The following is a 72,089-nucleotide window of genomic DNA, read 5'->3' as shown; positions in this document are numbered from 1 at the left end:
GTGTAACCAAGCTTTTCTGTGTGTAGCTCAGACTGGCCTCTAACGTGTGACCCTCCTGCCTCAGTACCAATTTCCTGAATCCTAAAATTATATGTATAGAAAACATTATTTTCTATGTCATTCACTATTTAGACTCATTAACTAAGCACAAACTGTTCCTTTCAAAAAGATGAGGGAGAATGAAAGCATGTTGTTTTGTATGCCTATATGTGCTTTTTAAAGAGAAGGTTAAAGACAGCATGGGGTTTATGCCTGTAATTACCCTGGGAGAAGAAGCTTAAATTTGCCTATATCATCTTCCTATATGGAGCCATAAGGACACTTCCTATGCCTAATAAGGTATATCACATAATCACTACCATGCCAATATAGACTTCACCGTTTACTTTGGGAACAATTCAGAAATCCCCCCTCAGTTTTATGAAGCATATTTGTCAAAATATTTATTTATTATGTATACAATATTCTGTCTGTGTGTATGCCAGCAGGCCAGAAGAGGGCACCAAACCCCATTACAGATGGTTGTGAGCCACCATGTGGTTGCTGGGAATTGAACTCAGGACCTCTGGAAGAGCAGCAATGCTCTTAACCTCTGAGCCATCTCTCCAGCCCCATGAAGCATATTTCTATCGACATAATTTTGAGATTGTAATTTCAGTAACACTGCCCATCAAAACAATCTTTTTTGTTTGTTTGTTTGTTTTTGAGACAATGTTTCTCTATGTACTAATGGCTGTCCTAGAACTCACTCTGTAGACCAGGTTGTCCTCGAACTCTGCCTCCCTGAATGCTGGGATTAAAGGCGTACCCCGCCAACACCCGGATCATCAGAACAACTTTTAAGTGAAGTATACCTCTAGTTGCCATGCTGACTGCCAGAAGTTTGGCACTATTCTGGGAGCAACAGTAAACAAAACAAACAAAAGGCCTGATGCAGGTAGAAATAGGGCAACCTTTTCAACATCAAGAAAATGAATCCTTAGAAGAAAATCTGTAGTTCTTGATATAGCCACTAGGTGGCAGAATGCGCGATAAAGATAGCATTCTGCAGAGGAAAATTTGTTGCAGAGTCGCTTTCTGTAAAACTGTCTAACATAGTTCGTTGCAAGTGTTTCTTCTTTAGCAATACAGCTAATAGCTAACAACCACAGCACATCAAGTTCTCAATTTTACAAAGTGTCCACCCCCTGCTAGGCACTGGTCTGTTCAGAAGGAAGAGAGCTTGCTGGGTCCATTCAAAAGCCTGCCTTCCAGCTCCCTAAACTTAAGTAATTCATTTCTTTTCTTCCTCACATTTGTTTGTACTCTAGATGTACAGATTATAACAAGAGTCTGAACATCTGAATTCAGAGTCAGCTAAGCCTTGACTCGATTTTATTTAAATCTACGTAAATATATTTAACTATCACACTTTTGTCTGTTAATCTGGGAAGTTAGGGTCCAAACTAACATATTGGAATAATATTCATGGGGACAAGAACTAAACACAAGCCCCAATAGAAACACATATCATCATGCACATATTCAACTAGATTTCTTCTTTTTTTTAATTTTTTTTCCATTCAAAAATTTACACTTCCTCCTCTCCTTCCATTTCCTTCCCTCTTCCCCACTCCCCCTTCTCCCTCCCCCTCCCTTCTTAAGAGGGGCAGAGAACCCTGCCCTGTGGGAAGTCCAAGCACCACCCCCCTACATCCAGGCCTAAGAAGCTTTGCATCCAAATAGACTAGGGTCCCAAAAAGTCAGTATGTGCAGTAGAAACAAGTCCCAGTGCCTTTATCAATGGCTTCTCAGTCAGCCCCCATTGTCAGCCACAATCAGAGAGTCGGGTTTGATCACATGCTCATTCAGTCCAGGTCCAGCTGGCTTTGGTGAGCTCCCATTAGATCATGCACACTGCCACAGTGGGTAGACCAACCAAAACCATCACAGTCCAGACTTCCTTGCTCATCTTTTCCCTACTTCTGCTCTTCAACTGGACCTTGGGAACTCAGTCCATTGCTCTGATGAGGGTCTCTGTTTCTATCTCCATCCGTCACCAGATGAAGGTTCTATGGTGATAATCGAGATAATTATCAGTGTGATAGTGGGGCAAGGCCAGTTCAGGCACCCTCTGCTCTGCTGCCCAAGAACCTAGCTGGAGACATCCCCATGGACACCTGGGATCCCCTCTAGAGCCAAGTCTCTTGCCAACCCTAGAATGGCTCCCTTAATGTAGATATCTTCTTCCTTGCTCCTATATCCGCCCTTCCTCCATCTCCACCCAAGCTCTCTCCAGTCTTTCCTTTCTCCCTTCTCTCTCCCCCTCTCCCCTTCCCCCACCCCCACCCCCACTGCTCAGCTAGATCTCAGGCCCTTACACTGCAGAATTAAATTGCTTCATTTATTCAGACTCTTTCTATGGAACAGAACTGATATTTTTTTTCCAAATGAAACTGGACTTTCATTTATTCTTACATCGGTCATAGAGGTTAAAAAAGGAAAGCGAGAAAACCACATTGTCTCCTTTGATGAATAGTTTGTACAAGATGCAGAAATATCTGCAATCATTTAAATACAGACTCTGAGGTTCCCGCTGCATTGGCCTGTGAGGTCCATATTCTCGTTTTTAGATAAGTGCTCTTTGATTCTAAAAGAGAGATGGGTAATACCATTGTCTGAAGATGTTATATCTAGGTGATTATGGTCCTTTTCTAAGGACATACATGGATTTTATTCTTTGGCTTTGGTGTTGAAGACCGAATTCAGGGGCTCACACATCTCATGCATGCTAGGCAAGCACTCTGTTATTGGACTGCATTTCCTCTTCCTCTCCTCCTCCCCTTCTTCCCCCACCCCATCTTCCTTCCTCTCTAGAACCTTGCTATGTAACTAAAGTCAGCTTCAAACTTGCTGTTGCCCTGCCTCAACTCACCCTTTTTAGTGCTAGAATTACAGGTGCCCTTCCTCTGTAATTCTAGCAACATTGTATAGCCCAGCCATAGTTATATTATTAATTATCTGACTTATCTTTTTTAAAATATTTATTTATTTGTTTGTTTGTTTATATAGTATCCTGCCTCCATGTCTGCCTGCATGCCAGAGAGGGCACCAGATTTCATTATAGATGATTGTGAGCCACCATGTGGTTGCTGGGAATTGAATTCAGAACCTCTGGAAGAGCAGCCAGTGCTCATAACCTCTGAGCCATCTCTCCAGCCCTTGACTTATCTTTTTTTTGCAGAATCTCTTTCCATACAATCATCTTATGAAATGCGGTAATCACTGAACTACAATTCAAATAAATAGATTTCGGAACAAAAAAATATTGATATTGTACCACATGTTATTTTAAACACAAGCTCTCTTTCATTAAGATTGCCACTGTAACTGACATTACAGCAAATCACAGTTTGCAACCCTAACCTTAGCCCTGAGATGAACATTAGCTTATGAGAAAATAACAGTCTCCATCTTAAGAAAGGCTTTGTCGTTTACAAAAAAAAAAAAAAAAAAAAAAAACCAGCTCTCTTCAGAATATCTCATAAATGCTAACGGGTTGTAAAATGGAGACCATTAGCAAAATCAGTTCATTGAAAGACCAAGCTGCATGTTATCTGCAACTCTCATTTCAATATCATTGTAAATTAAGTATATGATTTCTGCAATCCAGATAGTAATGACATTTTTTTCTACAGGAAGCTACTGGCGAAATGCATTTCTCAAGCACGAGTTTCTGTCTCAAGCCAGTGCTGAGTGATGAGGCATGATACAAACGGTCGCGGCCTCACAAAACGGCTTTGCCTTTTCTTTTTTATTATGGATTCCAACTGAAAAACAATTTAAGGATGTTAAAACAATTTTGAGCCCTGTGTGCATCCAACAGCTCCACCTCAAAGTGTTTAAACTTTTATTATTGCATTTATCACATTGTATCATAGCCAAGAGGATCACGACCATACATCCTGAGTTTATTATGTTATGTAGTTATGCCCAAGTGCCATATGGGTTAGCATTTTAACACTCTCGAGCATGTCCTGGTTTAGACAATAAACCCCAAAGTTCTTCCATTACAAGGCAGGTGCCTGGCCGAGAGGCTAAGACTCACTGTAGTGAATCTCCGTGACTAAAATGATGTCTGGCTGGTTTGTCTGCAGAGAGACTCGGGAGAAACGCAGGCGAGGGGTCAGCAAGGCAGAAAGAGTCGGTGGAGGTATGTCTAGAGGTTTCTAAGAACAGAACATACTCAAGATTGTAAGTACTAGAGATAACTAGTTATTTCTATTGTATTATTCTGTTATTTCTATTATTACTTTTTATTTCATAGCCTTGGTACCTTCCCTGCATGAATGTCTGTGTGAAGGCATTGGATCCTCTGGAATTGGAGTTATAGTCATTTATGAGCTGCCATGCGGGTGCTGGGAATTGAACCCGGGTCCTCTGGAAGAACAGCCAATACTCTGAACAGCTGAGCCGCCTCTCCAGCCCCAGTACCTGTTATTTTAAAACTTGGTCTCTGTAGCCCAGGCTAGCCCCAAGCTCCCTGTCTCACTTGCGTCAGTTTCCAGTGTGCTGGTACACCAGTGCAGTTTCTTTATGTTTGTGACTGTGTTAGGTGACAGCCCCTTGGTGAAGAAGGTAGAGTGACAAAACACATTAGGAGGGGACACGCAACTCAGAAGCATTCCCACGACCTCTGACACATTCAAGGCCGAGGTTGAACTTGGAGTGAAATTGTGGCTTCTCATGTCATAGTCATCAGGATTAGATTTAATTTGGATTAGTATATTTGGTTTTGGGTATTTTGAGTATAAAATTGTTTATAGTGTATTAAGTAAAAGTAAATATTCTTACCTAATTTTTGAGACAGGATTCCCACATAGCCCAGGCTGGCCGTGAGCACAACATATAGTTGCTGATGACCTGTATTTTGGGTTGGGTATGTAGACTTGCACGCAGTAAGCACGTAATCTTTGATGATATTTCACTGAACTCTATCCTATCTTGTTTTCTAGGTGGTTCTTTGGTATTTTTGTGTCGATTGCATTGGGTGGGTTACTCAGTCTAGGGGTTTGTAACCCACCCTGCAATCAGTTATTCCAGGGTCTCGGAGGGCCGCTACCTGGAAGGGAATGAGCTAGGACAGAAGAAGGAGGCCAAGCAGATTTGTCAAAGCCCCCTTTATTAGGATCATGGTTGCTGTTTATATAGGTCCTGCATGAGGACTTGGTGGGCAGGGCACGGGATCTCGCCGTGCCGCGTGGTCCCGGTCACGTAGGTCAGGTTCATCACTTGGGCCAAGAGGTTACATTTGGACAGGTAGGCCAAGAAGTCACAAGTTGCCGCACCTGGTTCCCTGGATAGCTGGAATGTGAAGCGCGTTCTGCTAACAGTTAATTGGGTGTGGGGCAGGTTCTCTCAATAGAACATAATTATGGGTGTGGGGTCCCCTGCAGACTCCCCAGGGTGATGGTTCCTGTAATGATTTTTAGGGGGGAAATGGCTCGTGACATTTTTGTTTGTTTGCTGAGGTCAAAGCTTTATGTAGTCCAGCCTGGACTAGAACTCACTGTGTAGTTGAAGATAGCCTTGAATTTCTGTCATTCCCAATCTTCCTCCCAGATAGTTAGGTGCGGTCATTGAAACTGTATATAATAAAATAGTCACACATGGGGTTTCTATGCATATAAATTGCCTCAATTATTCATCAGTTTTTTTTTCCAGGAAAAAAACATTCAAAATATTTTCTTCTAGCTTTCAGAAATACGTGCTATATTAGCAGTACTTGAACTGTGAACTGATCAGAAAAATATCTGGTCATGGAACTCCTCATGTACTGGCGAGGACATAGGTTGGCCAAAGAAAACATTCCCGAATGCAGTCACTTGGAACTGAGTGTTAAATACATTTGTAAAAGATTTTTTTTAATTCACTTATTTGAGAATTTAGTTACAAATGTGGATGCGGACGTATGCACACATGTAGGCAGTGATGAGCTACCACGCTCTCATGGAAACCAGAGGGCGAATGTCTGGAATCTTTCTTGCCTTCTGCCTCATTGAGGCCAGGTCTTTCCTTTCATTAGGTTTATGTGGCTAGCTCTTTACCTGAGCCAGCCACCCACCCCCAATACTTTAAATTAATAAAGGATGGTCAAGGCATGTCAATTGAGTTCTTTGATATTTCAGGACGTTGGGTTTGAGAACACTTGTAAAATCAGTTTTAATCATTCTGTGGGTCCTTATTTAGATCTGAATAAGTGCCGTGTACTGTTCTAAATGTACGATGATATGGTCTATGCTTCAATGCTATGGTTTCTCCTACTGGCCTATATTCCTTCAAGGTTCTGTCTTAACCTTTATTTCCCACCTGAATACTAGATTACCGAGGAAATCTGAATGAGAAATGTCTCCCGTAGTCTTGGTCATTTAATCACCTGGTTCCCAGTTAGTGGCACAATTGTTGGGGGTTTGGGAGGTCTAGACTTTCGGGAGGAATTCCACACTCAAGGAAAGCTTCCAGGTCTAGAAGTCTCCACCACTAGCTCTCCTTCCTGCTTGTGGTTCAGTACGTGAGCTCCCAGCTTCCTGCTCCTGCTGCCATACCTGATGCTTGCTGCAATGCCTCTATGATACTGTGGAAGCAAGCGTAGGCCTCTGGAACCAGAAGCCAAATACCCTGCCTTCTGTAAGTTGTCATGGGGTTTTGTCACAATGACCAAGAAGTGGCTAACACCACAGCTGTCTAGGATCGCCTTTACAGAACTGTTGCTTCTGTCCTTTAACCAATTGAAAGAGAATGTGCCCTCTCTTGTGCTAAGGCCCTCCCGGCTTATTCTTATCTTCTTCCCAACCCAGGGAAACTCGGCTTTTATTCCCTGCTTACCTTCTGGTGGCAACACTTTCAGCCCACGTGGAGTAAGCATTTTCACTTTCATCTTTGTATCCAACAGTCGGTAATACCCTAAGATGGTTTACTCTAAAAGTGCCTCGCGAGCCGGGCAGTGGTGGCGCACGCCTTTAATCCCAGCACTCGGGAGGCAGAGGCAGGCGGATCTCTGTGAGTTCGAGACCAGCCTGGTCTACAGAGCTAGTTCCAGGACAGGCTCCAAAACCACAGGGTAACCCTGTCTTGAAAAACCAAAAAAAAAAAAAAAAATTAAAAAAAAAAATAAAAGTGCCTCGCGAATCCTTTGCTATCTGTCCTTCTCCACTGACACTGCTAACGTTCATATTTCAATTGCATTTCACTTGCATAACTATAAGCACGTAATTATGAATCTGCACTGATTTCCTTATAACAGCGTTCATTGAAGTTCTGCTCTGTGCTTTGTATTGTCATTAGGAAGGATGAAAACAGATCAGGAGTGACATATTTTGTTTTTCAAAATCCCAAACATAAAATGCTGAATCTCTTTTTCAGTGCTGCCCCCATATTGTTTAGTCATTTCCTAACTAAACTGTGTTTAATACTTTACTCTCCCACTACAAAGGGTTAGTCAAGATTCCAGTACACTTTTGTGTCTGTGCTTCGGCTGGAGAACACTTGTCAAAGTCACGTTTCCGCCAGTAAGGAAATATTCAAATAACACACTTGCTCCCATTACGCTTATGGTTCCTAATATACACAAAGCACTTGAGTGCCTTTAAAGTACGGGGGGAGTTTGAATGGAACTGGCTCCCATAAGCTAATTATTATTATTATTATTATTATTATTATTATTATTATTATTATTGTGGTATTAGGCGGCATTATTAGGAGGTATGGCTTTGCTGGAGTGGGTATGGCCTTGTTAGAGAAAGAGTGTCACTCTGGGGGCAGGTTTCGAGGTTTCCTACGCTCAGGATATCACCCAGTGTCGCAATCGACTTTCTGTTGTCTGAAGATATAGGACTCTCGGCTATTTCTCCAGCACCCTGTCTACCTGTACACCGCCATGCTCCCCACCGTGATGATAATGGACTGAGTTTCAGAGGTTCAGTCCACGAGGCAACCCTATTAAATGTTTTCCTTTGGAAGAGTTGCCCTGGTCAGGGTGCCTCTTCACAGAAATAGAAACCCTAACTCAGACAAATACCACAAGGTAGAGTGTAGCTTGTGGGCCCTGTAATGGTCTTGTGATGCTCCGAAAGCCACACTACCACATCTCCTGCTACATCATGTGTGCCTGTGTGAACTATGACAGAACTGAGCCTGGCCAGGCCTGCCTTCCTCCACCAACATCGGAACCTTTGACGAAAAAGGCATCGTTTTCTTCCTCTATGTTTTTTGTGAATCCCATAAAGTCCTTGCTGGGGAAAAAAAGGATTTCTTTTGATTTGTTTTATATTAACAATTTTCAATTTTGTATATGCCCTGAGTTCAGGAGGGTTATGTGCATAAAAGGCCAGCTGCCAGCAGAGGCACGAGGCATAGGATCCCCCAGGAACGGGAGTTAGTCACCAGATGTGGGGACCGGGAACCACTCCCAGGTCCTCTGCCAGAGTGTATGTACTCTCAACCTTTGAGTTGTCTCTCCAGCTGCACAGGCTGTCTTTATCTGCTTGAGAAGTTGAATAACTTTAATGTACAATCATGTCCTAAGTTTCTTGCCCCGTTAGGTACTAGGAGCTATGTTAACCTTGGCTATGCGGAGTAGAGTATGAATATGTGCGGACTGAGACTTTTCTTTACAAAGTGGCAAAGCCATAGAACGCATCAGAAAGACTTAGACCTTCTATAGAATATGGCTGGCTAGATAAATGCTGAAGTACGTCGAGGTCATTTAATGAAAGTACTAGACATAGTCTGAGTCACAGTACAGTAAAATGAGTTAGGAAAGGGCCAGACACTTACAATAGGGAATATAAAAATGATAGCAATGAGATTGGAAACACAAAATCTGACAAAATTTTAACTTACTCGCTTTAATTCTTTTCTTAGTCTCCAACTCCATAACCACTGTCTTCACTCAGATTTCAGCTGTTTCTCTTATTTATTTCTTCATCTCATCGCTCTTCCTTGTCCGTGAACATTTTACATAGCAGCAATACAAATTTCTTCTCTTTAACCTGCCGCTTTCAGGAAATCTACAGCTAAATGTTTTCTTTTTTTTTTTTTCCAGCTAAATGTTTTCATGTTAAAGTTTTTACTTACTGTGAAACCAGAGTTCATTTTATGGTGAAGGCACAGAAGCAAATGCTGGTAATACCCAGAAGAAAGTGATTTTAGCTATCAGGTTTTATATGTGCAAAATGATCTCAATTTAAAAATGCATTTGGCTATTGTGCCTGACATAAGATAGAAAGCATTTCATTGGGGTAGGTCCCCTTGCGATGATGCTATGAACACCGATCTACTTTATATGTCAACTAGTAAAGTGACAGACTTTGCTGGCAGGAGGTGAGTACTGAAATATTTTCTTTTTTTCCTGGGTTTAGAGTCAACGTCATGAAAAATACATTTGCTTCAGATGTGTTGACAAAACCAGATTTCTGAGGTGGAGAACCAGACCCAGAGTCAGCACAGATCTGTCATGGTAATAAATTCTCCCCTGGGACGGCAGTGGCAAGGCATTGACTTGTACCTAATCTGGGAAAGTTTGGTTCCACTCAACATTCTAGAAATGCCTATCGCTTGTTACTCAATACTCTGTTGATGGACATCCTAGAAAACTGCGCACATTGGCTTCGTTCTAACATAATTAAATGAAAAAGAGAAATACACAGTGTTTCGATTTTTTGATACAGAAGAAAAATTTCCAAAGGCAAGTAAAATGAGTAATTGTGATCTCTTTTGTAAGCACAATTAGATTTTGTGGTTTATTTTCTGATAGTTCTGAATTCTATAAACTAAACTGTGTGTATGAGTTTATGAGTTTTGAGTATCTTTGAGATACAATCAATTTGAGAGCCTTATGAGGCTTTGGAAGAAACTCACCACAGGGCGATGTGATGGGCAACTGATGTACTGTTAATACACTCACAAATATGTCATTTTACTTCTTTGTTTTCTGAGTAGAACAGGAAGCCTTGGCAAGCTTGTCTATGACACACCAGTGGATAGTCACTGCAAACCTGGCTGTGGCAGAAGCCTTCTCCATGCAGTGACCAGATAGCCAAAAATGATTCAGCATCAAGGCACTAATTCATTCTGTTTGTTTTAATAAAAGTTGGTGAATAAACATCATATTAGATTTCTGTAGAAATAATCCATAGGTGTTTATTACATCCTCAAGATCTTTCAAATGATGCCTTTGTTGTAAGAAATTTCTTTTGAGTGAAACCTTTTGAACAGATTTAAAAACAAACTCACAAACATTGATACTTAATTGCTGTTGATAATAGATGCAAGTAACAATTTGTATGGTGTTATTGCAATTTAGTATTGATATTGATAACTGGTATTTTTATACTTGATATTGGTACATATGTTTAAATTATGTATAATACAGTAATTTTAGAAAAACATGTTTATAATATCAATACAAAGAAAAGCTTTTTTGTTTTTACTAAACACATAGTCATATTCCATCCTTCAGTGTTAGCTGATCGTGCAATTCATTTTGGATGTAAATTCATGAATAAAATGATATATCAAGTCAACTTTTAATCACACAGATTAACTCAAAATCTCCACGAGATATCAGGTCATGCTTCTCTGTAAAACTGTGTTTTAAAAAGTGTAAAACAATTTTTATGTTCAAGTGCTTTGACTCAAAAAAAAAAAAAAAGGAAACAGAAGGTAACCTGAGATCCTAAATTCTTTGTTTATTTTAATTTTTGAAATGCATTAGAGGGGAGGGAGGACATTAGCAAGGATTTTTGTCTTTAAATATTTTCCTCTGCAGGTTGTCAAAAACCTCAACATTCTAACAAGTGATTGACTGTTTGAGAAGAGACTGGAAACAATATCTTAGGTTTGTGTCCCCAAACATATCATTTCTGATGTAGACCTTTAAAGTGTCAACACAAAAGAGACAGGGCCATTGACTTGTACCTGGCACCAGTTCCTCCAGTTAATTTCGTTCCTGGAGAGTGGCTGTGGGCGACAGAGCGGCGTCCCAGTTTCCCAGGTTTGCGGCCTGACAAACTGCAGTGGAGCGAAATTCAAGGAGCCTGACAAAATCTCATTCATCATTTTAAATTAAAGCCAACCATCCTGTCCTGCCCCCACCAAGAAGAAAGACCCTCCCCCAACTTTAACAAATGAAAACTTTTTCCCAGTATAGGTTTGGTATACCTCTCTCGTTGGTTTCTAATTCAATTAGACATAGATAAAATAAAACAATCTACTTTTCTACACTTGAAAACAAAACATTTTTCCGAAACCCAATTTAGCAGACTAGCCCACTGCCTAAAAAATATCAGGAACTTTTAATAAAAAAAACTTGAAATCATTCTGAGGGTAAACTCTTCCAGTAACTTAGAAACAGTGTTTAACTTTATTTTCTTAATAGTCCAGTGAATTCATTTTGTTTTACCTAAAATATGTTTTTCTTAAGCATTTTTTAAAAGAAGAAAAAAATCTTTATAATGTAGGTTGGTATGTTCTTTTCCCATCTTTTTTTCCCTTTATAACTTCTGTTTTTGTTTCAAATGGTAGTTGTAATGTGTGCATATATTTATATACATATTGGTAAACTTTCATTAGAATGTATTTGGGTCCACCCAGATACCTTGCAGAGTATTCTATGCCTAGGTAAATATCTCTTAGGAATGACTGAAGATAAGTGCATTCCAGATGCTTCCAGTTTTTCTGCTTTTCTTTAAAAACAACAAAATAGTTAAGTGTGTGCTTACTCTTTTGTGTTTGAGAATATTTCCTGAAGATGGCTTCCAGGAAGAAAACAGATTCTTGGGTGGATGTTTGACGTGAACTCTGCTGTGGAATATGGTGATATTCAGAAGTTGGCAAGCAGATTTCAATTAGGATAGACTGCTATTTTAAACATTGAGGCTTGTGAATAAGCCTTGTTCTTGTGAACATCATCCTCGGTGGTAATCATAACATTACCACACACTTCAAAGAGCAATTAAGAAAAGTAGAATAGGAAGAGCAAAGGCTTCAATTTCTAAAGTTAAAAGAGGGGGGATGATTCAGCCATTAAGAGTACTGACTGCTCTAACAGAGGACGTGGGTGCAATTCCTAGCCCCCACATGGTGGCTCACAGATTTGTCACCCTCTTCTGCTCTCCTAGGACACTGAATGCTCATGGTACACAGACGTGCACACCATCAAAACACCATACATATAAAAAAATAAAAATAAGTAAAAGCAGAAAATGTTTTTACTTTAAAAACTAAAGCAGCAGTGATTCGTCCAGTCTCCTGAACTTAGGAGAGTGGGAGGTTGAACCTTGTTATACTTAGTCTTGATTGTCTACTCTACATAGTCTTTAATCACCAGGGATGCTGGCTACTGGGTTGGGATAACTGGGGTGGGAAGACCCAACATTAGGAGGCTCCATTCCGTGGGCGGGACCCTAAGATGCACAAAAAGGAGAAAGTAAGCCACCTGTGAGCACCCATCACTTTCTTCTTCCTGGCCGAGGACACACTATAATCTGCTTCAAGCTCCTGCTGCCAAGATCTCTACTGTGGTGCTCTGTACCCTTGAACTGTGAGCCAAATAGACCCGTTCTTTCTTGAGTTGCTTTTTCAGAGTATTTTTTATTACAGCAACAAGAAGTAATGTGTGCATGTGCGCTCCCCCCCCCCCTCTGGTGTATGGTGTGTATCTTTGTATTGTGTGGTATGTGGTATATGGGATATGGTATGTGGTGTATGGTGAGTGGTGTGTATGTATTGTGTGTGTCTATTGTGTGTGTGTGTGTGACACAAAGGTAGAAAAGAGATTATGAGAGGGCAAGAAGAGATATAAAGGAAATGGGAAAAGGGAAAGAAATGGAATACTGTGATGTGCAAGCAGACACTTTAAATGATTTCAGAGGACAAAGGAGGTCAGTATGAGGGAATTTGTGAGGTCAGTATAGGGCAAGTAAACAAGTATACAGATAGGTATGTATGAAAATGTCACAATTAAACTCGTTACTTGGTAGCTAACAAGAACAACTACCAGTGTTAACAGAACAGAGTGTCCTTGGGAAAGAGCTTTTGGTGACAAATTTGGAGGAGACTAAAAATATTCCTAAGCACTTTCTTCTTCCTCTTTCTCACTCCTCCCTTTTGTTTTCCTTTGCCTCATTCTCTTTGTTTCTCATGTTTTCCTTCTCTGTCATTTTTCTTCATTTCCCTGCTTTCCACCTTCTCTCCTTTCTTTGCCATTTCTTTCTAAACATGACTTCTCTCAGAAAACATGACTGGTCACTGTATATAAGAATTTGCCTACTTGGTACAATGGTACAATGTAGACTTGAGACAACCCAGCCCTTATTGGGAAGGAAATTGTAGACAGGCTAAGTAGCACTCTTGGGGGTTTCACCAGAGGTCGGATTACATACTGGGTGAGGGAATAATTGTTTAGTGACAATATAAAAGCCATTAGCAGTAGTGTGACTTTCTAGCCTCATCAAATTTAGCCCCAGGTGGAAAGAGACTCAAGAAGCCTGAAAAGAAATGGAATAACTTCAGTGTATACTATACAGTAAGGGTCAAGCTCAGCATCCCTTTGGAAAAGTGAAGGGGCTGTTGATTGAACCCATGACCTCACATGCTAAGCAAGTCTTTCTCTAGTGAGCTATACCCCTAGCCCTCAGTACCTTTCTGGACAGTCTTCTTCCCTAGCCCCTGCAATACCAATTTCCTTTAGTCTTCTAAAGTTTTGGTTTTCTTTTCATACCTCCCTTTTCTACCAAAATTTAAAATTATATTTCTCAATTGTAATTTTTTATTTTATGTATTTGGGTGTTTACATGCATGTATGCCCATGTACTGCTTGAGTGCTGTCTGCAAAGACAAGAAGAGGATGTTGGATTCCCTAGAACTTGGTTACAGACTGTTGTGAACTGTCACGTAGGTACTGGGAATCGAACCTGGGTCCTCCAGAAGAGAAGGCAGTACTCTTCACTGCTGAGCCATCTCTCTAGACCCCCATCATTATTTTTTACTAGATATTTTATTTGTGTGTAGGGAGGTCACAGGACCTCTGATCTCTACACCATGACCAGGCACGCACACAAGCACACATACACAGCTATTTTGTCCAGCAATGAGAAAAGTAACAAACATTTATAGATGACAGGCACTGCAGCTGCTGCTGTGCAAATGAGACCCCGTGGATCATCAGCCTGGAACTGGTGAGAGGGAGGATTGTGGAAAGGTTAGGAGCTTCAGACTAGAGAAGCCCTGACGTGCTACAGTCAGAGCATACGGGTCACTCTACAGGAAGTAAGGAAGATCAGAAGGAGGAAAAAAGTACGCATGGCAAACATTGGGTGAGGGGAATGTCAGAGGGGAATAGAGACAGGAACAGAAGATTTCGGGGAAGACAGCGATCTGGAAAATCAACTGGCACATTCTGTCTGTCTTTAAGTGAGAATGAATTTTAAAATAATGGACTAATGCTTTTAGGCAGCAGAAAATTGATGGTAGCGCATTTAGATAGCAGTAAGGTTATGGTTCTCTGCTCTCAATAGATTTACAGTGAAAGACAGCAGAAAATGTGGGAAATGTACATTTGGGCAAGAAAAGAAGAATGAATGAATTTCAAATTGAGGACAAAGTAGCTGAAGAAAAGGTGGCAGTAATGGCTAAAGAAACCAGGGTCATAGAAGAGTAGCTTTGGAAACTCACAGTGATTGGTAGCCTGGAATGCACTTATACCACACTGCGACAATCAAGAAGAGGACTGTGCACATCACCTGTCAAACCCCGAAGGTGTGAAAACAGAAACCCGTGAGAGTGTTTAAGTAGGTAAGAACCTCCAGGGTACACGCTAAAGTTGGACTGGCTGGAGAAGGGACTTCTCAGGTTCAGGTAGAATGGCACACAGAAACTCTATCACCTGTGGTCCAGCAGTCCAGTGGTCCATGGTATATCTTGAGCTGTCAGTTGAACTTGGGGTCGTTATTGACATGAATGTTGGCAGGAGTTTTGGGAACATCAAGGTACTAGAAAGTTGTGGCCGGGCAAGGTGCAGCAGGGAGTTTCCCTGGACATTCTTAATGAAGCATGAAACTGAAATTGAAATCTGTAAGTCACAATAGCAATCTCAGGAAACCGGAAATGTCAGAAAAATGAATGTCTTCCAGGGATAGCTGAAGGGACTGAGTGTAGCGTCTAAGAAGGAGGTCATGTGTGCTTCAGGTGGCAGAGCTGGGCTAATAAGAATATACACGTCTGTTGATGCCATCAATGAGCTCCGGATCCAAGACAGGTGTGTAGAGTTTGGTATTTTTTCCTGCTGGGTTTTGATCTCGCTCTCTTCCGATCCTTCCTTGCTCTGTCCACACTTGTCTCCTTTGCAATGGGATTCTGTATGGCACTGCATATTTGAAACATTTAACACTTTGTGGTTTAGAATCGATTTTACAGAAGCTCATCACTAAATAGGTTGCTGTAAGTCTAGAAGAGACTGAGGTTTGGATTTTTGAGGTATTTTTGCATTGAGATGGCCAAACTTTTATGGGGTCAAAAGGGATGTTATAGTTTGAATGTGGAATGTCCCCAACTGACTCATGTTCTGGAACACTTGGTCCCCCAGATAATGGTGCTGTTTCCAAAGGCTGTGGGACCTTTGAGGAATAAGGTTGGCTGACAGAAATGAATCCTTAGATTTTACATTATCGTCTGACTTTGCTCTGTGAAGATTTCCTTTCTGATCTGCAGAGATGTAAAGGGGGTGTGCTGGATGCTCCCACCTCCTCTGAAAGCTTTCCCCACCTTGGACCAAGCTGGTACCAATTGCCATACCTTCCTTGCAATGCTGAACTATCATCCCTAACTCATAGGCCAAAAATAAATCATTTCCTAAGGAGGGGCATAAAAGAAAAGGATGTCAAAGTAGAATTGCATATTCAGCGAAAATTTCTTCAAAAAAAAGGTATTTTCAAATATAATTATGAGTCCTGGGCTAGAGAGATAGATAGCTTAGAGGTTAAGAGCATTGGCTGCTCTTCCAGAGGTCCTGAGTTCAATTCCCAGCAACAACATAGTTGCTCACAACCATCTATAATGAGATCTGGTGCCTTAATCAGACATGCAGGCATATATACATAGCAAACAAATAAACAGTCTTTAAAAAAAGTATGAATCCCACAAAACCACCAAGCTAACAGCCATAACATATATGCAGAGAACTTGATGCAGACATATGCAGACCCCATGATTGCCACTTTAGTGTCTGTGAGCCCATGTGAGGTGAGGCCTGCTTAGTTGAGTTGGTGGATCAGGGTGTCCTGGTGTCCTCAACCCCTTTGGCTCCCAAGAGAGGGACCTGATAGAGACCTCCAATTTCAGACTCTTTTTGCATAATGCCTGGCTGTGGCTTTCTGTACTTGCTTCCATCCGCTGCCAGAGGAAGCCTCTCTGATGATGACTGGACAAGGCACTGATCTATGAGTATAGCAGAATAGCATTAGGATCATTCCATTGATTTTTTTTTAAACCAGTTGTGCTTGGGTCTACCCTATGTCTCTGGGCTATCCAGTCTCCAGTTCCTAGACAACCAGGTAGTGTAGAACATAGGTTCCCTCTCTGACTATTTTGCCTGCTCTTGAGACTCTTCCTTCTCTTGGGTTACCTTTCTCAGCCCCAGTACAAGGGCTTTTGTCTTGACTTACTACATCTTGTTTTGTCCTATTCAGCCATTGTCTTTTGGAGGCCTGATCTTTTCTGAAGAGGAAACAGTCAGGAGTGGGTTTAGGGGAGGGAGAAGGAGGGGAAAAGCTGAGAGAAATGGGGGGAGGGGAAACAGTGATTAGGATGTATTGTATGAGAGAAGAATCTATGTTCAATAAAATAAAACAACAACAAATCAAATGAAACTATGATAACTAGATGACCACAATTACAATAGATGTTCTCATTTTGAGAAGAAAAATACTGTAAAAAGGGTTTGAATCTTCACACACACACAAAGAGTATTTAAAATTATATTATTAGTAAATACAAAAGATTATTTTTCTTACTTCATTTAAAGTAAAGATGCTTGTTAAAAAAATAAAAGACTTTGGATTTTATAATATTTAACAACTCGACGATTGTGGGTAGAAAATATGCCATACAAAGTGGTATAATATTAATTATAGTTAATTACAGTAACTTCATATAACTGACATAATTTAATTTGCAGAGGGTCAGCATTTGGAAAAAGTCACATAATACTTTTACGTTTCTTTGAATGTAAATTTTACCTCAAAACAAAAAATGGCTAAAAATGTAGACCTCTAGTCAAGGATGTATAAATTTAGCAACAAAGAATATATATTTTTGAAGCTAATCTTGGTATGTTTAAGATATTAAGGTAAGTTGGCAGATGGAGGGATGGATGAATACATGATGAAGCAAATAGTGAAACTGTAATTGCAGAATTACAATGGGGGAAGTGTGCGGGCTTTCTCTGAAAAATATTTCGACTTTCTGTTTGATTATGTCCATAATAAAACTATATTGAAAAAAAGAAGGCAGAGTATGAAAATCAAAAAGAAAACACTAGGGAAATGAAGGCTTAGAAAAAGACAGTCAAACTGAGAAAAGGGGTAGGTAGAGAGGGAGGGGAATATCAGCAGGTAAGAGAGACATCTAAAAGTGGAGGAGGTAGACAGAGGGAGAGGTCAAGGCATCATTCACCAAAAAATAACAACTAACTAGAGGAAAAAAAAAAACCCACAGCTTCCCTCTTATTCCACCAGCATGAACTCAGTCTAAGCATCACTACTATAACCTAGCACAGAACACATCACATGGGAGCCCTTGACATACACCTGAAGAGTGATGAGTACATAGTGTGATTCATGGCGTAATATCCTTTTATTAATTAACTCTGAAGATAGATTGAGATTAGGAAAATAGTTAAGACCAAGTATTTCAGAAACAAGGAAGTAAAGACTTCCCTAAGTTCTAGGGAAGTGTGACTTTTAAATTCTGACTTTTTTATATTCTAAATATTTAAAGGATGTATTGAAACTTTATTAACTAAGTTTTAAAAATGAATCAAATGATAAATGGTATACAATAAGGCCAGTTTTGCATAGTATATTAATAGAGTAACAAATCAACACTCTTTTCAAAGTTCCAAGAAATGGGAAGCTGGTATTGGTTTCCAGGTCAGATTTGACTTTGACAAAAGAATTTCCGAACTCAGTTCAAGAGAAAAGGAAAAGTTTTAGTTAAAATCTTTACAATAAAATAATTACGATTATAAATCTCTTTAGTTAAATATGCATACATTACATGGTATTTTAAAGGATAGAAATGGATCGTTTTCAGAGAAATCTAATGCACAAACACTCCACCTTAGAGAGCATATGTCAGTTTAACATTGTCTACAGCTGTGTAATACAATGGCTGTTTTGTGCAAACATGATGAGCAAAAGTGAGAAATATTCACCAATATTAGTTAGTTTTGAAATTTCTAAACTAGAAAACAGTGAAACAAAAAGAGGCTGTGCACTCCAGCTTGACCGCATACAGAGGCTGAGAGACCAGCATTGATGCAGCCCCCATTGCTGCTAAGTCCTTTCCTGGGTAGCCTTAGTCTGGAGTAAGAGTTGAAGTACCAACAATTGTGCTTTTATGCAGCCACATGGCCGATAAGGTAGATGTTGTCATAAAGGTGTCCTACAAAATCTTCACTAATGTTCTGAGCAGCACGGCGGGTATTTCGAATAAATTCTCTTTTTGACATTTTATTCTTCACATGGGGACTAGTGAGGTCAATGGACAGTAGAATCAATGAGTAGCACAGTACATAGACAGCATCTGAAGGAAAAGGAAACACATTGGTTATTGGTTTGCTCAAAATATCACTGGTGCTAAGGAGACAAAAGTTCCTATCACAAAAGATCATACAGGGCGGCCAACCCACCCTGTAAGTCTCGGCTTTTCTTCCAGGTTAGTCTTCAAAGCTCTGGGAAACTGCCTATGACCAGGCAAACCGAGGTAAACTCAGCCAGTCTGATTACCAAGGAAACCAGCAGTCTCTCCAGTTCAAAGGAACGTCAAGATTTTTAGGAGTTTGTTGTGAAAATACATTCCAGACGTTAACATTTCAGAATTTGCTCTACTTTCATTTTCAAATGGGATATTTACATCCAACTATAATTAAAATAAATTCTACCACCAGCTTATCATCTTGATTTAAAAAAATCAAGATATTTATTTACAAAGAATGCTTTTTACAAAACCTAATTTAATTTGAGAGTATTTTTAATGGCATGAAATATATTTACCTTGGCACTAAAAAGAGATTGCAAAACATTTTTAAGGTTGTTAAATTACTATTCACATTTGAGAGGTGTACTCTGAACGTGGGTGGAATCTGTATATGACCTTCAAAAATAAATCTTTAGGGAAAACATTGCCCTGCTTGAGCACATGCAACAAAGGAATTTTCTTTTTTCATATAATCACAGGGTGCTTAAGATCACAACAGTAGCAACACTTACGATATTTATAGTATTATACTATTTTAGAATCCTGAAATCTTATGTTATATGTTAAATGTTATAAATGTTATATCTCATGAAACATACTCAGCAAATTTCATATGACAGGCATGTTTTGTTCTGCAATCATTGCTTAATAAGCCTAATCTTAAAAAAAATACAAGTAAGTCTATAAAATGAAAGTACACATATGAGACTTGAGAGCTAGCATGCGTATATATGTACACACAGTGAAAATTAATTGTATTAAAACAAATTTTAGTGGAAAATATTGTTATCTATGTACAGCTTATTAAAAGCTTCAAAAAACTTTACATCAGCTGGTAAAAAATAACAAATAACTTAAAAAATTGACATAGTTAGTCTTAACTTCTTCCTATTGCTGTGCATCTGTTATGTGCAAAGGGTAAGTGCACGTCCTTCTGAGTGTGCACCCATGCCATCCCTGTGCAAAGGGTAAGTGCACGTCCTTCTGAGTGTGCACCCATGCCATCCCTGTGCAAAGGGTAAGTGCACGTCCTTCTGAGTCTGCACCCATGCCATCCCTGTGGCAACACTTAAACAAACATTTACAGTTTGTGGAAGTATTTTCCCCACAGTGGAAAAAATGCCTCATATTATGATTATTTTTCCCACAGATGGTAGGGATTGGAAAAATAATGCAAAACTTGTGCATGCGCGCACACACACACATACACATTCACACACACACAGAGTTATCCTTACCAGGACTAAGGCCAAGTTCTCTCATTAGGTCAGGATTACAAGCACAGAACCTATGTGAGAACTTTGTTATAAGAGTTTCAAGGTACTCCCCACGTTCCTCAGGAGCATGAATATGACGAAAAAATTCTCTCAATGCATTTGGCAAGAATTGATTCCTAAAATTATGCAAGGTTACAAGGTCATCCAAGACATCTCTCCTAAAGAAGGAGAAAAAAGGTGAAGCTGTAGTTAATATTTCTAAAAATATTGAAAAATTAAAATTTGTCATTTTTGTATAAAATATAAATCATCATTGATTACTGTATCAGTTAGTCCTATAAAGTATATAATATCTGTACCCTTTAAAAACATTAAATATAATCATTTACAAAGTTAAGATACTTTGAACCCCTGCACAAACAGCCTAAAACAAGATAAAGTGAAATATGGAATTTTACTTAAAAATAATATACTTATAAAATAATTCTACTTATCAAAAATTTGAAGTATAGAAAGTGCTACTGAGTTGGTATAGTGACACTCGTGAAGCTGAGGCAGGAGGATCATGAGTTCAAGGCCAGTCTGGGCTACACAGAGACAAACACCCTTCCCGCAGAGAAACAAAGAAACACTGCTTCTTTACCAGTCAGTGCCTTCTGATCTAAGCCAACCAGAAGTAGAATTCATGCCCTTTAAATTAGAAGGAATCTTCCTGTACTGAACCAAGACACATTTTCAGAGGTAAGAGCTATTTATGTAGACTTCCAAAAACACCCACATAGAGTATATACACACTGCTTTACAGTCTGCTCCTCCTTCCTCATAGTGTTCATTGTACATGGTTTTGTCTTTACAAATAGATTCGCTTCATTCTTTTCAGTGGCTGCTCACCATCCCAACATATGGTTATAATAATTCTATGATATATATTTAAGTGTTTATAATTATGTAATTATTGTATCATATATAAATATATGTATATGTTATATATTTTAACCTATAGAATTAAATACTCTTTGTGACAACATTCTCTAATTGTTGCTGAACTCAAACTTGATTATATGACCATAGCCTTCATTTTGACCAATTGCTTATGACAAGACTAGGCAAATACAGCAAGTAGGCAAACTCTGGCCCACTGCTTATATTTGTAAATAGAGTTAATGGAATACGGCCATACTGCTTTGTTTATAGTTGGCCTGTGTCTACTTACACAACACAAATGGCAGAGTTAAAGCAAATGCAACAAGAGAGCACAAGGTCAGCAAAGCTAAATATGTACAGAAAGATCTACAGAAGAAGCACCAATCTCTAGGTCTCTAGCATTTAACGACACAGTAGCAAGGACAACATCTTTCATAGGAGACTTCATTCAATGACAAGAAAGCTGATGTACATGCTCTCTTAATATTTTCATGTCTCCAATTAGCTAAAATATAAGGGTACAAGTGAATAATTACCAGATGAGAATGCAATATGATCCATTATCTCTACCTGTGTGATCGACATACTTAATGTCACCTTTTTAGACATATATATACACACACATACATGGATGTTTCATCTGCATGCTTGTCCGCACCACTGAGGCCAGAAGAGAACGAATGATCTGGAACTGCAGTTATAGACGGTTGTGAGTCACCATGAGCGTGCTGGGAACCATACCTGGATCCTCTGCAGGAGCAGCACGTGCTGTTAACTGTGAGGCATCTCTCCAGCTTCACCTTTTCAGACTTTGTAGACATGTGCATAATGTCTGTGCAATATTATGCAACTATCCACAACCCTTAGAGTCCCTAGGTTCTGCAGTTTACAGTTTCTCTTTACAATAGATTTTTAAATGAACAGTTTCAGGATTTAGAGCTTCTGGTCACCTAAACACTTAGTTCATGGCTAACTATTAAGTTAGGGCGGCAACTTCCACAAAGATGATACTTGATCTTAGATTGCGTCCCAGGGATGCTGGGCTATCATTTTGTATCTATTTATGTTTCTGAGACAGTGCCTCACTCTACGGCTGTGGCTGGCCGCAGCTCTGAGATCCTCTGCCTCAGCTTCTGATGCTGTTATTACAGATATTTATAAGCTTATGTCAGACCACACGTGGCATCTGTTACTTTCATGATGACAAGGTTTCATTAGCATTCGAAACAAAAAGTCTAATCAATTGTAAGACATAATAAACTTTTTTATGCTTTTACTCAGTTTTACAACTAGATTGTTCTATGTACTATAGCGTTTAAAGTAAAAGTTAAAACATTACTTAACTCATTTCTGATAAAAATTTAATTTTTGCTTTACCTTTCATCAAGGTAGATTCTCAGTTTTTTCCAATTTAGTGTTCTTGTACAGAAGATAAATTTTGCTATTTCCTTTGGCGAATCATCTAGGATACCCTTGGACATAAAGTAGCTCACTCCCTAAGGCAGAAAGACAAGTCTACATAAGCAAAGTCAGCCTTGGTTTATAAATTTTAGTAATTAGGCAATTGCAGAACCATAGCTACAGGTTCTTTCCAGCATTACTATAATGTTCATAGCTTTAACATGCAAAACACAAACTGGAGCCTGAGCTACAACTAGTATGTAGAGTTGATAATTCACATGCAATGAAAAGTAGGAAATTCAAAGTTGAGATTCATGAAGAGATCCTATTTTCTGGCTCATGACAGGTAATAAGTATATAGAAATATGGACTAATTTAGGAGGGATGTGGACACGCCGTGATATAGACTATAAAATGAGCTTTGTAACAGATACTTCCCTTTCGTAATAGAAAGCATAATTTTTTAAAGCTCAGGTATGTACTGTGGTATACATTTTAAGAAAATAGCTTTTGTAGAAAAAACAATTAGATTCTCCAAATGGAAGGAACACTAACAACTTCTTTCTGGAAATAAAGGTAATTACATTATGTAAGTTACAGGGAAGAAGGCCAAACTCCAGGTCAACTCATGGGTTTTACTACTTTGGCTTTGAGCACTACTACATTTTATAAGCATCTAGTTAAAGTACCACTGAGAGAAAGCATGTAAGACAAAGCTTTCAGTTGTACTTGATATGTTTCTCTTTGAATTTCCTTTTCTCTGCATGCAGAGTTGTCCAGAGAAGCACTACCCTCACAATTGTGTCTACTTTTCACTTATAAATCAACAACAGAAACATCAACAGCAAAAAACTAAACGCTGAAAGCAATGTTCTTGCACATATAGGAAAGTCACATTCAAATAAATGCCAGATTCATTTGAATGTGCAGTTATTGAAATAAAAGGCAGGTGTGTTTATTTCAACTTGTAGTTCTCCAGATACATGCATTCCCATGAATCCATGTGTCTGGATACTAGTACAATGTGTGCAGCTAATTGGCAGAGAAAATGACATATAATGTACATGCAACATACTGTTTTCACACATAAATTCCTTCAGCATTTCTTCAGTTAGAAATATTGCACGCATTAGAATTTTAAGAGTTAGAAGAATTTTTATGAAAGACTCTCAAAGATAAAAATGTTCTCATTAAAATTTTGCATTAAAAATTTTAAAAAGCAATTTGGTACCATGAGGTAATGCTTTTGAAATGTTATAATTATCTACAAATTGCAATTTGAAGATAAGGGTGTTTATATAAAGCTGATTTTATGAGCCAACAGAATCTTAACAGCAACATTATCAACTTTTCATGTGAAATGTAGTCCTATAAAGCAATGCTAAGGCAGCGACTCTAAAATGCGCACAAAAAAGAGCAGACAGTGATAGCATGAGGCTTTCCTGTCAGTTTCGGCTGTATTCCACTGGCTCCTTGGAAACAAAGGCTACATGATGTACTGTGATCAAGATAGAAAGCCTTTTTTTTCAGAGGCAGTGTTTGAGGGGGTGGGTACTAGACAAATTTTAATGCTTGTTCCATCCTTTCCTCCATTAGTCTGAATGATTGAGAGTTGACTGTATGTTTACTTGATCTAACTAGACAAAGGGAGTCACGTTTGTTTGCCAAATGGCTCTATGTAAAACTGATAAAACTATGTTAGAATTATTGCAGTGTTTTATTTTAACTGAAGTGGTTTAAAGAAAAAAGAATGTTTATTATACATTACAATACTTTATTCATATCAAAATTACCATTTAAAAGATAAAAAATTAATTCTAGTCTCCCTGTTAAAATTACCCAAAAATAAATTTATACTTTTTCTAGATAGAGTGTGGTGACTTTTCAACATCATTTAATACTATTTAGTTATACTTAATATTTGGTTCATTAAGTATCATAAAATATATTTAATAATAACAATGCACTGTTGGTCATTTCTTTTTCATGGAATGTGTTTTGAAAACTTACATTCTAATATAACTTAAGTTCTCTAAAATAATTAAATGAAAAAAGTAAGCATAGATAGTAGTTTTAAAGACAATCCTGAAACCTGGAAAAACGATCTGAAATAAGCCAACTTTATTGTTTTGAAGAGGAAAGGAAGCAGGTGCCAGTTTCGAGGTTGAGCTTTTCTGGAGCAGGCAGGTCAGTCCAGGTAAGCACAGGAGGTATAGGCAGCAAGCACAGGGATCAGTTCACATTAGAAGCATATAAGAAACAGGCTTGCAACTATAGCTCGGCTACTCAGTCAGTCTGTCATCTGCTTGGTTCTTCTTCCTTTTTGCTTTTCCAAAACAGACTTAGGTTTCAAACTTACTACTTTAACTTCACATTTATTTTTTTAATCCCATTGCTTATTAAACTTTTAATTCCTAATATAAACTCTACTCTGTCCCAGTTTCAGGGTTATTAAGTTGCTGTGATCAGAGTGCAGTCGTCACTGGTGGAGAATCTAAGATGTATCTGTTAGGTGAGTGCATTGACCACATGGTGCAGTCGCTAGTCGTCACTGGTGGAGAATCTGAGATGTGTCTGTTAGGTGAGTGCATTGAGCACATGGTGTTCAGTCTTGTAGTGAGCTGCCCCAAGGCATAAAGATAAACTCAGAAATATTAGCCAAAGCAGATGTTCCCTAAAAGTATTTCTGAAGAAAAGTTACCATGGGGGTAAATAAATCTATATAGAAAAACAGACATCATGCCTAATATTTCTTCAGAAAATGATAAACTCATAATGTTTATACTAACCTATTTCTTTCCTGCAACTCCCCTTTGTAGATGAGGCTGGCCTTGATTCCAGAGATCTACCTGCCTCTGCCTTCTAGGTGCTGAGATTAAAGGTGCACACCACCACTGCCTGGCTGAAAAACCTATTACTATTTGGTTCATAAAAAAGTTCTCACAAGAATTCACCCCTAACAGAGGCTCTAGAAGGCCATTATGGGCACAGGCACCTTGACTCACTAACTGAGCTATGTAATCAGCCCAAAAGAATTAGGGACATTTAAGGAAATATCCACTTAAACTTCATAGTTGAATATAATGAATACCCAGAGACTACTTTATAAAACAGATCCATGTGCATATTTACATATTTTTCTATATACATCGATCTTAAAAGTTTACATAGGTATGGTATTCAGTAGCAGGTTTTACCCAGAGAAGAGACATACAGGTAAATAACAATACACCCACAAGACAAATTAGTGATACAAGATGGTTGAATAAAGCTTAAATGAACATGTAAAATAAGCATTTTAACAGTTCAATGCCAGAAATAATTACTAGGAGCTAGGACACTTGAGTGAAAAGGTCTCAATAGCTTTGACAGGGAGAAACACTGAAGAAGACCATCTTAGTTCATATTGTATCAAGAGAGTCAAAGAAACACAATATACCAAGTTAGGCTGTTTTTAGGAGAGAGGGAAGTATTAGATATTTGAGAGCAAGTCTCAAACTGGATTTATAACATTATTTAATTTTATGGTAAGATTTGTATATTCTGTCGACATATAAGTGAATACCTCTGAAGGTTATATAACAAGGAGAAGCAATAGTCTACAATGTTAATTTGGCAATGTAACAATCCTTTCTTACTATGGTTTGGCTTTCTGGCCTGTTATTTAGTCAACCTTGATAAAAAAAATACAAAATGTGGAATTCCAGAAATATTTCCTAGAACTTCTTAAGTTTTAAATTAATCAACATACTTAAGAGTGTGAAGTCACAAGCTTCTCAGTCCAACCTCATCTGATATGCATCCCTCTTGTATCTGATACAAGTTCCATGCTGGCTATGAGATCAATTTTCCTTGTGTTACTGTACTTGTGTTTAACTGATTTGTATTTTACTTAAAAGTGCCTCCAAAGCATAAATCCACACAACGTTAGCAATGCTAGCAAAGGGAACCCAGAAAGGTATTGCTTTTAAAGAAAACATGCAAGTACCATAAGTCATATTAGAGAACACAGTCACATGCTTTTTATAACAATATATTTTGTGAGTTTTCTATTAATATTGTATCTAACTATTCCTCATTGATGAGTTATGGTTATAATAGTTACATATACATAGAAAAACAAGCTATATGTAGATAGCTTCACGACTGTACACACAGGAAGTTTCAGGGAATCTTGAAATGTGTACCCTGTGGAGATGACTATAACATAAAAAAATTAATGCAATATAAATTCCAATAGTCTGCAGTAGTTGGCTATCACAGATATCCAACTTTGAGCATGTAGAAAAACAGTAGAAGTAGGAAGTAGTAGATTCTAAAACCATATTTTAAAACTCTATATGTTACAGGAATGAAGTTAAGAGAGGAGCTTACTTGATAAATATGTTGGACATCAGTCCACAAGGTAATGAAAAGTGAAAGATAACCAATGTTTCTGGCCTGATAAAGAGAGAAATGACTATAAAAAAAAAAAAAACAGCAAAACAAGAGATAGGCTGAGATGTGGCTCCGCTGGTCTCAAGAGTGGTTGGCTACACACAAGGCTTTATCCCCATCAAGACATAAAAACAAACAAACAAGCAAAATTAGGAATGGCAGTGCACGTTTGCAATTCTGGAATTCAGGAAGGGGAGACCAGAGGATAAGGAGCTCAAAGGCCAATATGGGGTATGTGAGACCCTGCCTCAAAACAAACAAATGGGGTCTTAAGGCCTGGGGAGAACTCAGTGCTATAGTACTTGCTCATTAAAGAACTAGAACAAGAAATATGAGAGGTAAGGAAGATAACAGAAGAATATCTCAGAATCTAAGAGACTGAGATTATTTTCAAAGGTTTATTTGACATGTCTGCATGTATGCCTGCAGGCCAGAAGAGGGTGCCAGATCTCATTACAGACAATTGTGAGCCACCATGTGGTCACTAGGAACTGAACTCAGAACCTCTACAAGAGCAGCCAGTGCTCTTAGCCTGAGCCATCTCTCAAGCCCAGAGACTGAGATTTTTTTTTTTTTTTTTTTAAAAAAAGGATCCATAAAGACCAGTGCTAGGCTGGTGTGGTAGTCAATACTATAATCCCTGTAGCAAGAATGCTGAGGCAGGAGAGTCAACCCTCAAGGTTATGCAGTGAAGTCTAGGCTGGCTAAGACCCAGTTTTAAAAAGTTAAAAACCTCACACACACATTAATACACAAAACATCAATCAAAAATACAAGACAAAACAAAAACAAATGAAAAATCAAAACAAATTCCTGAATGACAAAAGAAGCAATTACTCAGTGGAGTTACAGGAGCCTAGTTTTCAGACGTGGCATTAAATCTCAACTTTGACCACAGCTTTGCCACCCAATGATGTGGAAATAATGACTTAAACTTCCTGAGCCTGGGGGTGGGGAGCTGGAGAGATGACTCAGCTGCATTAAGAGCACTGGTTGCTCTTCCAGAGGTCCTGAATTCAACTCCCACAACCACATGGTGGCTCGCAACCAACTGTAATGAGATCTGGTGCCCTCTTCTGGCCTGCGAGCCTACAAAACATGAGCCTGTTGACTAAACAATAAGTCTTGAGAGAGTTTTTTTATGGCAATACGACAGTGACTGACAAAAGCACAGTAAGTTTCCTTGTAGACAGATCCAGGAGATTAATGGGAAAAAAAGGACACTACAATCATTGACTGGGAAATAAGAAAGCAAGGACCTTAAAGAAGTCTCTCCGTAGACGGAGTTAAGTTCAGAACTACTACAGAAGGAGTGAGCTCATGTAGCGTGACTGTGTATGGTACACTTACCTGAAGATGTCAACACAGTGGAGAAGATGGAAAACTTAATTATTGAGAGAAAGAAAAAAATAGTATCTTTAAAGATAATTTTGAGTTATACACATCAGGAGAAGAAAGAAAGTCGACAGAAAGGAGGCCAGAGCAAAGCAGTGAGAAGAGCAGGAAAAGACCATTGTCTCTGGAGGGACACCTTGCTCAGCCTAGATATAGTGGGGAGGGCCTTGGTCCTGCCTCAAAGCAATGTGTTAGACTTTGTTGACTCCCCAGGGAAGCCTTACCCTCTCTGATGAGTGGATGGAGGGGTGAGATGGGGAGTGGAGGGGGAGGAGGAAGGAGCAGGAGAAGGGAGGAAGTGGGAACTGGATTTTGGCATGTAAATGAGAACAGATAGTTTTAAAATAAATTAAAATAAAAAACAAAGCTTGGATAATTAAGAATGATTTATCTGAGGGTTTTTGTTTGCGAATAAAAGTCACCCTTTTTTACTTGCAGTGAAACAAATGCTTAAGATGTATTAATGAGAAATTTAGACTGTTTTTATCTTGTTAATTCATCTTGCCATATACACTAAGTTTTGCAATATTTTCTCTCCTCTGTAAGTGTGTACAGCCCTCTCACATGCTGCTTAGAGACCTTAATAATTCAAAAGTATTATGTTTTTAAGAGTAACCAAAATGAATCATCTCAAAATGTACTTATTTAGCATATTTCCCAATGCCTTTTCAGAGGTGTTACAGATACAGGGAATGATTCTGAAAAGATGGACTTTCGTACAAACAAACTTACACCTGTCTCTGTTACCAAAAATCTTTTCATCGCAAAGAGTGATTAGGAAAAACCCTTTGAAGAAAGACTTTTTCCTTTAACATAAGCTTTCCTATTACTGATACACCCACACTGAAGTTATTTACTGGAAGGTTCTATACTGCACAAAACTAAGAAAGGGTATCCCAACTGTAGCTGTCATCTCTTCTTCCTAAGAACAGTGGCCACATACACTCCACACTGTGGAGAAGTGACAGTGTGGACAGTGGCAATGTGCCATGACTAATTCCCTCTAATGTCATACCTGAGCACCACATCTCATCCAGAAGGTGGGAGAAATCATATTCTGGCTTGAGTATGGGATTCAGGAAGAAACCACATTATTTAAGCATACTGCTTAAACTGGCAGAATCTTGGCTTCCAAGGACTTTGTGGTATATAAAAATGTAGGTGCTGAGAAATGGTTGAGTATTGACCACATGAGTCTGAAATGCCTTGTGCCTAGAATGTGTCAATAGGAACTCTCAATATAAAAGATAGGTAAATGAAAACTAAAACAGAAATATGGGGAAATGGAGGGTAGATCCAGGACAGATTTTTCTGCCTGTTTTTCAAAAGAGATAAAGCAATGACATTAGAAAAATAACATAAACCTTGCTATTTAAGTTTTAAGTACTAAAAGCCATATTAATTAATTTAAATAGAATGAAACAGAAAATAAGCCACATCTGTGAGTTACTAAAAGCCTCTAAAAGAGCCACACCTGTGACTAATGGGCATCATTACAATCACTGACGGATACGATGGTTTTTCTCAAACCACAAATTACTACCAATGATTAAACATACAGTCATCATTGTGATTGTTTCTGAAACAGCTGTTCTTATCTGAGGTACAACTCTAAGAAGAGCCCGTTTTCTCTTCAACCAACTTTGGGCTAGGAAGGGAAGCATGGAGAGGAAGTTTGATTAGCTAAGGTGTGATTGGCAGTGGTCCAAACTGAGGAGACAGTGATATTTGTGTACTATGAGCTGATTTAGAGTTCTTGCTTTATAAAAATCATATATAAATCTATAAATATTTCATTTGCAATGTATACATACATCTAATCCTGAAAACAAAATTATAGTTTTATCATGATTCCTACATTTGAATACTCTTAGACATATGGACATTTGAAATATGTCTGAAGCATTTTTTGAAATAATTAACATTTTTTAAAAGCTTTAAGAATACAGAAGTAGAGAAACATATTTATCAAAACAACATGTTACTGTATACATGTCAGGCAACACACTATTAAAGGCAAAAACATCTCACCAGAGTTTGAAGATCTTGACCTGAATGATGCACACTTTATGAAGTACCACTTCCCGGGCTGCAAAGAGGTATTTACTAGCATCTAAAGGTTCGAGAGGAGCTTCAAGGCCTAGAGCAGCATGCACTTCTTCAAATTATAAGTTACTGAAGCTGTGCCTGGGGAACACGTATCTAGACATAGCTGGTGAGGAGTTGGAAACACTAACCATTGAACTTCTTTTATTTTATCTTTTATTTTATTTTAATCACTACAATGTCACTAGTATTTTAACTCCCTAGTCTATGGAGCAGAAAACAACACAGAGGTTATTTGCTTCAAATCAAAGTGACATTACTCAAACAAAGTAATGATGCTTAGTAAGACCCTCTCCAAGGACACATGGAAGTGCCTCACATTTACTTCCTGAAGGTTAGAGCACTGCTCCAATCAGCAGCTGCCAAAGCAGATCACTACACACGACTGACGCTTCAGTATTAGGACCCTGAATCTAAAGAAGGTATCCCTAAAAGCTTAATGATAAAGAAGAAAACATGAAATAATCTAATGGGTAATGCACACCGTGGTCCATTTGTTAAAATAAAGTTAATGTTATACTTATGCTAGTCCCATACTTTGAAAGCCATGACTGAGCTCCTGGAAGCTTCCAGTCAAGACATCCAAAAGCTGAAGGAAAAATATCATTTATATTTTTGATACAGCAGCCATGTTGCTAAGCATCAATTGCTAAAGACAGGCAATTGAGGCAACTATCTTATTAAATCTGGAAAGTGATATCAAGTATCTGAAACTATGGTTATAACAAGTGAGAAAACCCAGTCAGAGAAAGTATGCTAAAAGAAATTATGGAAAAGATATTTTTCTTTGAAATGTATTAAATATTTAATATAAGATTTGTAAGCATATTTATCTAAATTGATAACAAAACAATTCAAATGAAGAAAATGTCTTGTTCATATATATTGTCCACCAACACACTGTCTACTAATTTCCCTTAGCATTACAAACCCTTCACTATACTTCTGCTCATGTTGTAGCTAACAGGACTAAACTACATAAACACTTCAGAAAGACTGAATGGTTGGTTTAGGCCTGTAATTCAGAGACTCTGCTAGGATGCAAAGCAGGAAATCAGACTTTCATTAAGCACCCCTAACACCTTTTTAATGAGCAACCACTTGCAAAGGTTTGATTCTCTCTCCTCTAGTTCTTGTAGGGCCCATGGGTCTACCTCTCCTCCCAGGGTTCATCTTGAGGACATTTTCTGGCCAGACATCTTGCTGCATTTTTTCAGCTGAACACCCTGTTTGTTCTTTGCTCCCTCTGCCCCCATGGTGGTTAGCTATAGGGTGGGCCATTGTTTACTCCACCTTGGCCTCAGTAATTTCCCACCTGCTGGGGGAAATTCTATTGTGCAGCAGCTAGGTATATAAGGGATTTCCGAAACTTGAAGACAGGACATTTGGTATTATCTCCTCAGTAATGACTCATGTCTCTTGTGAATCCTTGCAAGAATTACAGTTCTGGTGTCTGCTGGGCCAGATGCCTAATACCCAAAGGAAGAATATTAGCATCAGAAACAAAACTGAAGAACTGTTTTGCCATTTTAAATCCTCCTACCACTGAGTGAACAGAGGGCTATTACTGCACAGTAAAGACAAAGGAGGTAGATGTAGAACTGAGCTTCTAACATGACAGTAAAAAAAAAGTTAATCTATATATATATATGTATATATATAATATATATATGTTATAATATTTTGGCTTTAACTCCTCACTAGAGAGACCACATAAATGACAGGTTACAGTCATGGCCTTTAGAGATGAAAATCGATTTTCCTACGATGACCACACTGATTGTATCTTCCTTGGATTTCTTGGCATCCATGTGATGCAGCTCTAACAAATGCATTTGCTGATTCTGATATGCATGCACATGTAACAACAAAACCACCTCTAGCCGTCTTCCAGTTGTGAGGACTCTTAGCAATACATTGAGAAGAGAATATTGGCAAGAAAGAAATGAGTCTGATGTACCAACTCTAAGGCTAATAACTTTTTAAATCAAATGTATCCCTTCATGTGATTGCAATAAAGTTCCCTATTGTTGATAGTTCAAAGAGTCCTTATGTATTGTTATCTTCATTACTACCCAAACATATAGGAATTTAATAGCTAATCCTGAATGTAAGTTATTTTAAAACACTGTTAATTATCAAGGTAATTGATTTATCTTCATATTTGCTTGTGAGAATTTAACTGGAGTAAAAGGAGCTAGTTGACAATTAGAGAAATTCCATACCAAAACACAGCTCATCTAGCTTTTCCTGGGGAAGTTAAGACTTAATCTGTTAGTGGGTTACAACGTGACAAGTCTTGAAAAATGTGCTGGGGCAATGGTGGCACAGAACTTGTGAAAGTGGCCAGTCAATGTTTGGTTCAACTTGAGAAACATGCTCTATACTGCCTGGATGACCAGGAACTGAAGATTGGAAAATCCAGAGATCTATGGGAGAACCAAACATGGCTGGTCTAAAAAGAAAAAAGAAAAGAAACCAATGACATGATTCTTAATGATACTCTGCTAATTCATAGACTGCTGTCTTGTTCAGTTGTCACCAGAGAGGCTTCTTCCAGAAGCAGATGGAAGCAGGTACAAAGATCCATAGCCAGACATTATGCAGAGGGAGAGTGTAAATTGAAAGTCCCGACTGGGGCCCTAACCTCAGAGCTTGGGGAAGCTGGAAGAAGAAGAGGAGAAAAGATTGTAAGAGTCAGAGGGGATAGAGGACATCAGGAGAACATGGCCCACTGAATCAATGAAGCAAATCTCATATGGCCTCACAGAGACTGAAGGGACAAGCACAAGGCCTGCAAGCGTCTGCACAAGGTCCTCTATGTATACATTAGCGCTGTCAGCTTTGTAGGACTCCTAACAATGGAAGTGAGTGTCTCTGAGTCTTTTGTCTGCTCTTGAGACTCTTTTCCTCCTATTGGGTAGCCTTGTCCAGCCTTGATATGAGGGCTTTTGTCTTGTCTTGTTGTATCTTGTTTTTTCCTGTTTGGCTTTCATTTCTTGGTGGTGTCTTTTCTGAACAGGAAACAGAGGAGGAATGGATCTGGGGAGAGAGAGAGTGGGGAGGAGACAGAGGAGCAGACAGAAGGGAAACTATGATTGGGATGTATGAAAGAATATGAGAGAATAATCTACTTTTAAATCATTATGAGACATCACTCTCAAGATGCCTTAAAGGAAAAAAAAGTATACAATTTAAGCCACTGTTAGCTTAGGTTCTCTGTCCCTTGAAGTCAAAGCATTCTATTGGATACACACTGAAGGTAGCAATTCATAAAATGAGGCACTTACTGAGAAGCACACTGCCAGGCAGCAACAACTCAGTCATTCCAAGATAAACTTCAGTTTATAACCTAGTTAAGAATGGCCTTGATGCAGGTGGAGGAGCTTGGTCTCAAAGCGTGGCGTGACCGTGAAGTGCTTTGTTGCCGCCAATGGGAGGCCTGCTCCTTTCTGGACAGAGGAGGAACAGATGGTGGGAATAGACTAGACAGGAGGTGGGGCAAGGGAACAGGAAGAGAGATAGGTGGAGAAACTGTGGCTGGTATGTAAAGTAAATAAAAAATGTAATTAAAAATAAGAAACTCAAGTTTCTTTATCTCTAGCTGTAAAAGATCGTTCAAGGTATATACATCTTTCTTCTTTATTTCAACTATCTACAACATAGAGTTATTACTGAGACTATTTTCTGCACGGGTAGGCAAGTCCCCGAAACTCCAGATCCCTGAGTGTCTTTGCTTCTGCTATGCCTCCACATGTTTGCCACTGACACTGCCTCTGGTATCTGGCACAGGGTGAATGGGAGTGAGGAATAAAGAAATAAAGAATAAAGAAAAAAATCAGAAGGAAACCATTAAGAGAGTGTGTGTATCTTTTCCTTCACCCCCTCAGATAAAAAGTCTTAGTGCTGACTCCATGGATTTCCCTAAAGCCCTGAGCTGCTGGTACCCCAAGATATATGACCTGTAAATCTTCACTGGAAATAGATGAGATACTTAGACTTTATATAGCCATACATAGAATAAGATGTCGAAGACATAATTACAAATAGTTCATTAGTATCAAATTACTTACAGGGAAATTTGTATCAATCTATAACAATACTGAATATTACTTCAGAGGATTATTTTCTAAAGTAAAATTTTCCTTAACAAATTAGATAAGAACCAAAACATGAAAATTACCTCAGTTTGTCAAGAAACCACAAAACTGCTGTTTTTAAGTAGGAAGTACTATTAGACAATGGAAAAGAAAACAAATAATTACAGGTATATAGAGTCCATTATAGAGGTTACAGCTTAAAATTTAAAACTAGTAATTATAACTCAACAGAGTTTTATCAGAGAGGTCACATTAGATAACTGTAAATTAATAGGATGGCATCTCAACCATTCTTAGATTTATAAATGTGTATCTAAGTGTGATCCTTGGAACGTTTAAGAAAACCAAGTATTACTGTATCAAATAAACTTGGATGATGCTATACACCATGTTTACCTTCATCATACTTCACAATGCTATATCGTAAATAAGCTAACTAACCAGAAATCTATCCTATTCAAATTTACTAGACTTGAGAACACTTCCCTTACTATGTAATTAGTAATGTTCTGTACGTCCTGGGGTTATCTATCCTTAGGAGTGAAGGTTTGAGTTATTTTCACCACTGTTCCTATGCTATGAAGTGGATAATAGCCATTTTTATACTATAAATAAAAAGCTCAGTCAAATCTCTAACATTAAGTGAGCTCGCTCTTAAAAATTTTCCTTTAATGGTAGAACTTAAACATTTCCTGATTCAACAGCAAAAAGAATATGTAGTTTTAACAATAAAGTATGTCAAACAAAATATTTTTATAATAGGTTTTATTCAAGATCCATTTTAGTAAAATGCATTAAAGTGTATGTAATTTTGCATTTCTGTATAAATATAAAAGAAATATGTTTATATATCTGAAGCATACTCTCAAAATCTGACTAGATGATGTTAGACTATTTAAAGCATACAGAGATTAAAAACAAGTCTATATTTACTATGTGTACTACCTGTTTCAGACTCTAAATTTAATGATAACTATGTCCAGAAAATAATCTAAAACAAGAAGGATCCCAAGAAATACTGGATGGTAGCTAGAACTACTTCATCACAACACTCCTAGAAGGGCAGAATTGACACAGCGAGCTGGTACATGCAGGAAGTACAACTTCATGTACACAGAGTACTCAGCACATTCCTCTACTAGAATGTGGTCACCACCACAAAGTCCACAAGCTCATGCACAAGATCAAGACACTACATACAGCTGAGATCACAGGGGCATGCAGATAACAACAGCGTGCTAGATCATCGTACCAAAAGTGTGCAGATGTTCTCCCCCACCCCATGAGCCACTGCCAGCAGTTGCTATGGAGTTTGGTTACCCATATCCATGACATGAACGGTGTCCTTTGGAGAATCTTGTTCCCTGTGGCTGTAAGTATTCTTATATTTATATTTTAATGATGTTTGCTATGAACGATCTTAAGTACAAAACTAGAAATCATGGAAAAGTACACCTTTTTTTAATAATAGTCAACAATTATATGCACCTTATCTCAAGCAGCTATGATAAACACCATTTATATTTGAACATATCATCAACAATAATTTATCGTTCACTTAGATGAACCCAGAAAAATATGTCTGATGACAGTGCTCCAGTGAGTGGGGGAAAAATAAATCTCCAAAAAGTACTTTGACTCTAGCATTCAAAAATCTGTGTAAGAACCACCCCATGACCTGGCTAATTTCACTCATATTGCCAAGTTCTACATGAGAATATCTTCCTGATAACTTTCTTTTATGTGACTTTTATTATACAGGCTTTACTTTGTAAACAACAAACAAATTTATAATGAAAATTAGAATACAGTCATTAAAAGGTTTTCCCCCATTTTTCTGAACACATTAAATGATTTTCAGTATTTAAATGCCTTTTGGGGAGTGGCCTATTTGTCATGTAAGTGTATTCTGGTAAAGACAGAATTTTATTTTCCTATAGGTAATACCTATTAAAGTATTACTGATATTCACGCATCAGAGATGCAGAGTCTGGAGCCACAGACATCTGGAGTGGCTCAGCTCTGTGCTGTTTGGCAGCACTATACAGACCTTTCAGAATAATGAATTAAATTATTCAAGGACACTCTATGGTATTCTAAACCAGGCCCATGAGTAAAAAAAAAAAAAAAAAAGAAAGAAATACAGCCAACTCTCAATAACAATGGAAGGTAGGATGGAAAAGCAAACTGACAATCTAAAAATCTTATTTTGATCAAATACTTAAAAAATTCAAATCATCACCACATTAAAAAGGGACTTGAATACTACCTTTTTTCTTACTTCCCTCAAAACACTCTTAAAGTTATTAACAAGAACTCTATGGTATAATGCACACAGTTGCAAACATAGAAACATATTTTTGTGTCTAACTTTTCCCAATTTAGACACTTAAAACTATCAAGCCCATTTCCTGATATGACTTACCATGGTCAGTACCAGCAATGACATCTCTCTTTCTCTGACTGCACTACTTGGCACTTTCTAAGTTATACTTTACTTACAATGGATCATTTGCAAGTCATATGATTAAAGATGATAATTTGATTCAACATTAGTATAATTTATGACAGAAGCCAGTGAGACTTCATAAACTGAGTATAATAAGATGGGGGCTTACAAAAGCGGTCTCTCCTGATTCTCACACATTCTGGAGCAAAACACTACCTACCCTAGCTGTCCTCAGTCTTCTCTGGCAACCACCACGCAATTGCCAAGCAAACCAAAGCAAAACATCAGAAAGCTCACCATATGTGCTGTTTAATCAGCAACCAGTAACAGCCTAATTACAATTAAAACACAAAGGCTCTGAAGCTATTCCAGTCTCTGAGTAACTATAGTGAGATCACTGTACAACACACGTTTGCCACAGAACAAGATCTGAAGGGTGACATGCTCATATTGCTATCTGTTTACACAGAAGATGTTATGAAAAGAAATTATACTCTGTAGCAAAAGACACTGGGAAATTATAATAAAGGGATAAGTGATAAACTCTAATTTGTGATAATTCCTTATTGTTTATTAACGTTTACAAGTGGCTTTTTACATTATAATGGCTTTAAATATATAGTTTGAATGCTAGCTTTTAATAAATTATTCCATTTTAATTAAGAATATCATGAGTTTTTTGGGCATGGTAGCACATTGTTTAAGGTCCCAGCCCTCAAGAAGCTGAACCAGGAGGATCAGAAGTTCAAGGCCAGTCTGAGTAACTTAGTAAATTCAAGACAGGCCTGGGTAAAAAAAAAAAAAAAAAANCAAAAAGCCCAAACCACAACAGTAACAAGAAAAAAAAAAACATTAGAATTTTACCTACTTCCTTAAAACATTGATAAGAAAAAAGAAAGATAACAGACATCTGGTTGTCAATATTACAGCATATAATTTGCTATACTTGTAAGAATAAGACTAAATGATTAAGTGTATGTTTAACAATGACATTCAGGTTTATAAGTGTACAAGAAAAATTTAACAAAGAAACTATAAATAGTAAGTGAAAATCAATTTATTTAAAATATACTGTCACTGGGTTATTTCATTCATAGTTATAAAGGTAATACTTAAATTTAAGCTTAAAATTAAAAGCTGGCAAAATATTTTCCTAGTTTCAACAAAATTGAGATAATTTTAAAAACTCCTTGGATGCATGACTTGCAATCCTTTTCCTCCCCGATTAAAAATGTATTTATTTATGCATTTTATGTATATTGGTGCTATACTAGCATGTATGCCCGCATAGAAGAAAAGGACATCAGATTCCATTACAGATGGTTGTAAGCCACCAAGTGGCTCCTGGGACTTGAACTCAGGACCTCTGAAAGAGCAGTCAAAGTGTTTTTCTTAACTGTTGAGCCATATCTCTAGCCCCCAACTTAAACGACTTTTAGTAACTTTATAACAAGTGAAATCACCTTAAAATAACTATTAAGATAGTTCTGGTTAATGTTCCCATAGAAAACAATGCACCCAGAAGCAGTAACTTCCAAGGTCATTTCATTTCTATTTGGAGGCATGAGTCCAGTAGATGTGTAAGCATTTCTGAAATTTTTAATTTTTAAAAATACATTAAAATAAGAATAGGAAAAGGTGAGGGAATTTTTTCTTTTCACATTTTCATTGTTACATATTATGAAAGAAGTAAACATCATTTTAAAACAGAATCAAGAGGAGGTTCTAGATAAAGTGAAATTATGCTTTCTAATTAAAAAAATTATTATGTTTGTACATGTGTATGTGCTGGTTCCGTGATACAAGTGTGTAAGTTAGAAGGCAACTATGGAGTCTGTTTTCTCCCTTTACCTTTGTAAGAGTTTTAGGGATTGAACTCAAGCCACCAGACATGCATGGCAAGCTCCTTTACCTGCTGAGCCATCTTGCCAGCTAAAGTCATCAATATTCAACATCTTGATACAGTACACTAGAATAATATTTTCTGTGATTATCTTTAACAAAGTACATTACTACTAACTAGAATAGATGGAAAGATATTACATGTATGTTCTTATTAACAATGTTTTGTACTTCCTGGTAATATGTACCTCAGACCGGTAGAGTACTGTATATACCTCAAGATGTTGTTATACAATGTTAGCAAGTGGAAAGATTAGAATATGATCAGGGAAGGCAAATAAAATGCATTATGACATATAACAGTAACAATACTTGTTTTTTCAGAGATTGGAAAGGCATGTTCAATTACTTTTAATTTCACCTGCAAGTTTATAATATTAGAAGATTGCAGCAAAATCAGAAAAGTCAGCCTGAAGCAAACAATCCTGTTCTCTCCTTACCTCCTCTGGGTTGGCATTGAAGGTGAGGCTCCCTTCATCCAGCTGCAGGTACAATTTCCTAAAAGAGAATCCTAAAGGTGGGCTCTTATTGTATATAGAACAGTGACCCCAAGTGGATTTACACAACCTAAAAAATAGAAAATAAAACCAAAATTACAACATTTCCTAAGATAAACACATTCACATGATAAATTCTAAAATTAGATGACACCGAATTAGACTCTGCAGCTAGTCAGAACACCATCTAAGAATGGAGTCATGCAAAGAGAATTCTCAGTGCTCATGAAAAAAAAAAAAACCCAAGAAAACAAGTCTTGTGACCTCAATTTCTTCAAAAACATAAACTTGTTCTTCAAATGTGCTCTCATGTTCCTCCCAGGGGTTATGGATAGGAGAGAGTTTACTTCAGATATCCATTACAAGTGGCTATTGCTGTTTGTTATATGCCTCCAAGGAAACCATATTTTGCCACATAAGGCCTGTCCTTGTGACTGAACACCTTACTCATGGGATTCTTCTTAATCCTCAGAGTGCAAGCTGTCTGATGCTCTGAATAAAGTTGGCTATACAGGAGAGTTTAGTCCGCCTCATTTTAGGGTCCTTTCTCCCAGGTCCCACTGCATTAAGAGCAGTAAATATGTGATTATAAACTTTTATTTTACATTTTTTACTTCTGCTTTACTAGAATATTACAAGTGCCATACAATTAGCAATTTCGGTTGCTTCTAAGAATTTCAGTTACAATGATTAATCATATTCATGAATACTATTTGAAGTTAAACACAAGCAATTAAAAATAACCAGTGATAGACGACAATCACTTAGAGATTACTGAAATGACAGTCACTACTTTCAGAGTTTTAGTTGTATTGGCTTGCTCAATCCTATCAACAATTCTCTGACATTGGTTGTAGTCAAAATTTCCTTTGTGAGACTGCCAGCCCACAAATAATGAGACCAAAACTTATTATTAATTATGAAAGCTTGGCCTTTAGTTTAGACTTGTTCCCAACTAGCTTTTATAATTCAAATTAACATGCTTTTATTAATCTACGTTCTGTCTTGTAGCTTTTACCTTCCTCCCACCCTTTTTGTTTTGTTTTTCAAGACAGGATTTCTCTGTTGCTTTGGGGCCTGTCCTGGAACTAGCTCTTGTAGACCACACTGGTCTCGAACTCACAGAAATCCACCTGCTTCTGCCTCCCAGATGCTGGGATTAAAGGTGTGTGCCACCACTGCACAAAGTCTCTCTCTCCCATTCTGTACATCTGACTTGTTCCACATCTTGGTGGCATCTTTCGGCCTCTCTTCTTCCCAGAGTTCCTCTTTCCCCCTGGAAATCCCATCTATTCTTTCCTGCCTAGCTATTGGCCATTCATCTCTTTAGTAAACCAATCAGAAGGTGTCTTAGGCAGAGACACCTCTTCACACAGTGTAAACAAATATTCTGTAGTAGTTAGTACACAATACAAGAAACAGAAAAAAAAAATTCCCAAAAGAAATCCAGCTAACATGTATGTAGCAACATTTAGTCTTATTCAAAACTCACAATGCTAAGAAGTTAGTCAGACTCTATTAAATAACCTACGCCAACTGTGATGTAATACTAATGTTGCACAAGGAGAATTCACTTGCTTTTTCAAAAAAGCTTATATTAACAAATTAGCAAAGAATAATTCTACAACTGTGCACATCAAGTACTGTGATGATGACCATGCTTAAGATATTGTTTCAGATCCATGATTCTTCACTACCATGAAGACATCAGCTGTTAAAATTTCTATTCAACGTTGAATAAGAACTGTACTTCATACTGCTCCATTTTTTCTAGATTAGGACTGTGCTTTCCAATCTATAAAGAGGCACTAGTTAGTATCTGAAAGCTAAAGCATTTAGTGTAATGCCTCAGAGTCCTGGAAATATATCAGGGGACTAAGTATATCACTATCAAGACAAAGAAAATACTGAAACTATATCTTATTATATTTTAAATGTCTTTACAACCCTGATTATAAAGAGATTCAGAACTGATTCCACTAAGTTTAGAATTGAATATCCTTTTATGCACAAATAGAGACTCAGTTGGGTGTGGCAGTGCACACCTATAATCCTAGCAAGGGGAGGCCAAGGCATGAGGAGCTGCGGCCAGTTTGGGCTACAAAAAAAAAACAAACAAACAAACAATAAAGTAAAACAAATTTAAAATAAAAGCTCGCAAGTTAAGTTTGTGGAAAATGCTAAGATGTAGGAAAAAAAGGATGACAAAGAATAAGCCAGTTTTAAAGTATTATTCTAATCCCCTTTTATAATGATCAAAGCATTAAAGACTCACTTATTTTAAATAATACTGCACAAATTTGTGCTAACTCAGTATGACAACACAGCAAATGTTAAAACAAGTTATCTTATGTATTTTAAAATACTTTTATACTACAATTCTGAGACCTTAGGAAGCTTACGTCAGAAATGCTGCTCCTAGAAATATTCCTCCCCTGGAATCTGGCAATTTCAATTAATTTATCAAGTCTCTCAATTAACTTTCCAATCTAGGTATGCTATCATTATTGATAAGTTCTTAATCATTATAAAAGCTACTTTAAAACAATGAGTCTTAAACTCTGGGAAGAATACTAGGAAATCTGAAATCCAATGATTCTTCTGATTGATAGCATTTTCAAGACTTAAAAGAAGAAACCACGTTCCTATGAGCTTTCATTAGAGTGGGAAGCTATTTAGGAACAAATGACATTTTTTGAAAAAAAAAATATAGATTCCATTCTACAAAAGCTTGTGTGCAACAGCTATTAAAATGTTCATGTAACCAACTGTCTGTCATGGTTTCTAATGTTTACCTGCCTCAGTGATAAAAATGAGTTTTAGAAAAAAATATAGGTGAAGTTGTCACAATTTAAATGTTGATGACAGCAAATGCTGTTAAACAGAAACACGAAAACGCACCTGCTCACTTTGAAATTAAGGAAAACACTGTTTTTACTGATGTTTAAGTATGCCTGTTCTTCAAATGGTACTCCTCTAGGAAATAAAACTGTACCAAGGTATAAAGACTACACACGTTGAATTATAACTTCTTATGCAGCATGGGTGTGCTTCTCAAATGCTGCTGTGTACTAAACAGAGTTTTGATGTAACTTCCTTCTCTCTGTGCAGTCATCGTCCCATTGTCTTCTCCACTGTCTTTCTGGCAATATCAGCACTGACTGAGAAGATAACTAAGAAGATAATTGTTCTAGGATCTAGTAAAATAAATAAGCTCATATTAAAAGAAATTACTTTACAACACATGCTAAGTAAAGAACATTAAACAAGACAGGAATCCGACTTAAATGCTGGTGGGTTGAACTTACCCTTGCCAGAGAAGTTCATCATTAGCAAGGTCTTGCCAAACACATGAGGCTAAGCAGAGGTCAGTTGCATTTAGGTAGGACAAGATGGTGAAGCTTAGCTCAGGTGGCAGCATTTCCAGGTTAATGAACCCTTCCTGTTCTTTGGACTTTTTTGCTTTCAGAAGATGATATATATCGATGCCTCCTTGGGCTTGTTTCCGTTGGCTGGACTGAGAAATGTTGCTTGAAGTCCCTCTCCTGCTCTGCTCTCTGCTGAGGTAGCCTGGCTCACTGTAGGCTTCCTGTTGGAGATGCTGGTTTCTGGCCACTCTCCAGAGTCCTTGACCCATCTGCAAGCCTGAGAGAAGGGCAGAAGGTAATGAGGGTGACATGAAAAGTTAAACCATCAAATCTGACAGCACACTTGTTTACCAGAATTATAATTTCTCACTAAAGCCCCGTGAAAGCTGTAGGGTATTATAAAAAAGAGTTGGGGTGTTGGGGTGAAACATTTGGGAGAGAAGTTTAACTACCTGGTCTGCTCATTGTCTCTCTCAGCTTGCTTGCTAAAAATTTTTAAGATCCACAGGTGACATAATCATTTTTTCATGTGGTAGGAGTTAAGTTGCTGATGTCCTGAAGACACTTCATAATGATATTTATGTGAACTTGTGGGCCAGCATTAAAGCCAGCTCTGAGCAGAGCACAGGGCTTCAGTTAAACGGCCTCCAGACACTGCTTTTTTATCACAACTCAGGCTCAGCTAAGCTAGACCCTTTTAACCAGACTCCCAGATGCACACCAGCTGTGATGCAGGCTTTCCGTTTAATTCCTGCCAGTCTACACTTAGGCTGGAGCCTGTAATAAACTGTAACATAGGCCCTGAAGTCTAATTCCAAAACCTTATAAATTAGACACCTAGAACTCAGGGATAAATTTCTCAGCAATAACCAACTACTTGGTTTCACTGGTGCCTACAAATGAAGTTGTAAATTAGAATAACTTTCAGTTCTTCTCCAAACAGTCCTGTGGATTTGTCCAAGGCAGCTGGGAAAAGGTGTAAGGTGTGTTCCAGTCTCCCCCACCACGTCACCTGGACTCACCAGACACAGGTATTTAGAAAATGACAGGCTTAAACTTATTTGACACTGCTTTCAAAACAAGCAGATTTTCCTGAGAAAATAAGCTTACTATGAAAAACTACACCAGAAAGAGCACTGAATACAAATAATTACTTTCACGAATCCCTTCTCCAAAAAAAAATCTTGTCTCATTACTCATTCAAAAACTGTAGAAAAAGGATACAGATTTTCACATAAGTCAGTAAAATAACTTTCATGGTATGATCTGAACCTCAGATGAACACAAAAATACAAAATAACCCATTAGACACACAAAACAAGCCACTAGTTAGCAAAATGGAAACGTCCTAGAAATAACTTCAGTTTCCAGAAGAATTTCAAGAATACTGAGAGTAGTATTTTCTTACTTAAAAGAAGTCACATGAATATTTACTAAGTATTTGGCTATTATTGGGACAAAGCTACTATATGAGGTTACTTATGGATCAAAATAGAAAAAAAAATGGTTCAGGGCGAGTTTAATTCTTATCCCTTCCTTACCTTGATGTCTTTGGGAGTCCACCTATAAAGGGTGCATACATATGCATATAATATACACACACACATATACGTTCCACCTTTTTGTGTTTGCGTGTGTGTGTGATGGTCACAAAGAGAAGGAATATACTAATGATTTTCAAATGTGGGAAATTTTGTTTTTGTACATAAAGAATAAACCTTTCCTGTCCTAAAACACAAAACTAAATAATATTATTAAGTTGGAGGCCTCATCCTAGGCCCTGGCATCCATCTTTGGAAGCCCCCTTTCCTGAGAGTTGCCTCAGTCCAAACTCCATCTCCCCAGGGAGGGTCAAGACCACTCCCACAGGCTATTTAGACTGCCCCCCCAGAAAAAAAAGACATGGTCTTCCCTCTTCCTTCCTGATGGTCGTGTAGGCTTGTTGTCCCCCCCCCACTTCGTTTTTCCCAAGGCCACCCGAGAGCACAGACATCCAATAAAACCTAGATATCTTTTAATTTGTCTGATTTGGGCTGATTGGATTGGGATTATTTTCCAATGGTAAGAAGTATTCCTAAAATTTATCAGTTTAGCTAGACTCAAATTTTAAAAATTAAATTCATGGGACTGAAGAGATGACTCAGTGGTTAATAGCACTGAATGTTCTCCTAGAGGACTGAAGTTCAATACCCAACAGCCACAAGTGAGTTCATAATAATCTGTTACTCCAGTCCCAGGGGTTCTCCAACGCCCTCTTCTAGTTTCTGCAGGCACTACACATAGAGTGCACGCACATACATTCAAAGAAACACTAAGACACACAAAATCAAAATATTAAGACAAACCACAATCTCAACTTCATATGGAAAAACAAAAAACTCAGGATAGTCAAAACAATGCTGTACAATAAAGGAACTTTCAGAGGCATCACCATCTTTGACTTCAAACTCTACTATAGAGCTATAGTAACATAATAAAAGCAGCTTGATATTCACACAAAAACAGACAGGTGGACCAAAGGTATCAAATAGAAGACTATGATATAAACTCACACACCTATGAACACCTGATTATTGACAAAGCAGCTACAACTATAAAGTAAAAAAAAAAAAGAAAGCATCTTTAACAAATGGTTCTGGAATAACTGGATATGAATATGTTGAAAATGTAAATAGATCCTTATCTATCCCCATGCACAAAACTCAAATCTAAATGAATCAAAGACCTCAAAATAAAACTAACCACACTGAACCTCATGGAAAAGAACGTGGGAAGTAGCCTTAAATGCATGGGCACAGGAGACCACTTCCTAAATATAACCCCAGTAGCACAGACACTGAGAGCAACAATAAATAAATATGACCTCCTGAAACTGAGAAGCTTCGGTAAAGCAAAGGACATGGTCAATAAGACAAAATGGCAGCCTACAGAATGGGAATAGATCTTCACCAACCCCACATCTGACAGAGGACTGATCTCTAAGTTATACAAAGAACTAAAGAAACTAGACATCAAAAGACCAAATAATCCAATAAAAAATGGGGTACAGATCTAAACAGAGAACTCTCAACAGAGGAATATCAAATGGCTGAAAGATACTTAAGGAGATGCTCAATATCCTTAGCCATTAGGGAAATGCAAATCAAAACAACTCTGAGATTCTATCTTACACTTGTGAGAATGGCCAAGATAAAAACTCTGATGACAACTTATACTGGAGAGGATGTGGATCAGGGGGAACACTACTCCATTCCTGGTGGGAGTGCAATCTTATACAGCTACTTCGGAAATCAGTATGGCGGTTTCTCAGAAAGTTAGGAATCAATCTACCTCAAGACCCAGAAATATCACTCTTAGGCATATACCCAAAGGATGCACACTCACATCACAAGGGCATTTGCTCCCCTATGTTCATATCAGCATTATTCATAATAGCCAGAACCTGAAAACAACGCAGAGGCCCCTCAACTGAAGAATGCATAAGGAAAATGTAGTAATTTACACAATGGAGTACTACTCAGCAGGAAAAAAAAACAGTGACATCTTGAAATTTGAAAGCAATGGATGGAACTAGAAAAAAAACCATCCTGAGTGAGGTAACCCAGATCCAGAAAGACAAATATAATATGTACTCACTTATTAGTAGATGATAGACATAAAGCAAAGAACAATCAGGGTACCGGCTACAACCCCAGAGAACCAAGGAAGGGGAAAAAAGACAAGATCTCCTGAGTAAATGGGGAGCTTGAGTAGGAGGAAAGGTGGAAGGAAAGGGAAGAGAGTGGAAAGGGAGTGGGGAAAAACGTATAGCACATTCCTATGCAAACAATTAAAATAAGAAGGATGTGTGTGTGTGAGAGAGAGAGAGAGAGAGAGAGAGAGAGAGAGAGAGAGAGAGAGAGAGAGAGAGGGGGGCAATCGTTCAGCTGCTAAGAGCACTCATTGACAGCTCTTGCACAGACCCTGAATGTGGATTCCAGTACCCATTTACAACTGCCTAGTCCAGTCTCTTCCCAGCATGAGCACCACATTTTCCTTCATAGGCACTAACGCTTGTTAGGAAATGAGAAAGTGGGCACACTTGGAAGATAGTTCGGTAGTTTTTTGCAAAATTAAAATACTTTACATCTATAATCAAGACTCATATTTCTTGTTATTTACTTTCTCAAAACCAGAATAAATTTAATTTAAATCACCTAATTTTTATATATACTTGTTTCTACTAAAATAGTAAGATAAATATTAGAAGTAACAGTTTAATTGCACAAAACCAAATATTTAATAGAAAACCCAATTTAAAAAATCTAGACATTAAGTACTAAAGTATTGGGTTTTATTGTGTTGAAACTGGAAACTGTGAAGTATATAATGCCTGCTTCAGAGAAATGAACAAAGTGTTTTTGGCACTAGTCCTGTGAAGGAGAAGTTTATAGCTCTAATTATTTCATAGTTTGCTGTCTTTTAAGCCTCCATGTCACAGTGTGGGAGAAACTAAAAATCTGCCATGATATAAGCCAAGACAATTCATACAGAAACATCTTTTTTTGTTAATGTGAATTACATTATCTTTTTTCTATTCAGTTTTTCATAGGGCACATTTTGATAATATTTTCCCCTCCCTCCAGATCCTCTCATATCCTCCCCAACTTTCTTCTCAACCAGTCTCTTACATTATTTCTTTCTCTTTTTTGTTTCTTTTTCTAAAAAAGAAAACAAACTATATTTTTTCATTTTACATACCAATCCCAGTTCTCACCCCATTCCCTCCACCTTTCCTCCCTACCCCTCCATCTCACTCCTCAGAGAGGGTAAGGCACATTGCTTTGGGGAAGGTCCAAGGCCCTCCCTACTATATCTAGGCTGAGCAAGGTATCCCTCCAAAGAGAATAGGTTCCCAAAAAGTCAGTAGATGCAGTAAAAATAAATCCTGGTGCCATTGCCAGTGGCCCTCCCTACTACATCTAGGCTGAGCAAGGTATACATTCAAAGAGAATAGGATCCCAAAAAGCCAGTACATGCAGTAGACATAAATCCCAGTGCCACTGTCAGTGACCCCTCAGTCTGTCCCAGCCATACAACTGTCACCCACATCCAGAGGGTCTAGTTTGGTCCTATGCTTGTTCCTTCCCAGTCTGGATGGAGTTGGTGAGCTCCCATTAGGTCAGGTAACCTGTTTAAATGGGTGTCCCCACCATTGTCTTGACCTCTTTGCTCATATTCTCACTCCTCCCACTCTTTAACTGGACTTCAGGAGCTCAGCTCAGTGCTCTGCTGCAGATCTCTGCCTCTGCTTCCATCAGCTGTTGGATGAAAGTTCATCAATCTGACTATAGAGCAAGGCCAGTTAGGGTACCCTCTCCTCTACTGCTTAGGGTCTTAGCTAGGGTCATCCTTGCAGATTCCTGGGAATTCCTCTAGTGTCAGGTTTCTTGTTGGCCCCATAATGGTTCCTTCAATCAAAGTATCTCTTTCCTTGCTCTCATCTCCATACGTCCTCCATGTTGTTTATTCCGTTCCCTCAAGTTCTCCTCCCCCCTCCTCTTCTTCTTCCCTCCTTTTCCCTTCTGCCCTTCCTTCTCCTCCCCACTCCCATCCTCCCCACTTTGTCAGGTGATCTTGTCTATTTCTCCTTTCGGCTAGAATCAATTGTAGTATCTGCTCCTATCAGAAATATCTCTTAAATGAAAAAGCACTACATAAACACCAGTTCCATTTTTCAAAAAAGTTGAATGTGAAAACCTGAAGGCCAACCCTACTGGTCAGAAAAGACTTTTGGATGTATCTTTTGTATAGAAGAAAAGCAGCCGAGGACTGGACAATGGCTCAGCACTTAAGAGCACAGATCTCTGCAATCCAGGGCACTCAGATAATATCCCAGCACCCACAAGGCAGCTAACAACCATGTGAGACTCAGGGGAATTGATGCCCTTTTCTGGCCTCTGTGGGCACTGCATATGCACAGTGCATAAACATACACGCAGGCAAGATGCCAAACACATAAAATAAATGTCAGAAAATAAAAAAATAAAAGCACAGTTCTCATTTTTAGAAATATTTTATAAAGGATTTTTAAGACCTAAAAAATGACAAAGCTATTAGCAACAATGATATTAATTTACAATAAAATTTTCTATACAATTTACTTCCAGTAGATGGCTGTATTTTTTTAAAGATGGTATTTTTGACTATCACTTTTTCATTCATCACATATGTGTGTGTGTGTGGAGAGAGAGAGAAATATATAGTTCTGTAGCCATACTGATAAATATCTTACATATCACCTTAGAACCTTCATCTGGCAATGGATCGAGATAGAGACAGAGACCCAAATTGGAGCACCAGACTAAGCTCTTAAGACCCAAATGAGGAGCAGAAGGAGGGAGAACATGAGCAAGGAGTCAGGTCCACGAGGGGTGCACCCACCCGCTGTGACAGAGGATCTGATCTATTAGGAGCTCATCAAGGCCAGCAGGACTTTGACTGAATAAGCATGGGATGAAACCGGACTCCCTGAACGTGGCGGACAATGAAGGCTGATGAGAAGCCAAGGACAATGGTACAATCGATCCTAATACATGAACTGGCTGTGTGGGAGCCTAGCCCGTTTGGATGCTCACTTTCCTNAGGGAAATGGAAACGGGGAGGAGGTGGTAATTTAAAATAAATAAATAAATAAATAAATAGAAATATATAGTTCTGTTCTTTTCAAAATAGGACTATTTCTATGAAAAACAAAATAAAAATTTTATTTGTAGCTCGTATATACTAAAATAAAGCCTGCATATTAAAGAACGAACAATTTTAATCTAAACATTCCTATATAAATTGGGTGGTGGTGGCGCAAGACTTTAATCTCAGAACTTGGGAGGCAGAGGCAGGCAGATCTCTGAGTTTGAGGCTAGTCTAGTCTACACAGTGAGTTTCAGGATAGCCAGGGCTACACAGAGAAACCCTGTCTTGGAAAAAACCCCAAACCAAACCAAACCAACAAAATTCCTAAGAAAAGGCGATTGCACTAATGCTTTTACACAATTTCACTGAGCCCAGCATTCAGGTGGCACATGCTATGGCAGAAACCCTACTTACGTTACTACTGATTTGATGAAACACCATGACCAAAAGCAGCTTAGGAATGAAAAGGTTTATTTGGCTTTTACCTCCGCATCCCTGTCCAGCATTGAAGGAAGTCAGGACAGGAACTCATACAGGGCAGGAAGCTGGAGGCAGGAATTGATGCAGAAGCCATGGAGGGGCGTTGCTTATAGGCTTATCATGGTTTGCTCTTCCTACTTTCTCCTAGAACCTAGGACCATCAGCTCAGTGACAACTCCATCCACAGTGGACTGGGCCCTCCCTCATTGATCACTAATTAAGAAAATGCCTCATAGCTGGATTTTGTGGTGAGATTTTTTTTGTTGAAAAGAAATACCATCTCCTTTCAGATGGTTCTAGCTTACGTCCAGCTGACATAAAAACTAACCAGCATACCCAGTAATGAAGAATGGTTCATCTTTCAGTTAGTATCTACACAATGGCAATAGGAATAGAAGAGTCTCTCAAAGTCACATTCTAATTATTTATTTTCCTGCAGCTAATTCAATTCCATAAAGTTCTTTCTGATCTATTTTAAGTCATATCTTAGTGATGACTGACAAAACATGAACAGTTTTATTTAAATACTCACTGTAAGATGCTAGCTTTTTTCCACTATTTTTTTTTAAAATCTAGATAGTGGAAATAAAATTAGTAAATAAACATCCTATCTCAGATAAAGTGCTAACATATTTCAGACAGTTATGTCTAAAATACAAATTTGATTAAATTTTAAAGAAAAGAAATTCACATATCTTAAAAAAATGCTTTTCTCCAACAGACTATAACAACTTGATGCTTGGTTATTTTAGGGTTTAAAATCTTCAGGTGGCACACAGTGGTATTAATAGCATAACAATGTGGGTGAGTCTGTGAGAAAATTCTTTCTGCAAGGCATTCACAATCAGATTGGCAGGCTATAATTTATGTCTGGACATCCAGAACAGACCACCAAAGTTGTTTAGAATAGACTGGTGAAAAAAATTTAAAAACACCTGATAACCAATCACACTCCTAAAATTTCGAGTCCACAGCTCCAGAGAAATGAAAGAAGGTAAGTTTGCAAGGTGGGCTTTCTAAAGAGAAAAGGCAAACAACTAAGCACTAAGAGGTCACAAGGCACATTAAACACATAAAAGCCCCACTCATTAAATGTAGAGATCTGGCCCTGCAAGAGCGGTTTTCCTTTCTAAAAGGCAGACCATTTGTGGGTTGTTTTAATTCAAAAAGATTTACAATATTGCCTTGTTTTCTAAGGTTCGCCCCACCCCCATCTCTTTAATTTCTTCCTATAAGTGCTAGCAAAGAACATTTAAACAAATGTAAGAAAATGAAGACATGCTATGCAAACATAACCACAATCTGAGAAGTTCAGGCTTATTTAATTTCTTCAGTTTGCTTTAATCTAAACATGCTGTTATGTTTTAACTTGTAAATATAATTAATGTATCATATTGTTCACAGATACCAATTTTAACTAAATTGGTTCTCCTTTTAAAGAATCACTATTTAGCATCAGGACTGCACCAGCACCCACGATGGCACATTCCAGTCTACCTCCTCAGTGCACAAGTATAAAGCCAAGGACTGAGAGCAGCCAAACTAGGGAGGAGTCAGAAGGAAGCTGGTTTGAGCTCAGCACCTTCCTTAGCAAGCTGTGAGAACTGGGCTTTTAAATTTTAAAGTCTCAGTTTCCTCATGTGTAAAAGAAGGGTTCTGAGCTTGATACCCCAAATCTCTCTCAGGCATACATTTTTTTTTTGCTTCCAAGGATTCCTGCAATTAGTAAATAAATATAAGACATTTAAGTAGGAAACCAAAAGTAAAATTATCTGTTTTCAGATATGACCTTACATGCAGAAAACGCTAAGCATTCTACAAAACCAAAAATAAAACTATAAGCTAAAACTCACAAAGGAAGCCACACCATGTCAAGGATTCTTTTTTATAAACTGATTGATTGGAATTTTGTGATTATGGAGAGTTGGAATGTAGCAGATCTAGAATCAAATTATCTTGGACTACTTTTAACCCCCTAAATGCCATCCATTGCCCACTTGAGTCTGACCTAATGTCCTTGTGACTGTCACAGGAAACCTTTTGGGATGCATTATCTTAACAGAGCAACAGCTTTCACCAACCGAAAAGCTAAGCATGTATCAGACAACGTCTGAAACCTGTGGCAGAGATTTCCTTGATGTATTATAACCTTCCTCATTTTTTACCCTGCTTTTGAAGAGTGCCTTGATCTAGACTTTCTTTTGTTCTGTAGCTATAAAAATGTCACAAAACCGATACATTCTGGAAAATGGTATTTGGGATAACCTGAAACCATGTTTTCAGACTGGAGTCAAGTCTGGCTCCAGAATAAACTATCTTTTAATCTCTTTGAAGTGAGAGCTGAGTTTTTGTGTCAAAAACAAAACAAAACCCTTAGAATTAACAAATTAATTCAACAAAGAGGCAGGATGCTAGGTTAACAGAAAAAGTTAATTGTATTTCTAAATTCTAGTGAACAATCTGAAAAAGAAATTAAGAAAACAATTTCACTTACAAGAATAACAAGAACACAATATTTAGGAATTAATTTAACCAGACTTCTACAATGAAAGGTCGAAATGTTGTTAATAGAATTTAAAGGTAAATAAATAGAAATACATTCATACTCATGAATTTAAAAACTTAATATTGCTAAGATCTCAATACTATATGCAAACAATCTACATGACAGTGTTTACATGAAATACTTAAAGTAGCCAAAATCATAGAATATAGAGTGGGATTACTAGGACATGGGAAAGTCACAGGGATCAGATGGTTGGTAGCACAGACTTTTAGTTTTATGAAACGCAAGGAATTATGGAGATAGTGGAAGTGGTCACATGCTACCATGAATATACTTATTATCATTGGTCTGTATGTTTTTAAAGTGGATAATATGATGCATTTTATTTGGTGTACATTGTTTTACTGAAACTGAAAACTAGAAAAACAATTTCAGGATTGCATAAAAACAAAGGAAAAAGGAAAAATACCTAAAAATGAACAACATGAAGTTGGTGGAGATGGTGGGGTATATTTAGCATCCATGCTTCCCACCTCATTTCTCTACCACCATCACATCTATAAAAAGCTGAGTATGGGCAGATAAAGGCTAAGTTTGGTTTGCTTGTTAAATCTGGTTCCTTCATTTAAAGTTTATACAATCCTATGCCTTTATTCTTGAAGAATATGTAAATGGTTAATTCTAGAATTAAGCTTCATAAATTTCTTGCCCAAACTAAACTGCATATATTTGTTTTATGTCTATGAATTTGGATAATAGTTTACAAATAAATAAGGATTTGTAGAATTTTTCAAATCTGGGAAGAAGCATCGGCAATTTTATATTGGGTCTTAGCCCAAACAGTGCCATAACAAACGCTGAAGCCAGAAACTTTGGCTCCCAATAAGCTTTTATGCTTTATGGTAAAAGCTGCACAGATGAAGTACAGTGAAGTGGATAGACAGGAGGTGGTGCCAGATAATGCAGGACAATTAAGAAAGGAAGAGAGCTGCCAATCTGTACTGCTGAGAACCAAAGAATCTGACAGGATTAGGAATCACGTGTACAATCAAAACATGTTCTGACTTTCTTGTGACCCATGGATAGTAGGATTACTTTGACTGCTTTTTAATACCTGTATCTTTATCTGATCACACTCAAACCTACAAAATAACATCAGAAACCAACATATCTTATGTACTAAAGGATTGGTATCTAGATAAAACTAAGTAGACCCAAATCAGTCTTATTTACTTTTGTAAAACCCGAAATAATATAACTTTAAAGGCAATCAAATTTTATGTATTGCTATTGTTAAGACATTTGAATACAACCCTATCTTCAAAAGTCCAAGACCACATTTGAGTGTGTACCCTCTTTTTCTTAATTCCCTCTCCCTCTTTCAATGCTACTACTAAATCTACACTAAATTTTTTCTTAATTAACATTGCTTCATAGGTCTCATCCTGAGGTGGTTTTATGGTGTAGTTGTTTGAGGGTTTTTTTTTTCAGTATAGTTAAAAGTATTTTGGCTTCACTTGAGGAGAGGTTTCTACAAAGCACCCCTTGGGATACAAGTAGCAACATGGGGTATAGCTTATTCTGCTACCACTACCACTCACAAATGCTTTTTTAAAAAAACTCAAAGTATGTTTCAAAAACACACCTCTCCCACCCTATTTAATCACATGGGTTTAGCACAAATTTGCCACTGACCTGCATTTTATCTATATCCATTCCTACCTAGCCTTTCTTTACTTGTTTTCCTTTTCAAAAAGCTATCTTTGATACATTCATTTTGACCAGATTTCAGCTACATAAAACAGCAACAGGTAAGAAATACACAATCTCCAGTTGTGAGATGTAGATCCTAAAAACCAAACATTCCTTTCAGACACTCTATTCTTCAGGTGATTAAATGATAAATGATATTCTTTCGTATAATTAATATAAAATAGACTTAAAACTATTTTCAGAAAGGGCTGATACTAGTACATATTACTTCAAAATCAGGCTGTTTCTCCCTCTTGTCAGACTCAAATTCTATTGGACATATTTTGCCTCAATTATTCTTACTTTTTAACTACTTTAACTGTTATATGTTATCAGCCACAGTAGCTACGCCAGGTGCCTCCAAAATGCCTTCCAGAGATCATGCCTCCTGGGCTTTGAGGACTGTGTTATACGTTCCCTTTCTAATGTGAGCTGGAGTTAAGACTCCTAGCAAATACAACAGCAGCAATGATAGGGTATCACCTCTAAGGTTAGATTATAAAATACAGGTATCTTCCTTCAGTTTGGATCCTCTTTCCTGGATTGCCTGTAGTAGGGGAAATCAACTACCACTCTGTAAGGTAATGAAATGAAGAAACCCAAAGGGCAGAGAATCTCAGCCAACCAGCAACCACATGTATGTCCTTGGAAGCCGACCCTTACTCCATCTCAGTGGAGCTTTTCAATAATATCACAATTCCCAACTACAGCTTAACTGATATCTCAAGATACAACCTGAAATACCCTGTTGATTGTTGCCCTATTTCTTGACTCAAAGAAACCAGGATAATTGATGTTTGCTGTTGTAAACTGTATTAAGTTTAGGGATAACTGTTAACCAGCAGGGCATAAATAATGAAGTAACTCAGATAAGTGTCCATTTAGACAAACTTCATAAAAGTGGATGTTTCTAAATTAACCTGAATACAATCAATTTATTTATTCTTCATTCTGAGACTCCATTCTGTAAACCACTTTCACAAATGTAATAGGAAGTGTCTCTCTTAGGAGTGTTAAGCACCAAAGTTCAGACATTAAATGAAAGGGAAGAGGGCTTAGTGGGTGATTGCAAATCCATATTCTGAGCCTTGGGAAGCTACGTCGAAGTGATTGCTAGCTAGGAACAGACGGGACTACAGAGTGAATTGTATACCAGCCTGAAGTATATAGGAAACCCTGTCTCAAAATAAAGCAAAAAGGGGAGGGCTGAAGTAAAAAACAAATTGCATTCAATTTCATTAATAAAGGTAATGCTTTGAAGAGACCACTGGGGGGGTCCTTAAAAATAAACGTATGGCTTGTAAACCAAGTAGCCACAATTATTAATTAGTAAATACAGAACGCAAACTTAAATTATATCGAACAGGAATTGCAAATTGATATGATTTTTGTCTGATGAGAAATATGTATTAAGTATATACCATGTGGGAAGTGTAGTCTAGTCACAGAAAAACAAAAGACAAGAATTTAACCAATTTTATAGTCAAACTGACATCTGTAGCAACTAGCAATCAGCAGTGATCCTAAACTGTATATATTTGGATCCGTATGAATGGGGTGTCATAAAAAAAATCAAGAGCGCCTGGGCACCTAATAACACAATCATCATCATAAAAGCAACACATACACCTTAAAAAAGTAACCTTCACCATTCGTCATCTTTCTTAGAAGACGACAAGGTGTTGCTGCCGGTAAATCCCAAGTCGACCTCTGTACCAATGGCCTTGAAAGAGAAGGAGACCTACGCCCGCCTCTCGACAGCGAGACACCGTTTTCATAAGCCACCGCCGCTGTCACTCAGCATGTCGTACCGTGTCATTGGTCCTAAACGACAGCTTACAGGGCCGGTGCTGCCAAGTGGCGAGCACCCGCCGTCTTGATTCCCGAGCAGGAAAAGTGAAAGCGTACAGTGGAAGAGGCCTGGGAAGTATCGGGGCCGACGCGAGTACCTGAGCGACCTGCGATCTCCACCGCCGCCGCGACGACTCAGCCTCTGGGCGGGAGCTGTCAGCCGAAAAGAAAATGGCTCAGCCGGGAACCGATGCCCAAGCCATGGAGAGGCCTGTGCAGACCGCACGCGTTCACGCTGGGGAACACGAATGCTGCGGGAGCACCAGAAACAGCGCCAGCCTCCTGGAAACTCGCAGCACCTCCGCCTGCAGGAGCCGGAGGGGCGGACGGGGCAAGTGTTTGACGTTTCCTATTGTTGCCGGAAGTGACGTCGAGGAGGGAACCTTAAAGAATAAAGGTGGCACTTTCGCCGTTGCAGATTCTCCAGAACGTCTTTATTTCTCGCTTCTCATTCTGAACGATTATAGTCATGAAAATTGTGCCCATTTGAAACGTGACACTTACTATAAGGCGTATAATTGATAATATTATCTTGAGATTCAAACCTTCCGAGGAAGACGCGCAAACGGAGTATGGAATCTGCACCGAGGAATCGCAGAGTGTGGGGCAGCCCGTGGCTCGGAACGTTTAGCCGCTTTTCGCGGCGCGCTGGAACCCACGGTTCCGAATACAAACGGTCGGCGCGAGAGGAGCCCCGGGGCGCGGGCGCTAGGGCTCCGGGGCTGGACGCCTGGTTCCCGCCACTTTCTCGAGTTACTTGTGCTCCCTTCTCCTTGGTCCGATCGCCTTGGGAACCCTGCCCTTTGCCTGGCGGCTGCTGGCTGCGCCAGAGCCTGCGGACGGGCTGTGCTCCGTGGACAGGGTCTTCCGAGGTTCCGGAATTGTAGGCGAATGATCAGGTCTGCTGTTTCATCCTTTCACACCTAAGGGCAGGAGGGGAACCCTCGATGGGACTTGCTTATGTACCCAACTGGTAGACGCTTAGGAAGACTCGCAGTCCACCTCTTAGAATTGATGTGTGACTGACTTAATTCTGCGAGGTTAAATGGACGCTGATATCTCTTGGGTCTTTTCAGTCAAGAAGGATGATACATCTAGACTAGCTGGAGGAGTCGGTCCTTCATGTTTTCATGGTGCTTTTAAAGAATTCTCTATCTACTTTGAAGACTACAGGTTTTCCTCTCTATAGAAAGAAAACTAATTTTAACTTATTTATTTGTTCTAGACTTAGAGCTGCATCAGATTATTTTACAGAATTACTTGCAAGCATTATTTTTTTTATCAGTTTTCTATGTAAACACAGTGAAGCCACTGAGCCATTGCTCACATTTGGCCTCGCTAACTCCTTTTTTAAATCCCTCATCAAAACATTTCTCTTGCAACAGCATTTTTTTTTAGTATCTAGAGTACGGAGTGATTTTGTAAATTTAATTGCTGCAGATCTGTATTCCTCTATCTAAAAATATGGTTTTTAGACATTTGAGCTGGAACTCAAAATCATAGCTATTCATTGCAATTATTAAAGTCTAGTTATTTCATCCTGCACAAAATGATTTTTGAGTTCAGTGACACCTTATGTATGTAAAGACCTGTAACAACTATGAGATTGAGGTGGGGTTAAAATGAAAAAAGTCTTAGACTGCTGGGCTGGGGATCTAGCTCATTAGTAGAGCCACTGAGTGGTTTGCACAGGCCCTGGGTTTAATTCCCTTTCCCCACCAGTCCAAGTTGTGCTATGCTCACAACCTTTTCCAGAAATTCAGTCGGCAGATTTGATTTCTTCCTAATTCTTCAAAAAAAAAAAAAAAAACAAAAAAAACTCCGTAGACTATTGAGACCTTAATGATTGAATCTGTATATTTTCTTTCTTTAATGTCTTGTGATAGGTCATATAAAGTGAAAATGAAAATCAGTTTTATTTTTAAGTAATAAGTTTTTTTTATCTCAGAAATATGTTGAAGATCACTTTCTGGCCGTTTGACTAAGATCAAGTGTAAAGTATGTAACAGTACTTGATCGGGTTCAATTAATAATCTTGATTTTAGTGTTTACCAGTTTAAAAAATTAGGAAATCTTTCTTGCGAGCATTTTTTTCTATGATCTTCCTTTAACGTCTTTGTGTTTTTCTTTCTTGTCATCTCATCTTTTCCTTTCACCTACAGATCCAAGCTGTACTTGAATTTTACTCTTCTTCAAATATTTATTCTGCTGGTAATGAAGAGGATGTGTTCCCGGGACATACTTTATTGTCAGAAATTCCATTACCAGAGGTAGAAATAATATAAAGATAAATGTGTTCTAGAATATGAGAAAAAGAAAAGATACCACAGAGTATTCGATAAAAATCACTTGTCCTGGGAAGATGGGATAGGATTGAAAGGAAAGAATTGTGTTAAGTCAGATGGGTCTTAAGACCTGCAATCTTAAATCCTATGAGCAAGGAGGTTTTTAGTTACAGCAAGAGCAGTTCCCACTTCACCTTTTCTAGACAATAAAGGCCAGTGTGGGAAGTCTGTCTTACTATTTCCATATGTCTGTCTAGCCCTGGCATCTGCAAAGATGTGAAATAAGGCTTACAGTAATAATCAATATTTTGTATAATTTGATTTTAGGATCGCTTCCTTTTTTTTCTCCCTAAAGTCTTCATTGTCTAAATATGTTAATCTTTTTTTTATTAAAAATTTCCGCCTCCTCCCCGCCTCCCATTTTCCTCCCTCTCTCCCCACTCCTCTCCCCTCTCTCTCCAGTCCTAAGAGCAGTCAGGATTCTCGGCCCTGTGGGAAGTCAAGGTTCTTCCCCCCTCCATCCAGGTCTAGTAAGGTGAGCATCCAAACAGGCTAGGCTCCCACAAAGCCAGTACATGCAGGAGGATCAAAACCCAGTGCCATTGTCCTTGGCTTCTCAGCAGCCCTCATTGTCCATCATGTTCAGAGAGTCTGGTTTTATCCCATGCTTTTTCAGTCCCAGTCCAGCTGGCCTTGGTGAGCTCCCAATACATGCCCCACTGTCTCAGTGGGTGTGTGCACCCCTCGCTGTCCTGACTTCTTGCTCGTGTTCTCCCTCCTTCTGCTCCTCATTTGGACCTTGGGAGCTCAGTCCGGTGCTCCAATGTGGGTCTCTGTCTCTATCTCCATCCATCGCCAGATGAAGGTTCTATGGTGATATGCAAGATATTCATCGGTATGGCTATAGGATAGGGCCATTTCAGCTTCCCTCTCCTCAGCTGCCCAAGGAGCTAACTGGGGACATCTCCCTGGACACCTGGAAACCCCTCTAGAGTCAAGTCTCTTGCCAACCCTAAAATGGCTCCCTTAATTAAGATATATACTTCCCTGCACCCATATCCACCCTTCCTTTATCCCAACCATCCCATTTCCCCAAGCTTTCCCCATCCTCCCCTTCTCACTTTTTTCTCCGCATTTCCCCTTACCTTCATCCCACCCCACCCCCAAGTTCCCAAAAAACATAGTTGCCCTCCTGGATATTGGAAGTGAATATGTTAATCTTTGATCAGTGTAATTTAGTGTTTCAAAAATGGCGACCAAAATGCCAATGCAAGAGTGCTTAAAAGTATGTTCAGCAGCTTATTCTACACCATGTGTATAAGGAGCAGACTGGAAATGGGAATGGTATTCCTGCAGAGAGAGAATAGGGTGCCCATATCTAGGGAAATGACTGTGGAAATGGGTGGTGGCCCAGGCTTAGAATTTTGCAAATCGCAGGTTTGTTTACCTCAGAGGAGGTATCTGAAGGGACCATTTTTATGTCGGTAGCTGAAATGTAGATGGGGAAAAATCACATAAAGGATATTTCATCTAATTCTTGTTCTGTTTTGTTTTTAATGCCAGTGATTTTTTTTTAAAGGAGTTTAATTCTCAGAGAATTTGTTTCTCTGTGTACTTTTATAACTTTCTTGAGGAAGATGTTGGTGAACTATGAGTTTGTTTTGTTTTTGAACACAAGCATCTGATTGGCAACTACATGAAATCCAAACCATGGGGATAATAACTAAGTCTGTGCTGTTTGTCTTCATTTCTTATTCTTTATACAGCTTTTTATAAACATTCAAGATAACCAGTGATGGAGACTATTTCAGCTTGGTATATTTTTTTTCAGATTGTACCAGCTATGGTTTGGATAAAAAGTGGCTTCCATAGACTCTTATGGTTGATCTCTTGGTCTCCAGCTTGGGGTGCTAATTGACAGGCTGTGGAATCTTTTATAGGTAGAACCTAGCTAGAGGAAATGGCCTGGGGAGTGAAGATGCCTTGAGATGATAGCCTGATCCCACCTCTGTGCTGTCCTGTCCTCTGGACTGGTGTAATGTGAGCTAGCAGCCACCACACACTCCTGCCACCTTGGAGCTGTGTGTCTCCATGGTTTCCATGCTAAAAGGGTCTATATCCTCTCAAACACTGAACCAAGGGCCCACTTTTCCACTGGGTGTCATCCTTCTGTTAGGTGTTTGGTCACAGCACAGAGGTAACTATTGTAGTCCATTATCATCAAGGTAAAATATTTGGGAGAGTGCTAGATAAAATACATTGAATGAATATAAATATAAGGCAAACTTATTTTTGTGAGAAAAAATTAAAGGGTGTCGTTCATGTTAAGTTTATATTTAGGGTTTAGAGTCAGTACCATGCAGTAAGCACTTCACCCGCCACCAAAGTGCTGTTATAAGAAGTAGTGTGGTGTAAAATGTATGGGGCCTGGAAGAGGCGCACACGGAGTAGAACAGAGCAGCTTCCCAAAGCACGCACTTAACTGTACTCATGATTTTATTTTTAGATGAGAAGTTACAAGATTTTTTAGGAGTTGGAGCTGAATCTAATATTCAATAATGGCAACAGGTGACTTAAAAAGAAGCTTGCGGAAGCTAGAACAAGTACTTCGTTTGCTAAATTACCCTAATGAAGTGGATTATGTTGGGTAAGCTATAGTACATTTGGCATTTGAAACTTATTTGTGCTATTTTTCATTTTGCTGAAAGTTTGAGATAGTGTGTGACTCGATGGGGGAGGGGGTCTTAGATGAAAATAAAGGGCTAACAAGTTGGTTAAGGACCTGACTGCTAGGCCTGATGACCCTGACTTGCATTCTCAGGACTCACATTGAAACTAGAGATCCAGCACCTTCAAAATGTCCTTTGTGCTCCATAGCTGTACCGAGGGGTATGTGCTGATGTGCTGAGAATTAAACTGTTTCTCGGGTGGAGCTGCAGGTGCTCTTAACTACTGAACCATCTTCCAGCCACATTTTAAAGAATGGGGGCTGCCATCGGAAATCTCACCAATTAGAATTTTCCATACTAAGAGAACACATGGTGTAAATGTATGAAATCTATCTTCTGTACAGTGAATACACAAAGAAATAAATTTGCAAGAAATGGTAACATCTGTGATCTTATTGGTCATATTAAAATGAATACAATTCTGTAGAATGAGGGATGGAAGACTATGTAATTAATAAAATCCATTATATCCCATTGAGTTTACAATTATATGGAGAGAATATCTAGACTGATGTACATACAGTTTAGTGCTCAGCACTTCTATCAGGTGCCCTACCTCTGCCTGTGCTCTGGGCATGTGCACACATGTGACACACATACACAACATAAAAGAATCTTTTTAAAATTTTGGGGTGGAGATTTCTGTGGAAAATATGCTGTTTATATGTAAGAACAGTACAACTTTAGTTAACCAGTAGTACTGGCTAATTGAAGAAATAATTCATTTGCTGTTTTGTGCAGCAATCAGTAAGACATTTTGCACCAGTAAATGGCTAGACGATTAGAAGCCGACAGCACGAGGCAGCAGGTATTGAAAGATCAATATGGATCAGACAGACGATGGCTTCATGAAAATCGGCATTTGCCTAATGAGTTACAGTGAATAAAGACGGGCAAAGTGTAGAATGCCCTCCTAGACATGAGCACAAGCTAAGAAGGTGCCGTTCTCGTGCAAGCCGAAGGAGAATGTCTAATCTCTTTCCAGGGTGTTCCTCATTTGTAACTTAAAAGACTTCATACGATTAACCTTTGCAGGTTTGTGTAGGAACAACTGGGTCAACGTAACAAATGTTACAAACCCTTAAAATATTTTTGAGAGCTGTAGGGTAGTATTAGTAGGAGAAATAAGATATATCAAGTAAGAATAAGCTTTAGAAAACCAATAAAAACTGTAGAAGATAGACTGTACAGCTGTAGTGAGGTTTTGAGCACATGAAGATGAACAGTACTGTTTCATAGTCAGTGGTTTAGAGTAGGATATAGAATCTAGAGAGTCAGAAATTACATCATTATTGTGTCTGTAATAATAACTAAATTCCTGACAACGTTGCTAATTTTCCTTAATCAGCTAGCTTTTGGAACTGTGCTTACTGAGTCTTTTCCCTTTGCCCTGCAGTTTGATGAGAGGGGACACCGCAGCATCCTTGCCCATCATTAGCTATTCTCTTACCTCGTACTCCCCTTATATAGCAGAGCTTCTCATGGAATCCAATATAGAGCTCATAGGAAAGAACGATGTGCGCTTCACAGACACCGTCTATAAGGTATTTTGAGTTCACAAAACAATAATTACTTGAGAAACTATTGAATGATTTTTAAAATTAATACTTTAGTAATAATTACCGAAATACAATTGCATATTTCCTTAACAGTGTTATACATCCTGAAAAATGCATTGATAGGCAATTTTGCCATTGGACAAGCATCAGAGTGTGCTTGTACAGACCTAACTGTTGTCTGTACACAAAACCTATTGCTCCTGAGCTGCAGCTTGTAACATGTCCCTGTTCTGTATATAGTGTGAATTATAGTGCAATATAAATATTTATGTGTCTAAACATGTAAGAAATTTAGTTAAAATACTAGGCAATAGGGAAAAAGTCAGCTTTATTATAATCTATGGCCACTCTCATATGTTGTTATGTATCACATGTATGTTTATTTGACAGAGTGTTCTCATAGGTATTTATCTCATTAAAATGTGGTCTCTGTAGCTGACCTGAGCTCATGGGAGCTCACGGACTTTGGACCAACAGCTCGGGAGCCTGCATGAGACTGACCTAGGCCCTCTGCATGTGTTTGACAGTAGCTTGGTTTGTGGGGCTGCTAACAGTGGGATCAGGACATGTCTCTGGAGCTTGTGCTGGCTTTTGGGAACCTATTCCCCATGTTGGATTGCCTACCCCAACCTTGATGTAGGTGAAAGAGCTTGGTCCTGCATCAACTTGATATGCCATACTTTGTTGACTCCCATGGGAGGCCAGCCCCTTTCTGAATAGAAACAGAGGAGTGGATGGGGGAGGGGCAAAGGAGAGAGAAGTGGGGAGGAGAAAAGGGAGAGGGAAACTGGTCTGGATGTAAAGTGAAAGAAAAAAATTAATAAAAAAATGGGATCTGTATCGAAATTAAGTTGTAATTCATGTTTGCTTTGTCTGTTTCCTCTTGATTATGGCAACTGGTAAATGTTTGTCACTGGCTATAATTTGCCTGCCTTCTATGAAATTTTAGTAAAACTTTGTGTACTGCAGGGAGCAAGAGAGAGAACTTATAGTCCACAGGCTTCTGCACTTGTAAGATACAAACTGAAACTTCTGTAGTTTGTTCCTTGAGACCTGAAATCAGGTCTCATATCTGCAATAGCATCTGCATACCTGGATGGAGACTAACTTTGATGTCAGTTAGTTTTGATTGTTAAGAACCTTAATGTTTACCGTTAAGTTTGGTCAAGTACTGCGATTTGTGTGTATGTGTGTAGCTATTACCTTCTGACCAAGTGGCTATATAATTTTGAACTAAATATTACCTTTATTCCTTCACAGCTTCTTCGTGATCAATTTGATTATAAACCAATTTTGACAAAAAAACAGTTTATACAGTCTGGATTTGCTGAGTGGAAAATCCAAATTGTCTGTGATGTATTGAATTGTGTGATGAAAAAGCACAAGGAGTTGATTGGCTCTGACAAGGTGATTTAATGAATAGATTTCAGTAGAGACTTATGCTAAATACCCAAATATTTGAATAAATAGCAAATTATTTAAAAATGGAATTGTCACTTGATTTGCTGGACACAGAAGTTCTTTGTCTCATTAGACTTTAATGATTAGAGAAAGAATTCAAAGACAGACATAGAAGAGATGTAAGCATAGTAACAGAGTTGCTATCGAAGCGAAAGCAATAGTGCCTTTCTTCCGGGATGGGAATGGCAGCTAAGCGGGTAAGTGAATATCCCAGATGCCCAGGCATCAGTGTTTTATGAATGGAAGGGAATTCTTCTGTTAATGCTATATGCATAATTGTGGAATTTCCTAGGGATTTCAGGGACGTTTCTAGGAACTAGGGTTAGTTTGGACCAAACATGGGTTGTTGAGAACCAAGATGGAATTTGAAGGAATGAGAATGTAGAAACACAGAGATGCTGAGGAATCCTCCCTCCAAACTTTTAGGTCTCGGGATTTCTCTACAGGACGTACATTATTTCATAGCTAGCTTCCTGCAGAGTACAGGCCGCTGCAATACCCAGATGTCCTAGTCTGTACCTGGATAAGGCCAGGAGCACCTAGTTAATTCTAAATCCCATTGGTTTCACAGCCCATGTGTCCGATGCCATAGTTGCTGCATTGTCCACATATGGGGCATAACCCTCTCAAAGGTCATTATATCTCTGATAGCAGCCACATTTCTTACATATCTGTGACCTGGAACTAAGTTAACAGTTCAAATATAATGTATTTTGTCACTTTTGCTTGTTTTATTTTCTTATTTGTTTTTAACTGTGTAGCCCGGGCTGGCCTTAAACTTTCTAGGTAACTAAAGCTGGCCTCAGTCCTCTTCCTCCCACTTCTAAATATGGGATTAGAGCACCACCATACCATTCTCACTTAAACTTACAATAAACAAATAAGCAAAAGCATGTTTCATTACTTTCACTATTTGCTGTTATCAAAAATAAGTACTGAAATAACAGAATTTAAATGTACATCATACTTTTCTATAAGATATACTATTTTGTCTAATTCTTTTTTTTTCTTAGAATCCATCATGCCAAAAAAAGAAGAACATCTCTGAAAAGCCAGAACCTTGTTTGAGCAGTGAGAACCCCACTGTAGAGGCTATTGGCGTTGACATCACTGGCAGGTTCATGACTTCAGGGAAGGTGTGAAAATAGAAAGAACAGAGCATATCTGAATGTAGTAAAGATTCTTCTCTGACTGGCATTTGGTGACACATTGTAGTCAGATAACACAGTATGCAAGGCATTTTTATTAGTCTTTATTAGTTTGTTTCATTTCTTTATATAAGTACTTTGGTCATATCCACCCCCACTGCCCTTCCCTTCCCTACCCTCCCCTCCCCTCAAATAGTCTCAGCAGAAGAGTATAAAATTGAAAAATCAATTGGACTTTATCTTTCTAATTTTCAATCATTTTAATTTCCTAGATAAATTTAGTAAGGTTATATTACAGAGGTGTTGACATCTACTCTTTTAAAATGTGTGTGCATGTGTTTTTCTTTTAATCTTATATGTATGTATACCAGAAGGGAACAGAAGAGGGTGTCATATCCCTTGGAACAGGAGTCATGGGTGGTTGTGAGGCTCCAAGTGGGTGCTGGAAATGAAGCCTCTGTCGTAAGTGTTCTTAACCTGAGCATCTTTGCAGCCCCTGAGAATATGCTCTTAATTACAAACCTGATCATCCTAACAACCCCTTAGTAACTAGAGTGATCATAATGATCCACTTAGATGCATTAATAACCTAGAATATAGATTATCTAATAACTGCTTTGGGGTATTCTCTATTACTAGATATAGATTGTCTCGGCCTTTGTCTGCTTTGAGCATCTGTGGCTAAATGAATCTAATACGTGTAGAGATAGCATTTTTCCATATCCAAGGGAACTCAAAGCTAAAATGCTATTTGCATAATAAATGTGTTTCCAGCAATTTTACTCCTGGGTGAGAGGACAGAATACAGACAAATAACCAGCATGCAATTAGATAAAGATGTTAAATGTTTCTAGATAAAGTAAAATACATAGAATTATTTATTCCCTAATCCAAAATACATGACTAGCAGAGCCTTAATACCAAGAGCTTGAATAACTGCTACAAGACTGATAGAATTTATAAATATATTTCTTTATCGACAGAAGGTGAGTCAGTGCTGAAGCTAATTGTCTTCTTCCTGGTGCCTCATGTCATATGGATATATTTTATGATTTCTTTATCACATGATAGGGGTTTTCAGTGTCTGTACGGACAGTGCATAGGCATAAAGAGTGGGTAAAGAGTTAATGTGAGGTCCTTGTTAGTACTTCCCCCTTTTCAAATTTTGAACTTTTAGCTGAAGGTAAAATATATATTGTGATTTGTTCAATAGAAAATATTATAGTGTGTCCTCACTATAATACTTATAGTGATATTTATAGTAATATTTATAATATAGTTGTTGATTTTTTTGATTATTTAACCTATAAATTATGTCACAACTTTTGTTTATTTGTTTATTCATTGACAGAGTCTCACTGTATAGCTCAGGCTAGCCTGGACCTTATAATTCTGCATGGGCTTACTGAGTGCTGGGATTATGGTTGTGTGCTACCACACCTAATATATTTTTTTTCTTCATTTGTTTGTTTTTAACTTTCTATCATGTAACACTTCAAACATTTACAAAAGCACAGAGCATCCTGTTTCAACAATTAATCAAATCTTTACTAATTCTCTTTCATCTTTTCTATAACCACTTTCTCCAGGATATTGAAAAAACCTAGATTTTAGTGTTTAACCTAAGACATAAAAATGCTTTTAAAAAGGTGAACCACAATTTCACCAATACATTAAAATATATAAATATTGACATGCTGTGATACATTGTATGTGGTAATTTAAATGTTTTAAATAGTTATAGTCTAGAGAATTACTCTGAATATACATAAAGTAGTTGTGCAGTTTCACAGTTAAACTAGTTCTTCCATGCTCGTCTCTGTACAGAAAAAAGCTGTGGTGATCCGTCACCTGTACACGGAAGACAGCGCTGACATGCCCGAAGGGACAGGAAGTTCGGCAGAAGTGAGTGAAGGGTGTGAAGATTCAGAGCAGACCTCTGACATCATGATTGCTGAGGAGCAGGTCTCCAATGTTGTGATTGCTGACGAGCAGGCCTCTGACGTCAAGACTGAGCTGAAAGTAAGGGCCGAGGACCTCTTTGACAGATTTCTTCAGTATCTGATTATTTCAGTGTTTGAAAGTTGGAATATTTAAAAGTTATAATTTAATAAAACTTTAAATTATGACATCTGCGTTATAACTTAAGAGCCAGTCAGTCTTACTAAATGTGATTCGGTGAATTCCAGTTGTCAGATCTGATTGGAGGTTTCCCTGAGTTTGAAGTACAGCAAACAGAGGTAAGAGATTGTATGCCCAGGGAAATTACTCTCCAGCCAGAGACTCATGCCGCTTTGCACAGTGCAGTTTTCTACCACTTGTTTCCTCTATTGGCAAATAGAAAAAAGCTTGGCCTTTTATTCCTGTTTTCTCTTTGGTGAGTCTTTGCTGTATTTTGTTCAATAGAAAATATTATAGTGGGCCGTGGTCTCACTGTGTAGCCTTGGCCAAAGTGTAGTCCAAAGTGGCTTCAGATTTGTGGTAAACTCCTGCCTAGCCTTTTGTGTGGAGCTTATAGATGTGTGCTATCCTACCTGACTGCTTGCTGTCCTGTCGTTTCTATTACTCCTTGCTGACACAAAGACCATTATGTGTATAATCCCTACCGTTTCTGCTAAAATGCACATATATTGTCATTTCCATACACTTTGGATTACAGTTGGATTTATGAAATTTTATTTATGGGCCTACTTTTTACTATCTAGGTAATCTGCATATTGTCACTTGCTTATTTCCTCTTAGATTGTCTAAAGAAACTGGCAAATGATAGTTGAGTTGTACTCCTTGTCTAAGAGCATCAGAGAGGTTAATTCACAGGTAGAGGCTGTGAAAATGAAGTCATCAAAGCCACATCTGACAGCCTTCTAGTAAGGCCCACTGCTGTCTGCCTGGAGGGCTGTTAAGGCCCCCTGTTCTCTACAGGGGGAGCTCCTAGTTCCATACTGTGTTCCTTCCTTAGCTGTGAAAACAAAAGAAGTGGAAGGACATTGATCCTTTTCAAAGGAATGTGACTTCAGATCATCTGGAATCATGTTGTCATTTCAGGACGTATGTGATAATCCTGAGATTATTGCACTTCAGATCGCACTTGCTGAATGCCAAGAGAAGCTTAAGAGGCTGACCTGGGTAGAGAAAAGGCTTGAGTGTTTGGAAGCCACAGCAAAAGGGAAAGTGATGGTCGATGAGAAGGCCTGGAATAACCTCCTGAGCAGAGTCACTCTGCTTGAGACAGAGCTGCTGCTGTCTAAGAAGGTAGTAAACATGTAAAGCTTTCCTCGAGTACAGTGAAGTGCGCATCTTAGTGACATCTGTATTCTTTTGGAAACCACTACACATGAGGCTCCGCAGGAAATAGAAAATGTTTGGTTAGAATAAAGTCTACTTAAGTTTAACAAGTTTTCTTATACTTCCTGCAGCTATTTTTTTTTCTATCAAATAAGATAATTTATGAGACCTGTAAGTTGAACTTTTCTGATTAAAAGTGCTTGGAATAGTTAGAGTGAGGTAAGAGTTTTTTGAAAAACTTAAAATTATTTTGTGTATTTTAGTAGGACAAAGCTTCTTCAGTTTACAGGAAAAGTTGTAGAAGACTTAAAACTGAAACTTTTTTTACACATTAACTTCAATCATAAGGTGAATTCATAGAAACAGTTACTAAATTTACTGTCTTAGTTACTATTCTATTACTGTGAAGAGACACCGTCACCAAAGCAGCTCTTTTGAAGGAAAGCATTTAGGGGCTGGCTCACAGTTTCAGACTAAGTCTGTTATCAGCATCATGGCAAGGGGGATGACTGGCACTGAAGCAGTAGCTGGGAGCTACATCCTGATCCGCAGGCTTAGAGGGGTGGAGGAAAAGAGAAACTGAGCCTCACATGGGCATTTGAAAGCCCAAAGCCCTCCTATTGATGTGCTTCTTCCAACATGGCCACGCCTGCTTCAACAGGGCCATACCTCCTGATCCTTCTCGAATAGTACTGCCCCTCCGCCAGGTGACTAAACATTTAAACACATGAGCCTATAGGACCATTCTTATTCAGACCACCACATTTACCATTGCCTTATGGAGTCTGAGAAATATGTCTTATTTCTTAGGGTTTTGGTTTCTAGTTGTCTTATTTTTAGAGACTGGAGTTATAGATTCAAGGTTACTCTCTGCTTCCACACTTAAGTGGTTGTTTTTTTTTTTTATGCAGACAAAAAATTACTTATTATAGGTAAATAAATTTATTAAAACTAAACATTCCTTGTGCTTTGCTTATATTTTATGTTAAGTAGCATAAATTGAATCACCTTTATTCTAAATATTTACCTGTACGTTCCAGAATGAATGCGTAGAGCTTAATGCAGCAAGTGAAGACTCTGACTCTGTTAGTGGCTTGGATAATGTGCCCTTTGGTGAGTTCATAAATTGTATTAGTACTGCTGACTTGCAAATATTTTCTGAAGAATAGTTTTTATGGGCCTTTGGCATCTTTAGCATTCGTGTGTGTATGTGTGTGTTCACGTGTGTTTGCATGGAAGCCAGAGATTCGTTTGAGACGGGTTTCACTATATTAGCTAGGTCATCCTTGAACTCATGGTTCTTCTCAGTTTCCCAAGTACATGTGATTTCAAGCGTGCACCACAGAGTGGTACACAAAAGTGTGCTTTGAAATTATTAGAGAATTTTTAGCATCTATCTCCATATGTATACAAAGTATTAACTCATTTTTAACTATACCAATAACCATTTTAAGTTAATTTATCTGTAAATAAAATTTTAAATATTTGACTATATTGTGTAGTGGAAAGATATCAAATGTACTTTCTTCACAGATAAACAGTACAGGATGGGGGCACCAGCCAGTACATACCGCTCATCTGGCTATAGCACAGTGTCACCAGAATCAACGTCCAGGGGCTCCACTATTCATTGTTGTGGACTGAAAGATTTTTCGGAGGTAAGAGAAGCTGTCCGCTGCTTAGATGATTTCTAAGGTAGAGAAGAAGAAAGCATCATTTTTAGTAAATGCTGTGTAGTATATGCTGTTGGCTAGAAAAATGCTAAAATTCTAAGTTTCCTCTCTCAAGGGTTCTTTGTGTTGACGAGTCTTCAGAGTGTGTTTCATTTATTCATGGTCCATCTTTGAGGATTGTTTACTTTGAGAAATTGCCTAAATTTGTTGCTTTTTAAATTAAAGGAAACAACAATCCAGAAAATGGAAAGGATGAAAAAAATGTAAGTAACAGAAAGAGGCAACAGAAATCACTTCTCTGTAGGGAACTGATTGGAGTGTGGTATGCGGATGTACGCATGTGTTTTAGACCTTGTGAGGCTCAGTCAGTGTGGAATTTCCTTTAAGACTCCAGTGGATAGTAAATCTACTTCCAGTTGGGTGTGTGTGAGATGAGTCACTGCTTTGGTGTAAAACACAATTCACAGAATTTATCAAAGGGCAAAGATGCTTTGGTTGATCATTAATTCAGATTTCTCTACTTCTGATAATTGATTGACCAAAACATTACGATAGTTGGGAGACATTTTTAATATTATGATAGGCTTCAAAATTACGTTGTGTTTCCAGTGAGCTATTGATCGAGTACCACGATGATGCTTTTACTGGGGAAAAATAATATTATATCTAATTTTAGCAAAGAGTGGTTTAAAGGAAATAAATGATGAAATGGTGTCAAAATGTTTTATACCCTACTACCTTAAAAAACCACAAAACTCTTTGACATTTGGAAAATTCTAAAATAATTTATGCTGCAAGAATTGGCTGATTTATGTTTGTTCTATTTCTGTGTATTAATATTAACTCTCCCTAAAATAAGGAAAACACTCAGGTTTATCTTAGGCTCAGAAGCATATGTCTAACAACTTCAAGCCTATTACATTATGAGTTGTGCACTTAGCTGATACATCATTTGTTCTATTTCAGGTTTGAAGAGACTGCAGAGCTACTGAAATGCTCAAGTCGCTAACTATAGAGGTTTTTGCATGAACGTCTCTAGGACTTTGGCTACTTATATATGGTATATTTAAGAATCCCTTTTATAATTTTAATATATTGTAATATTTTATTAAGAATTTTAACTCTATTTGATAATTGAGGTTTCTTTCTTTCCTAAATAAATACTTTTAATATTTTAAGCTGTCATTGTAATGATTTTCTCTTTCAATTTTCTTGGTAACTTTCTGTTCCTGAATATTGCTGTTACAGAATGAAGTTGGTACAGCATGCTCTGTATTTTCGTGTTTTTACTGGCTGTGTGCTAAGTAACATGTTTTTAGAAGTAAGGGCTGGAGGACCATTGTCTACATCCTACTGAAGGCGTTGCACCTAGGACTTGTATATTGTCCCCAGGAGGCAAGCTCTCATATGTACAGTCTTGCAGTCTGTGCAGGTGAATAAATTTTAATGCAAAGTTAAAATGTTCACTGAGAACGAAACAAGTGCAGCTGTGTCTTCTTTATTAACACTGCCATACTTTGGGCATGGTTCTTTAGTGTGCTCCCTATGGGAAATGTGCAGAGTGCCTAAAACCATCAGCACAGACATAGAGGGAGGCCATCCATGTGATACACGGCGAAGGAGATTTTCACTTCTTAATAATGGAAAGTTATCAGCTTTTAAGGGCAGAAAAAGTTTTAAAGTTAAATTGAAAGAAAATTAAAATCACTTAGAAAGTTACTATGTAAATGTCCTTCTAACTTTGTAGATAAAAATGTGATACTAATTCTGGGTGACAGTCAAAATCATGGAAAGATTTTATATTTTATGTTAGTCATCTCATTATATTACACAATTTGACTTTACTGTTGAGTGAAATATTCATTTGTTATAAATAGA

General features: G+C 38.2%; 2 protein-coding genes across 4 annotated transcripts; one reads left to right on the top strand and one right to left on the bottom strand.

Annotated features, from left to right (window-relative positions):
* Positions 1-18,223: 18,223 nt before the first annotated feature.
* Positions 18,224-56,409, bottom strand: Fbxo8 (F-box protein 8). Its single transcript, XM_050147823.1, has 6 exons — positions 56,170-56,409; positions 42,751-43,087; positions 39,386-39,512; positions 22,533-22,651; positions 20,253-20,449; positions 18,224-18,840 (listed from the first exon to the last, which is right to left on the bottom strand). The coding sequence occupies exons 2-6, from the start codon at positions 43,077-43,079 to the stop codon at positions 18,653-18,655; spliced, it is 960 nt and encodes a 319-aa protein (XP_050003780.1). The 5' UTR covers positions 43,080-43,087; positions 56,170-56,409; the 3' UTR covers positions 18,224-18,652.
* A 290-nt stretch (positions 56,410-56,699) lies between these two features.
* Cep44 (centrosomal protein 44) lies at positions 56,700-71,389 on the top strand. 3 transcript variants are annotated; one of them, XM_050147820.1, is made up of 11 exons: positions 56,700-56,970; positions 60,863-61,003; positions 62,482-62,629; positions 63,905-64,051; positions 65,119-65,241; positions 67,081-67,275; positions 68,335-68,505; positions 69,579-69,651; positions 70,072-70,196; positions 70,437-70,474; positions 71,178-71,389. In XM_050147820.1, exons 2-11 carry the CDS (start codon positions 60,915-60,917, stop codon positions 71,218-71,220), a joined length of 1,152 nt encoding a protein of 383 aa, XP_050003777.1. In that variant the 5' UTR covers positions 56,700-56,970; positions 60,863-60,914; the 3' UTR covers positions 71,221-71,389. The 3 variants fall into 3 exon arrangements, with proteins under 3 accessions (XP_050003777.1, XP_050003776.1, XP_050003778.1); XM_050147819.1 differs by having other exon boundaries at positions 56,703-56,970; positions 68,299-68,505; XM_050147821.1 differs by having other exon boundaries at positions 56,703-56,970; positions 68,299-68,505; positions 70,327-71,389.
* The last annotated feature ends 700 nt before the right edge of the window (positions 71,390-72,089 follow it).

Source organism: Alexandromys fortis, unplaced genomic scaffold (genome assembly GCF_014885135.2).
Source record: "Alexandromys fortis isolate MF-2015 unplaced genomic scaffold, M_Fortis_MF-2015_v1.1 scaffold_58, whole genome shotgun sequence".
Taxonomy (NCBI): domain Eukaryota; kingdom Metazoa; phylum Chordata; class Mammalia; order Rodentia; family Cricetidae; genus Alexandromys; species Alexandromys fortis.
Note: the sequence above shows the minus strand (reverse complement) of the source record. Positions and strands in the feature narration are given on the sequence as shown.

Bases quoted from the DNA above. Each gene is read 5' to 3' on its own strand.
- Fbxo8 (XM_050147823.1), bottom strand. From the start codon at position 43,079: ATGGGTCAAGGACTCTGGAGAGTGGCCAGAAACCAGCATCTCCAACAG. The intron at 39,513-42,750 runs GTAAGTTCAACC...TCTATTTTTTAG, and splicing joins GATGAACTTCTCTGGCAAGG to GTTGTGTAAATCCACTTGGG. The intron at 20,450-22,532 runs GTAAAGCAAAAA...CTCCTTCTTTAG, and splicing joins AGAATCTACCTTGATGAAAG to GAGAGATGTCTTGGATGACC.
- Cep44 (XM_050147819.1), top strand. From the start codon at position 60,915: ATGGCAACAGGTGACTTAAAAAGAAGCTTGCGGAAGCTAGAACAAGTA. The intron at 61,004-62,481 runs GTAAGCTATAGT...TTTGCCCTGCAG, and splicing joins AATGAAGTGGATTATGTTGG to TTTGATGAGAGGGGACACCG. The intron at 67,276-68,298 runs GTAAGGGCCGAG...TTGTCATTTCAG, and splicing joins ACGTCAAGACTGAGCTGAAA to GACGTATGTGATAATCCTGA.